The 72,089-nt window shown below is 33.5% G+C and overlaps 1 long non-coding RNA gene across 1 annotated transcript; it reads left to right on the plus strand.

The window, feature by feature from the left end:
- Positions 1 to 2,325: 2,325 nt before the first annotated feature.
- LOC103230361 (uncharacterized) lies at positions 2,326 to 55,187 on the plus strand. The gene is made up of 2 exons (XR_496529.3): positions 2,326 to 2,536; positions 39,291 to 55,187. It is a non-coding gene; the product is annotated as an uncharacterized lncRNA (long non-coding RNA).
- The last annotated feature ends 16,902 nt before the right edge of the window (positions 55,188 to 72,089 follow it).

Consider the following 72,089-nt stretch of genomic DNA (forward strand, 5'->3'; position numbering starts at 1 on the left):
ATGATTATTATGCAGGATTAAAATATAACAAGATACAGCTCAGTCTTTGAAATATTTGCAATATAATAGAGAAGCTTATTTGATGAAGATAGGGATAACATCATGTTATCACATGCTCACTATATGAGAGGGCTGACCTGGAAGGGTTCCGGACAGCATGAGGTAGGTGATTGGATTGTGGGTTGTTTAGGAAAGCAAGCACCACTTATGGAAAGAAACAAAAGTATTCCGAACAGAAGATAACTAAAAACTCTCTTCCGATGCTATCTGGGACCTGCCTAACCTGTCCTATATGATACTCTAAGTGACAGCAATGTGCGCTTTAGAAAGTGCAGGTGAAGATGCAGTTGCACTTCAGTAATCACCTCCTATCTACAAACAAACCGCACGAGGGTTGCGGGAGCCAATGCAGATTTCCCATTTGTATGATTATAGCTGCTGCAGGAGGGGTACAATTCAGGAAACTCCTTGGTGGATCTTGATACCTGGCTGAAGTGGAATTTTTGACACCATTTTTGAAAGGATCAGGTGCTTATTCTGCTGAACAATGGGTTTCAGATTTTGAACCAGCAGCAGGACTCCTTAAGCCCAAGGCTGATGTTCTGAGAGCGTGTGCCCCGTCAACTGATACGGAAGCTCCTATGGTTGCAAGACCCTGTGTGAGGCTGCTTGTAGAGCCCCAAGATAAATATGGTTCCATGACTGCTCCTCTGATACCTATTTCCAGTCCCATATGGGTCACTAAATGGTATGATCTGGGTTTGAACCAAACAGACCCAGACAATGACATGACTACAGTTAATATTCCATATTTACGCCAAAATATTCTAAGGTGTTAGACCAGAAAAAAAGAAAAAAAAAGAAAAATCAAGCCTTATTTAACACTGTGATGAGAATCCATAGGGTGTGTAAAACAGATAAGAATTGGTTTGAATCACGAGTTACCAGCTACCACCTACATAATACTGAGTAGTATACACCTCATTTCCTCATCGATGAAATGGGCATAATAGAATAACTGACTCATTAACAGTTGTGAGAATGGAATGAGGTGCTCTAAAGGGTTTTGCACATTACTTACCATACAGGAGGAAGGAACTACACATGATAACCATCGTTATTTTGGAAGGACACATACCTAGTTGGAAAAAGTAGGCATGGAATCAGCCACTTGGGTTCAAATCCAGTCACTATCACGGTAGTAAAACATTCGAGTCTGTTTTTGCCGAGGAGAAATGAAAGTAGTCAAACTTATTCTATGGGTTGTACAATTATTGAATTACATGAGAAGGTAACTGGCTCTTAGTAGGTACGTAAGACAGAGGAAACTAGTATTTATTTCAATGTTTCCTTCATTTATTTTGCATAACTTGGTGGATCAGTGTGATGAAGAGAGTCACTACTGTCAGAGGCTACCTTCCTCACCTTTAACATAGGGAATGTGAGATTTGATGACTTCTAAAGTAGTTTACAGCCTCTAAATCTTTACAAACACATTTAAGGATTTTTAAGGAATTAGATGAATTAAAGAATCCTAGCATAACTAAAAAATACCTTCTGACTGGCAGTTTTCTGGACATTCTGCCTTACCTAAAGTGGTAAATTAAGGAGTGACTTTTATGGAGAAATGTATTTCTTCTTCATCCCTGCTTAGTTAAAGCCCCTTATTTGATTTGTTTTGATATTGTTGCCTTTTATTATTTTCCAGAGTTATTTCTACCCCTCCTTTCTCCAAAATGAAATAATTACTCAAAAGTTAATTCCGTGTTTGGTGTCACTAGTGAACAATTTGGTTTGTTAGTTTAGAACTGCAATAAAGTCTCTGTAAAGATAAAAATAAAATTTGAAAATCCGTCACGGAAAATAATTGATTTTGTGCTTCAAAACATGACAGTTCTGCAAAGGAATATGATGATAATTTACTTTCTGTCACTTCCAAAGTTAACTGAAGGGAGAAAAACACACAAAAAAACATTTTTCTGACAGGCAAACAGGCAAATTATGGACAAAACTGCAGGGCAGGGTGATAAAAAGAAAAAAGAAATCTTAAAAAAGCTGAGCTTCCAATCACCTCCCACCAGTCTCTGTGAAGGATGACTTCAGTCCCTTTCTTAACTAATTCTGTCACTGTAAAATCCTACAGTCATTCTTCCACACATAAAGGACAAATAAGCTCAAGAGGAGGATCTAGATGCTTTCAGTTTTAACTATTCACCAATGGTGGAAAAGGCAGAATGCCTAAGCTATGTCTTCGTGGCCAATAGGATAGCTCTGTATCTCTCACATGACTCACTGCCCCTGTCTTTCACATGGGCTGTAATTTAGTTCAATTCAGAACTGCAGATAGTACAGCTTCCACAGGAGCAAGGGATGTCTGAGCACAAGTGGCTGAGTTCCGAGTGACTTTATGAAGCACTTTTACCTTCCTCTCCGGCATGAAAACAGGGATTCTGCACCTGCATCATGGACAGTCTGGCAAAAGCCTCTGCTCTGCCTCCGGGGACAAGAAACTAGAGCAAATAACCATTTTGAAATTGTAAGTATACCTTCCTTTCCGTCAAGTGTACTGATTAAAATAGTTTTATGTCATAAACATCCAATATTCGAAGATTTCTTAAGGGTACTCTTTTATGTGTATACTGAAGGGTATTCGGCTGGCAGGAAAATATTCCAGGGACAATTGTTGCATACTTTATTCTGTGAAGGATAAAGAATTAAAAATAAAAGTCAGGCGTTCCAAAGAGTAGCTGTAGGAGGCTGTGCGTCGGAACATCGCTCTAGTGTGCTGCTTTGTTCATAAGAAAAAATGAAGGCACACGCATATGTACTTAGTTCACTTCTTTTTGCTCTTTATGTCTAATCAGATTTGCTCTGTCCCCAAGAAAAATAAAAGGCAAACTTTGCTGACTCCACTGACAAGGGCACCATAGACTTTCCACACATCTGACAGTTATTATAATTAGCAATGAAAGACTGCAAAGACACTTGGGGGCAAATAGCTCTTAAATTCTGAACAATGGCTTCAAGCCAGGGCTTTCTTTATATGTTTTTTTAACCACCACTTTTAATTTTATAGTAAGAATAGAAACTGAACTGGTTTCGGTGTTGTAGTCCACACAATGTGAAATAAAGTCCCGGCAGAAGTGAAGGCGACTGAAAGTGGCCAGTGTAAAGAGAGAAGGAAAAGACAGCTTTCTGTCTTAGGATCCAGCCTTCCATGTATAAAGATTTTTTTTTTTTTTTTTTTTAATTCCTAATAGGGTGGAGTGAGGATGTGGGGGTGGGGAGGAAGCATGCGGAAGCTTCTTTATAGAAGAATGCTTGAAGAATAAAATAATTTGGCATTTCTTCTTGCTAGCGAGCAAAAGATATGATTAGCATCTAAGTTCCTTACATTCATAATAAGGTTTTTTGATGGAGTTTCAAACAGAAGCAACATACAATGCAGTTTTAAAATTTATAAAATAATTGGAAACAAATGGATAGAATGTTGCTGTATTACTGCTTTCTTTTTATATTCAGCTAGAGTAATCTAGCAATGCATTATGCCTTTACTTCTAGAATTATCCACATCCTTAAAAAGTTATAAGCTAAGTCTTACAAGAAATTAAAAGGCAAATCACATCAGTGTGATTATGAGTGATGGAGATTTTGAATGACAAAGCCTCCAACAAAAAGAGTTTGTGAAAAACATTGTCCTCCTCATTTTTAAAAGAGAATATTAACTCCATCAATTATTGAAAGGAATTATTCAAAGGCTCCAGACATAACTAATTATGGCTTAAAGAGAGCTGCCAGAGCAGAGCTTGTGTTCTAATTATAAAAGTCCAAGACGTTAGGATTCATTTTCTTAAGGAGGACTTGAAAATAAATATAAATTTTCACATAATCTTATAAAAATACACCATTTTTTTTCTTTGTCTGCTCTCATGTTATCTACACCTCCCCCACCGCCGCCCACTGTGTGCTGAGACACCTGAAGGCTAGACATAATGATCAACAGAGCTCCAGCCTGTCTGGACTCCAGCCAGATTTTTTTCCCCTTCTACAATCAAGGAGCTTGCACGCAATGCATGCCGAGCCTATTCCACTGCTATGTGCAGATCCGGGATGGAAGTCTTACACATACTGCGGAAAGATTAAAGACAACAATATCCCCTTTCTCTTACCCTAGACAGCCTCAATTTTTAACCCTTTCATTACCTTTGAAACCAAGACGTCTTACCCATTCAAAGGCAGGTCTCAAGGGACTTTGCAACTCCCACACCATATCATACAGATGCACATGCCTCCTTTGGTGTAGAAATCACATCTCAACAGATCCTATCAGAATATTTTAGGACTAATAGTGTGCTAACTAAACATAACGTAATTTGTTTGTGTGGGGAATGCATTTTTGAATGAACTTACGCTGCATGAAATCTGGAACAAGTCAAAGGTCTGTCGAAAGATTCTTGCAAACCTTGCAGAAGGTTACATACCATTTCTGATGATGCTGTTCTCTAAGCATCTCTCTGTCTGTCTCTCTCTCACACACACACACACACATACATACACGCTCTCTTTTCTCTTTCTCTCTCTATCTCAAGATACACGCACTCAATCAGGAAATTATATCATTGTATCACAGAGAAATCCAGGTTAGCTGGTGATGTCATCATATATAAAATTTTGCCTTTGTGGGCAACATTTTCAATCACCTAATCGCTAATGTATGTTGGGTGTGTGCCCATAGGAAGTTCACGTGCTCGTGGGGTTAACCGACACCCACAGGAAAGGACTATTTTATTTGCAGCTATCTTTCTTTTGAAGATGTGTTTATGGGGCAGGATGGGTATGTTTATCAAGATATATGTAGTCAGAGTTTCCTGGTTCTAGGAAGCCTTATTAATATGCTGTTTGAACATTTGAAAGGCGGCTGAATTTCGATGATATAAATAGGATGTAGAAATGGTGAGCATTTTGAAATCCAGTTGGATAACAATGCTACATATTGCAATTTATTATGACTTGGTGTTTTTAATTTGCCACTTAACATTTTGTAACAATTAAATCCTTTTTACTTTTAACTTATTTCTTAAGGAGAGAATAATTTTATAGCAATGATTTAGAAGTAATGCTCTCTCGTGTGCTTTAATAAGGGTATATCTCTGAATTAGATAATAGTTGAATTAACTTTTGGGTGAGCTAGTATAGTGTTTGTATTTATTTTCAAGTCTGTTTTATGGGCCTTACACTGGATAGTTAGTCACCAAACATGTGCACAGATTTTTATTAATGCACAGATTTAAGTACATTATTTTATTTCACGCAAATAAAGTTTAAAACTTTTACCAAAACATATTGCCAGATTTGAGATGTAGATATAGAACAACTCTGTATACATACTACCCCTTAACTACCAAGTTTTGATATGTAATTTAAATTAATATTCATTAGAATAGAATGACTATGATACCAGTTTTTACATAATACCACGTATCTAATACATAATTTTTAAAATTTTGGAATTTGCTCTTAATACTTCTTCATTCTTGCATACTAAAAAGCGATTAATCTGAAAGGATTTTCAAAGCATATATGTATAAACAGCACTACGTATATGTCAACAAATTAATAAGATTCATTTTGCCAATGTATTGTGTGATTGTTTTAAAACAAATGAAAAAATGTTTGTTCTTTTGCTGCTTTCATGTTACTATTGTTAAGAAAAGTATAAAGCTAAAGAGTTGACACATTTTGTACTTAGAGAAAACAAGCTACACAAGTTAGATGACATTCTATGGGGTAAGACCCCACTAAGAACTAATAAATAACTTCTTTAAGAAATTCTTGGCCTGAATCTATAATTTTACATAAATAGTTCTTCCAACATATAGTGGAAGATTGATGATTAATTATGTAATTTCTTTATCAAAGATTAAAATGAGCAAATAGTTGTGTTTAAATTTTACCTACTTTCAAAAAACAATACATGGCATTGCCCGTTGGGGATACAGGTTACTGAAAAGGCATCTTTCAAAGACAAGAAGATAATGGACTTGATTGAAATAGTTGAACTACGTAACGCCAATTCAAGAACAAATGGTTTTTCAGAGCATAACAGAGAAAGAACAATTTACTATAGTACAGTTTATTCTTCTTACACAATGGCAATGATTTATTTGAAATAGCAGAACAAACATAGTAGATATACAAAAACAACCAATGGGTATTTTATGTCAAGGATATGTCAAGAGTCTTTTGTTTCATATATTAGAATATCCTTAATCCAATTACTTATTTGAAGACTTAGCTTAAATCTACATCCTTGTTTAGCATGTGTTGGTATTAAGATCACATATGTCTCTTACATGCATGTAGCATATTTAGTATACATATATATAATGTATTTGAATATAGTCTTCTGACCCTAAATAATTGTTGTCACTTTATTATAAGAGTTCTTGAAGACTGCTAATGTATTTCAATACAATAAAATTCAGATTGCGACATCAATTAGCTATGTCTATACCACCAGAAGAGCATTATCAGATATTGGATGAATTACTGTATTGATGTTATAATTACCACAAATACCTCATGTCAAAAAAGAATATCAAAAGATATGACTCTAATTTGACGAACAGTGTAAAATGTGATTTTTAAAACCATCTCTATTTCTTACTACCATGAAAATGATTTGTAAAAGAAGACTCAACAGTTATAATTTCTCTTCATGAAAAGAGAATTTTTTTTTTTAACTTAGCCTTTAGGCATAGGGCCTGAAATTATTGTGAGTAGATACCTGAGCACTGTGCAGAGAATGCACAGGAACCTCAAGTTGCGATGAGACAACAAGGGAAACTGGTTTGTCTGCTTTATGTTTCAAATTTTATTCTTGCAATCCTACATGAAGATAATACTCAAAATTAATTTGAGTGAAAACTATCAAAGTTATTTTCTCAATTTTCAAACGATCCACTGTCTTGTTGACACTCTATGAAGGAAAAGTGTTCTAAAAATGATTGAATATTCTACTGAGTGAAACTCAGTCAAGCTCAGTGAGGCACTGGGGTCAAATGGGCTCATGAATCACAGATAGGAAATGAACTGTGTATTGCATATTTGAACGTTTAAAAAGAAACATTTGGGATATTTTACCGTAAACAGATTTTGGTTTGATTTCTGGCACATCTTTTTAAACATTAAGCCTGCAGTTCAGCTGAAATAACTTTTTATATGTCTAGCTAAGACCAGATGGCCACGTGCTCCTTTCTTATTTAGATGAGACTTTTCCTTTGAATAACATCTTTCTTCCTGACCTGCTTAAAAATTCCAGCGAATGAAATCAGCACAGGATTTTCAATTCTAATTGACCATGTGCAGAGGAAGGGCCAGTAGAGAAATCAGTAGAGGCATTGTGAGGCTCACTGCCTCAGTTTTGTCTTTGTGTTTTACCCTTACAAACCAATCTAGACTGATCAAAAGCATTTAATTTTTATTAATATTAATATAGCTGCAAGATTCATCCTCAATCAAAATTATTTGAGTTGGCTTTTTCTATCATTTTATCACAAGTAATTTTTTAAAGTTATTATTCGCTTACACAGTTTCAACTGTCAAGTACGCACTTTAGTGGTTAAAAGATAAAATATTGGTTGTATTAAGGTGAAAGAATGATTGTACTAAATTATTTTTCTTGTTATTTAAAAAAACATTATTTTTGAAAGATACATATGCTTTTTAAATTTACCATGAAAATATTCACTATATAATATTCTTAGTTCATTATCTGCATAGTCATTTTATAAAGAAAATATGTAAATTTTATTTGAACTTGAACTAGTAAAAATAATCAAGAATAGAAAGCAATCTCCATATTCTGTATAGCTTAGTGAATTACGTATGTATTAAAAATGGGCATCTAAGTTCCCAGATGTTTTTTCTTTTTGAAAAATTCTTGACTCAGATAAATATCTTTATAATTTATTTATTACTGCAAATAGTCCAAGATTTTTTAAAAAAACATTTATTATTCGAATGGTGAAAATATTAGATGAAAACAAATTATCCAGACATATTGACACTTGTTCGCCTAATAAAGATAGAAAAAACCATAAACCAAAGGTGTATATTTAAAAAATATATAATAGACATAAGAAAAACTCCAAATTAATTATCAGGGTTATTGAAGTGGCCTCACGGCAATACTATCTGATTTGGTGTTCTTTGCTGATTCTTCTTCAGGTACCTTATATCTCAAGCAAATCTATTAGTTGTCCAAAAATATGTGCTGCCTAATCATCAAAAGCCATGTTTTTCCAATTGTTTGAAAAATGCAAGTCTTATGAAAGATAAGATCAGTTAGAATTTTTTAAAATCAAAATTTCAGAGAAAACTGAACTGTATTTGTTCATGGGATTCACAAATATAAAAGGAACGTTCTAAGCCACCAAAATATGAAGCAAATTCTTTATGAACATGTAAAATTTAAATATTTGAGATCATCTTTTTTATATATATGTGTGTGTATATGTATTCATTATATAGATAATATATATTATATATATGTTCTGTGAATCAATTTGTGCTTCCAAAAATATAAGAATTTTCCAATATTTGATGATTTTACCATCAATGTAGGTGTAAAAACCCATTAGGAAAACTAAGGGCAGTGATTTAGCCAATTCTTGTTTTCCTGCCTCAAATAAAAACAATATTTTTAGAAGCTTAAAAAATCAAGCAAAGTATACACAAAAAAACCCAAGCATAAAAGTGTTACATTATACATATTTGCAACTTTGCTTTACTTTTAAAACTATACATTTTAATAGTGCTGAATCTAACTTTGTTGGTCGGAGGTAATGGATAATAGGATCTTGGGAAAAAAATAGCAAAATTACATTGGTGTTATAATTTCAGATGGTTGATGCTAAGATATTCGGAACAGATAGGTTTAAATAAGGAATAGAACTCTCAGCTACTCCCATTTTTCTCCTTTTCCGTGTTACTCTGGAAAAATTGGTCTTGATTCTGCAAGATTGTAGATAATCAAAAATATTACATAAAATAAGAAACACTTTCCAGTTATCTTTGAAACAAGTTTTGGTACTTTTATTTGTGTGGGGTCATGGTTGAGATTTACTGCTCTGTTTTCATGTATCCTGATTCTGTAGGTGAACAGAGCATTAAAAAATAGGGTCAGTTAGGGAAGTTTTGCAATCGTGCAAAATGTCTGCCCTTTGCTATATCCTCTTTCCTGTTCTCTAAGACTGTGACAATCAGGAACAGGAATCCTTGAGAAACCCAGGCCTCTTTTAACTCTCCAGGGACACTACTTCTATCTGTTTTCATGCTCCTTCTAAAGGATCCTCCTTCAGACTATAGCACACTTCTGAACTTCCACCCAGTTTGCTACATTCCCAGTTATTTCTGCTTAGTTAGGACTTTGCCTCACCCTCCATGGTGCTGTTTATGTTTCACAGGCAGAGCTGTCTTCTTACATTTTTGTTTTAAAACGTTATATTTTTAACTCTAAGGGAAACGGGGTTAACAGGGTAGACATGACATCAAAAGGATACATGTAGGGACAGACGCAGATGTCTTTGGCATTCTGAAAATTTGCAGGGTAGTAGGCAGAATCACCCGATTACACTGAATTTGATTGGGCAGCTCTCACTTCTGGTTCACGAAGTGTGCCCACTTCAGAGTGGAAGGCTTCTCTCAACTAATGCACTTGAAGTAGATGCTCGACTCATTCTTGTGGTTTATACTTGATTCGGTATATTTCCTGTAGGGAAATTACTGTTTTAACTTAAAGGAACTAACTTCTCCTTCAGCACATGTTGGACTAGAAAAATAAAACACAAGTATGAAAAGAGGAGACTATGTCAATAAGAATATCAGGGTGTAAACTGTATCAAATAATTTGAAATTAGGAGGGTGTGTCAAAAATTGGTTACAGACATTTTTATTATACCTGTGAATTATCAAGAAAACCTCATGAAAACGCAACCACTGTGTGATGGGAAACCAGAAGTAAAAATTCCTCATAAGGTTTTCAGTATTAATCTAATTTTATTGCTTTAAAAACATTTATATAGGAGACATAATTCACTGATTTGTATAATTGTTTGATTGGCTGTTACTATTAGTTATCTATCAGGACATTATTCAAAATATATTGGGAGAAAATGAAACAGTCACTACTCTGGTTATTATGAACCACTTTACAAAGTGCCTCTTGCCCCGAAAAGAGTTAACGATTTAAGCTGACAACAGTGCCTATGAAGAAATTCATTCTTTGGTTAGTCTGAGGACAGAAAGGGGTTAATTTTTCAAATCTTTGTAAAGGGGGTAGTGGGGGGAAACTCTGGAAGATAAAAAACCAAACCAAAGACTAAGCTGTTAGTGATTTGGTTGTATTTATGGATTATACTACATGTTGAAAAGAGGAAAATCAGAGCTGTAAGATGACGCTGCAGGGGTCGTCTGGACTTTTCACTGAGTCTAAAGTCTATTTAGTCAATGCTTATTAAGGCCTGGTTTTGACCTTTGCCCTTCTCACTCCTCCCTGTTCCAGGTGCAACATTTTTGCAAGTGCTTGACCATTATTAGACACTATGTGCAAACTTTAAATTGTGAACGGAGTGTGTTGAACATAGCAAATAATCCAGTAGTTATGATGCTCACATTTTTATTAGAAAGTATAAAAACTCAGTAAACTTAGATTTGTTTCCTTTTATAATTAATAAACAGTGCATATTGCTCTTCTTCAAAATATAACTAAGGCTATTCAAGTGCAACTTACATTTAAACCAGATTAGCACATTTGTTGTTAGAATGAATTCTTGTAAGAATATATCTAAAATAGTGATTTCTATTTAAGCTACTTTACTTTGAGGGGGACATAGAAAACTTTATATAATTATTTCCTCTATGTTTTCACACATACACTTTTAGTAATAAATAAAGCTCTTCTATTCCAGGCTTATATTTGTTTAAAGGATTAATTTTACTTTTAAAAATTATAAACTAAGAGATGAATACACAAACTAGTACTTTTAGTAGACAGTTTTTACTACAACATTTTGTAAAATATATTTATGTATTTACATGGTGTTTGATAAATATAAATGAAAATCCATTTATACATACTAATTAACAGATATTTTTAACAAACCAACCATGTATATGCCTCTAAAATCTAATGTTACTATAGATAACATGCATAAAACATATAAAATGACTCAATATTAACTATATAAACATAAAAAAAGGGAAATAAAGTTAGGCAAGTATTGGATTACATTAAAAACATTTAGAATTTTATTTTACTTTTCTGCTGAATGCTTTGTTTAGCAAAGAATTATCCACATTACGTAAATTCATGTATTTTAAATACATGCTTTTGAATTGTGAAGACAATAAAATATCTAACTTGAGGAAAAGGTTGGTTTTAAAATCTCACTGGAGAAATAATATATAAACATTTCTTTTAGCTTGAATTTTAAAAGGTAGAAAAAACTTTATTTTACATTTTGAAATATTTTAAACTACCCAGAAAAGTAAAAGCAATGTAATATACATATGCATATTTCCACCACTTTTTATGCATTATAAAAAAGATTTACAATTCATAATATTTTGCTATACTTACCCCCAAATTATTAAAAAAAGAATTATTTATACACAATTGAAGACTCCCATCCTCATTTCATATCTTGATTTCCCTCTGGCTATGGAAGTAATCACTGTCTCATAGTTTGCAGCTTATCTTTCGTGTGTCTATTTTCACACTTTAATCACCTACATATCAGAAACAATAAAAAGAATAAGGTCTCAAATATAAAATTCCTAACCAGTTTTTAAATTTGTCTTTAAGTTATTGAAATTTTTCAAATAAGTATATTCATTGGATACTATACTTATTAATAGATTTTTAGTTTAAAACCATAACGTTGATTGAAGATTTAAATTAAAAGATCTTTCTACCTGCTTCAACTAACTTTCACGGTTGCAGAAATTGAGAAAATATGCCTCATGCGTTTCTTTTATTCAAATTCTTTGGAATTAAGTCTTACATTCTAGCTTTTTTTTTGTTACATAAGGAACTGGTAATATGGTTAAAATATTATTCTTTAACATTATTTCTGTTTCTCCCATTTTATTGTTTTCATAAAGAAACATGTATTACAGTTAGCTTCATGCATTAATTTTCATATGCCACACTCTCAAAGGGTTTTGTAAGATGCTTATTGTAAAATGTTCTAAGAATCCATAAGAATTGTCTTTTGTTTGCCAAGAAAATAGCACCAATATGGTAGTTAAAGAAAGAGCATTGACAGTAGGGTTGCTTTTTGGAAGTAGATTTTCCTTTAAAAGGGGCAAACGCAATTCTGAACAAGTGTACTGAAACCAAGATCCCTATTTGAATATAGTATTACTGCAGATTTACATGAACCATGTGGTAATGCATTGCCATACAAACCTCTAATGCTCTGTCTCTGCCACGGCATCAGAGTAGAAATCTGCATCAGCACCTTTCCTATCATGCGTGATCCTAAACATAATCTATAGACAAAAAACTTCAGAGGTACATAAAGGTGAGTTTAAATGATTTCCCCCCTCACTAATTAAATTATCTAGGTAGCAATATATCAAGAGATACTTATAGTCAATTTAAAACTTTAGTCAAGATCTCAATGCCTAAAAGATGTAAGCAACGATACTACCTTTCTGAGATATTTGAGATTGCTATCCACTTAAACTATCTCCAACTCACATTTATTAACTACGAGTTATTTCAAAATTGGACAATTAGTATCCACTAGTAAATATTTACTCCAGACAATGTTTGGGCTTACATGGTCTAAAGATGAAGACAGGTGAATATGAAAGACTCTGTTTTTTTCTCAGGTTCAGAGAGCGTATATTATAGCCCTCAATAAATGTGACTCCTGACTTTTTACACTAGATATACTGTAAAAAATGCTGATACAATGATTGCAGCCATACCATTTCTCAAAAGAACATATTATGACTATACAATAATATATTTAAAATTCTTTATTCTGTAAGTTTTGTATACCAAGTCATTTATTCAAAGACATCACATTTTTGCTCTGAAATAGATGTATTTTGCTCTAAAATACATTCAAGAATATGGAAAGCTGCTTTTTAAAGGCTCTCATCTTATACTTTGGCCAACATAACTTGAAATGTATTTACTAAATGTTTATTAATTTTTTTCTTTTTCTTGACATTTGTATCTTTATTAGACTTAAAAGCTACCAATATTCTTTCCTCCAGATAATTACACAGTCAGTGTCTATTGTTTCAGTCTTTTTTGTTTTCTTCTCCACAATTCTGGTCAATTAATTAACTATCTTTCAGAATACCTGTATCTGTTTCTCATGGTAAAATAGCATACAAGAAAAGCACTGGGTAAGGAGTCAGAAGACATGTTATTCAACAGCTGGGTGGCTCTCTGTGGACCTCATTTTCCTCATCAGTAATTTAGAGATGTAGGGCTGGTGGATCTCCAAGGTCTTAGGACATATCTCTACATGATTATCTAAAAATGAGACCATTAGCCAATTAATAAATTCTGAGCTCTCAAAATAATCTCTATATTATGCATGTGCCAAGTGGTCCATCCTATTTAAAATGTGGTCTCACTTATACTTGTTCAAGGTTATTCTCTTCTAGTATTAAATTTTCATATTTTAAACTCATTTGTATATGAACTTTTGTTCCTGTATGTGTCTTCTGAAAAGCATTCTTCACCAGAATCCACTGATTTTCTCTATGAAGTATCACATATAAAATCACATAGCTTAAAAGGCTCTTATTCAATTCTGATAATGTATTTTACAGATAAGCCAAGTAAAGTCAGGAAACAGCATGGGCAATAATTTGTAAAGATTCTTTTGGGGTAGAAATTATTCTCTGCAAATTCTGTAATAATATGGAACCACTGGGTAGCTCAAAAAAAGAAAAGATTCACTGCAGGATAGATTTTAGCTATTATTACTGAAACCACATGATATGACTGTGGGGGTTTTCCAACTGCTGATTTAGACATTAATACTAAGAGTTACAAAATGGATGTCCTCAGAGTATTGTCAAATTTATTATTATAAAATTTTATTATAGGAAAATTGATCATTGAGTGACTGTTGCCAACACTTTTACTCTGAATTTTATCATTGCAAACTTAACTCAGATTTCTTATTTCTAAATAAATGACAATAAATTATAAATTATCTTACTAATTCAGACTATGCTTTAGGTTTAAATTAGTTTATAACTATGATGTACATATAATGAACTTCCATTAAGAATAAGCATAAGGGATTGAACTTATAGATTCAAATGTCAGAAGTAGTGATAATAATATAAATCTAAATATGAAGAGTGTAGCATGAGTAATGGTAGTCTGTGGAGAAAAACATCACAAGTGAGTTAAAGAAGAAATGTAACATGAATTAAAAACATACTTGAAATGTAAATAGTTATAATTATATTGACAATATTTTTTTCCACTGAAGTCTATACAAAAGATTTAATTTATTCATTTATGAAATTATAATCAATAACTATTTAGCTCATGCCATAAAACAGACAATTAGAAACAAATTTTTAAATCTATTTGTTTACCAAAACTATCTCTGGCTCTGGAATATTCTATAAACACAGAATAGATTCACATTAAATTGCTTTTTAGGTATTCATAGCATCTAAAACTCAGTTATTCTTAATCTATCCATAATATGAAAATTGCAGAAATGTCTGTGATTTTCTTCCTCCTTCTTTTTAAAAAAATATCAATTTATTCAACTGATATTTGGTCCTATAAGCCCAATCTTTAGACAGAGGAAAGTGAAGGGAAAAAAGTTAGAGATGCAATAGCAGACCATATTAAATAAATATCAAAAGTAGTTTCTTAGTTGAAAATGTGGAATTAATTATTTAATAAAAATCATGTAGAATTTTAGTAATATTTACTTCTATTAGACTTGGATGTGATTTGTCATTGCATTAGGCATTGATGTGTCTACACCATGTGCACCTATTAATACACAGTACATTATTAATGAACATATTTGGACTTGGTAGGAAAAATTTTATTTCTATAACTGCTGTTAATGTTAGACTGAGTTTACAGATCTGAATTTCCCTTCCAACATTTTTTGAATTGGGATGTTAAAAAAAAGAAGGAAGAACTGGCCTAGGAGTGACTAATATCAGTACCTAGTTATTATCACAAAATAATCCATACCATTTTTATGGTCAAAATGTGGGTTCCTTTTCTTTTAATTTAGGATGGTTTGTTTATTAGAGTCAAATTTAGAGTTCAAGAGTTTAATGATCTAGTTTGTGAAATAATGTAACATTATTTTCTAACAGAAAAGAGCCTTAGAGAGTACAGAAAGACAAAGAAACTGAGGCCTGAGAAGAGAAGCAAGTAATCTATATTCATGTAGTATCTAGAGTGATAAAAGTATAATTCTTTCAATTCCTTGGACTTCCCCTTAAAAATGACTGCGTCAAGGGAAACAAAGGTCACAATGAACCCATTTGGTTAAAAACATTAGCTCTGATAAAAGTCCTGCTAAGGATAAAGCTGAGCAATTCATTTTAATAAGAAACATCAGACTTCCTACAGAAGGACATAACCCCTTTGTTATTCAGTTTCCTCATCTGTGAACAGTCATAACAGCACATGCTCTATATATCTCATAATACGAGAAACATTTATTAAGTGCTTACTACAGGTAAATCATAGAACTATGTATATTGCACCTAATTTTCATAAAATTTCTATGAGGCAACTCTCCCATTATTATCCTATTTTGGAAATGAAGAAACTTAGAAACAGGATGGCCAGGTCATAAGCTCAAGATGCTATAATGCCTATGGGATAGGGCTAGGAATTGAACTCAGAAGCTAGAGAGACATTTTACTTCTGCATCTGACTGCTTTGCTTCATGGCTTCCCACCACTTTTGTCTTAAAACATGAGATAATAGGTGGGGAGAGGGGGAAACATCAAAGTAATAAAGAATTTTTCAAATGCAAGACCATATTAATACTAGAAGGGATGTGGGCCCTATCTCAGATTATCATCAGTAATCAATACTTAGATGCACAGGTCAAATCTCTGTAATAAGTTCCATTACAAGGAAGATTGAGATAGAACATGTATAAGCAAAATGGAAAAGTCCATTCATTTTACTTATTTATTTAAAATTACTGTATACTAAACTCTCTTAAAATTCATCATAATAAGATTTGACCTATGTGGATAATACAATTTTCATTTCCACACCACTTATATATTTTTTTATAAATATCAGTTTGTTCTCAGTCATGTTTCCCTATGGCTCATCTGTTTAGTATTTTTATCTCCTTTACCTGTGCAACACATTATATTCTTCTATTCCATCTAAATAGAACTAATGTTTCAAAAAATATACCAATAATGGCTGCAAATTTAAAACATAATCTCACAGTGTTTTAGTAAATGTACCGAGCTTGGTTACAAGACAATTCACAGTAGTCCAGCCTGCAGTGGCTTCCATCCAATCCATGTAGCCACCAATAATCCTTACAAAAGGATAAAACTCAGTCCAAGGACAGTGTTATCAAATTGTTACAATGTAGTCACTTTATAATCAATCTCAAATGTTTATTGAATGTTAGCTCTGGGGAAGTCATTGGGCATCAACATAATTCACGTTCTCATGGTTTAAAAAATAAAATCTGTAGATGGTCTCAATCTTGGATCAGGGTTAACGGAGTCTGTCAAGGATTAAAAATATGTGCTTAGAAGTACTTAGAAATCCAAAAATCTCACACCTCTCAATTTTTGGGGGCATTTTCTAAAATTTCCATAAACAACTAAATTTCGGTTTAGTTAGAGACTTGGTTGGACTCACAAGTCCTTCTCTTCTCTCCTGTGACTCTTTAAGCGTTAATCAACTGAAAGTTACAAGATGTGAAAGCGTGACTCAAGTCAACTTCTCTCTTACAGAAGTAATGTTAAGTCATTGCCCGAAAATTTTCTTGTTGGTTCCCAGCTTTCTAAAAAAACAGTTCTTAATTTTGTGTCAGGTGGTGAAACTCACTATAGAAACTCATTTATTCCATAAACAACAGGAAAACAGATTTTATTATTTGCTAGAGCTGAAATAATTTTGTATATATATACATATATATATATATATATATATATATATATATATATATATATATGAATGAAACTAAATTGGCCAGGCATGGTGGCTCATGCCTATAATCCCAGCAGTTTGGTAGGCTGAGGTGGGTGGACTACTTGAGGTCAGGAGTTTCAGACCAGAATGGCTAACATGGTGAAACCCCATCTCTACTAAAAATATAAAAATTAGCCGGGCATGGTGGTGTGCGCCTGTGGTGCCAGCTACTGAGGAGGCTGAGGCAGGAATACCTCAGAATACCTTCGTTTTGAAGGTATCCACTATTTTAAAACATGTCTCTAGTGTGTTTATATGCAATTTCAGCCTACTATGGTAGAACTTTTCTTGAAGGTCAAATGCAACATAATAGTAGGGAACAGGAAGCAATTGTGGCAGTTTTCTACAGTATTGCCCTAACTTCTAAGAAATTCTACAATAAATTTGAAATTGTCTGCTGAAGTCATGTTGAATATCCTGAAGAAGTTCCATTATTTATCCCTGAAAAACGAATCAGTGTTCCAAATGTTATTGAGTAGTCACTGCAAAAGTCATTAAAGAAACCAGAAACTATTATTAGAAACAGTTTTATTTATGCTGTCTGTTTGTTTGTGTTTGGTTTTGAGACAGGGTCTTGCTCTCTCATCCAGACTGGAGTACAGTGGCAAAATCATAGCTCACTGCAGGCCTGGCCTCAAGTAATCCTCCACCATGGCCTTCCAAAGTCCTGGAATTGTAGGCATGAACCACTGCGCCCAGCCAGAATGTCTTATATTTGAGTACTCATTTATAATTTTTCATCAGTTTTTTTCTTCAACTTCCATATTCATAAATGATGTTTGAGTCATGAATTCAAACATTCATATATTCATTTTTTAAATTATATAAGTAAAGAGTAAAGCTAATCTACTACTTTGTCCTTGAGGAGTAGAAGGTGAAAAAGGAGATGCTGACCAAATTCCCTAGTTAATTTTCAGGGTAGGAAGACAGAGACTGGATCACTGTGCTACTTTAATTCAGTATCTATTTATTAAGCCTTTGTTTATTCTAAACACTGTACTACACAGGTAGGAGGATATAAAAAATACGAGAAAAATGTATTCTCTGCCCTTGATTATATTCATAAGCAAATTGATTTAAAATGACATTTTAAAATATGCACCATAATTAATTCTTCTTTTGTATTCAAAATATATCTTCTGTATGTTTGCAGAACATTTTATTGTAAAAATCATAAATTTGTGAATAGCAATAAATTTCAGGAATTACATTTTTTAAATTGTCCTTCTTTAATACTTTGCTAATATAATTGATGTTCATAATGTTGACCAGAGGAGTAAATGTCCTAAAGATTTAGGATTATAAAAATAAACACTAAATTGGCCAGGCACGGTGACTCATGCCTATAATCCCAGCACTTTGGGAGGCTGAGGCAGGTGGATCACTTGAGGTCAGGAGTTTGAGACCAGAGTGGCCAACATGGCAAAACTTCATCTCTACTAAAAATATAAAAATTAGCCGAGCATGGCGGTGCGCACCGGTAGTGCCAGCTACTGAGAGGGCTGAGGCAGGAGAGTAGATTGAACCTAGGCTGTGGAGTTACAATGAGTCGAGATCATGCCACTGCACTCCAGCCTGGGCAACAGAGGAAGATTCCATCACAAAACAATAAATAAGTAAAATAAAAAATAAAAATAAACACTAAATTATGTTTAGGGCAATATTAGAATAAAATCTGGAGTTTTTACTATAAGACTCCAAGAATTAATCAAATGTGTCAGTTTCAGAAAAAAATCTGCATTTCTGTATAATATTTCTTATGTAATTCTTAGGGCATTTTATTAAATCACATAATTACTTCTTGCTTTGATAGTATGTAAAAAATGTTGTTATTAGTTTACTAAAGTCATATTTTCCCCAATTCTTAAAGGATGCACATGTCATGAAAGAAAAGAAAATCACCAAGCAGCGACATTTTCTATGTGATCAAATAAGTAGCATCTGCTGTAGGATATTTGTTCCAATAAATGTACAGACCTTTGGAAGAGTTCAGATATACTCCAAATAACAACTGGAATCTTAACATTCATTCATGTCATTCTCAGTGTTTCAGGATCTATCTTCATCAAATAAATGATATCATTGAGAGTTTAGATGGACGTAGCATAAGCACAATTAGCATAACCACTGACCACATGATCTGATCCAATACACTATGACCTATGATTTCCTCAAGAATCTTCAAGATTGTGACTGTGTCCTTTTGACGCCCTATGCCACTAGCTTTTTCAGCAATCCTTAGACCTAAAAAACTAGTTTCAGAATCATTTCAGAGCAGGAGAAGTGGTAGGATGCCATGATGCTCTTGGAGCTAGACGGATGAAGACAGAATACTCTCATCAAACTGTAAATTCTGGAATAGCTTGGACTCTCATAGCAGCAGTGGTTTATGGAACCACTGATTTTAGAAAATTGGTCATCTGGCACCATCCAATTGATAAGTGAGTTCTCACCACTTGTCATGTTAAAACTTGGGACTACATTTCTAAGATCCTTGTTCTTATCATTGAAGCTTGATACTAATTCTATCCTGTTCATCAATGTCGCCATCATTATCTTTTAACTTCTCTATGTGTCAAACAAATGTAAAAGAGCTTAGTTTGATTTTTTCTGATCCACAATTAACCTGAAGAATACAGGCATACCTCAGAGATTTTGTGGTTTCAGTTTCAGACCACTGCAACGAAGCAAATATTGCAATAAAGTGAGTCAAATGAATTTGCTAGTTTCCTGGTGCATATGAAAGTGTGTTTACCCTATATGATAGTGAGTTAAGTGTGCAATGGCATTATGTAAAAAAATTGCATACCTTAATTTAAAATATTATTTAAAATGCTAAAGATCGTCTGAGCCTTCAGTTAGTTGTAATCTTTTTGCTGGTTTTGGGTATTGCTTCAATGCTGATGGCTGTTGACTGGTCAGGTGGGTGATTGCTGAAGTTTGGGATGGCTATGGCAATTTCTGAAAATAAGACACCAGTGAAGCTCACCACACTGATATACTCTTCTTTTCATTTAAGAGTTATCTGTACCATACAATGCTATTCGGTAGCATTTTACCCATAGTAGGACATCTTTCAAAATTGAAGTAAATCCTCTCAAAATCTGTAGCCACTTTGCCAACTAAATTGATGTAATATTCTAAATCCTTCGTTGTACTTTCAACAACATTTACAGCATCTTCACCAGGAGTAGATTCCACCTTAAGAAACTACTTTCTTTGCTTGTTCATTATAAACAGCTCCTCATTCCTTAAAGTTTTTATCATGAGATTGCAGCAAGTCAATCACATCTTCAAGCTCCGCGTCTAATTCTTGTTGTCCTGCCATTTACACTACATCTGCAGTTACTTCCTCCACTGAAGTCTTGGAACTCCTCAGAGTAATCCATGAGGGTTGTATTAAACTTCCTCTAAACTCCTGTTAATATTAATAATTTGGCCTCCTCCTATGAATCACGGATGTTCTTAATGGCATTTACTATGATGAGTCATTTTCAGAAGGTTTCCAATTTAATGAGATCCCTCAGAGGAATTACTATCTATGGCAGTGATAGCCTTACAAAATGTATTTCTTAAATAATAAGATTACACCTTGATCCATGGGCGGCAACATAGATGTTGTGTTAGTAGGCATGAAAATAACATTAATCTTCTTGCATTAGAGCTTTATCAGAGCTCTTGGGTGACCAAGTACATTCTCAATGAGCAGTAATATTTTAAAAGAAAATTATATTTCTGAGCAGTAGGTCTCAATAGTGGGCTTAAAATACAGCATGTCCACCATGCTGTAAATAGATATGCTGCCACCCAGGCTTTGTTGATCCATTTACAGAGAACAAGTGGGGTAGATTTAGCGTAATTCTTAAGGGCCCTAGACATTTTGGAATAGTAAATGAGCATTGGCTTCAAATTACAGTCACCAGGTTCATTAGCTTCCAACAAAAGAGTCAGCTTGTTTTTTTGAAGCTTTGAAGCCAGGCATTGACCTCTCCTCTCTCACTATGAAAGTCATAGGTGGCATCTTGTTTCAATAGAAGACTGTATTACGTACGTTGAAATTATATATTTTTAGTGTAGCCACCTTTATCAATTATCTTAGCTAAATCTTCTGGATGACTTGCTGCAGCTTTTATATCAGCACTTGCTGTGTAACTTTGCACTTTTATGTTTCAGAAACAGTTTCTCTCCTTAAACCTCATGAACTGACCTCTACTGGCATCCAACTTTTTTCTGCAGCTTCTTTGCCTCTCTCAGACTTCATAGAATTGAAGAGTTAGGGTCTTGCTGTGGATTACGCTTTGGCTTATGGGAATGTTGTGGCTGGTTTGATCTCCCATCCCAACCACTCAGACTTTCTCCAAATCAGCAATAAGGCTGTTTTGCTTTCTTATCATTTGTATGTTTAGTGAAGTAGCACTTTTAATTTCCTGGAGAACTTTTCCTTTGCATTCACAACTTGGCTAACTAGCACAAGAGGCCTAGCTCTTGGTCTATCACAGCTTGCCACATGCATTCCTCACCCGGTTTAATCATTTCTAGCTTTAAATTTAAAATGAGAGGTGTGGTTCTTGTCTTTCACCTAAACACTTACAGGTCATTGTAGGGCTGGCCTAATTTCAATATTGCTGCGTCTCAGGGAAGAAGGAGGCCCAAGAAGAGGGAGAGAGACAGGGGAAAGGCTGGTCTGTGGAGCAGTCAGAACACACACAACATTTATCAGTTAAATTCTCCATTTTACATAGGTGCAGTTCATGCACCCACAAAAATGACAACAGTAATACAGAAAATCACTGATCATAGATTGCCATAACAGATAAAATATAATGAAAAGTTCTGAATTATTGAGAGAGTTACCAAAATGTGACAAAGAGACACAAAAAGAGCACATGCTATTGGAAAAATGGCACAGACAGACTTGCTTAATGCAGGGTTGCTACAAACATTTTATTTGCAAAAAGCACAATTTCTGCAAAGTGCAATAAAGTGAAGTGTAATAAAGTATGGTACGTCTGTATTTTGGCCAGATGACAGAATTATACATCCTAGAAACTGGCCACATAAACATCAGGGGTTTTTATTCTTTCTATGGGGTAAACCTGGAAGATGTAACAAATGAAACTGCTAAAAAGATTTTAAGCTAAGATGGTTTTTGAGATAACAGATGGAATTGATTTAGAAAGCAAATGAAATTGCAAGGAGATAGCAAAGAAACACATTGTGAGGACTAAACAGAAGCCGTGCATGGGGTGCTCTGACCTAGGAATCTGGATGAAGCTGAGGAGGACTTCAGAAGCAACAACCACATTTTTATTTTGGTCATAGGGCCTCAGGTGTGCAATGCTAGCTCCAAAGGGATTTCAAGTGCCATGAAAGGCAGCCCCTGACAGTCTATGCTCTCTTCTAATTTTTGTGGAAATGGCATTCCAGTAGGATTCCCAGCAGCTATGATAACAACAGCCATGGTGCTCCCTCTGAAATATGTCATTCTTTCCCGTTAACACAGCTGATTGTCCCTAATGAGCTTTTCGGTATCAATATGGCTCTTTATTAGCCACCTCTAAAGTGTTGACTTTGACATATGTATAGTCTCAGATGATGCTTTTTAGAGTATAATTGTAGCTCATTGTCCCTAATACAGCCAGCTTCCAGAGTTTGACTGAATTGCTATAGCTTTGATGTAGTTCAATGCTAGTGTGTTATGGGGGTTTCAATTACTGAGAGAGTAAATGAAAAGATAGCCTTTTATTTCCTGCTCTTGATTTTGATGATTTTTCTCACTGGAGAGAAATAACACCTCTGAATTAATGGGAACACTATACGAAGAAATAAGGAAATCATAATTCAGAGCAGAGTTACCCTCTGCTGAGACTCCCTTTGTGCTTTAATGCAATGAGAATTTAAAAAGATTTATTAAGGGTAAAATATGTCAATTTTGTAAAATAACACAATCCGTGGTAAAGCAGTTTTAAAAAGAAAGTTGTTGAAGTTGTTTTCTTTTTTGGTCAAGTTTATATTCATTCCTTCATTGAGCAAAATCCAGGTGTTTGCCATCAAAAGTCTTAATCCGTATTCTTTTGACTTATTTTCCTAATTTAGGTACAGATTATCTTTGCACCTCAGAGAAATGAAGTGTCAGCACAATTAATTGAAACAATTGATTTGTTGTTTAAGAAGAAAAATAAGAATGTGATAATTAGGACCTACTGCACACATATTTCTGAATCACAATTAAAAAACAAAATAAGGTACCAAAACAGTAGTAGAAAATATTGGTAAATATGTGTTGATAATACTTCATTCCACGCAGAAAAGAAGGTTGTATTTGTTTGAATCCATGCATTAGATAGTTGGAGTTCTTGAGGAAGTCAATAAATAGCACCCTTCTTCCCCACTCAAGTTCTGAAATAAAAAGCAAAATCAGTGGAGACAGAATATCACCTTTATTATTGCTACGGCTGATCATTTTGCAGAATGTGACTCACACCTTCAAGTATGTAGGCTGAAAATTTATAGCATAGAGAGGCCACCTAAGAGGATTTGCCTTCTGTAGGCAATACAAAGAGAGGAAGAGAACATGAGAGCTAGACAGTGAGAGGATGAGGGAGAAAGAAAGAAAAAGAAGATATGAAGATATGCAGGCTCATGTGCCCAGTTTTTCCTTCCCAACTTCCCATTTAAATGTGTGTCTGGAGTAGAATAAATAGGAGAGCTTAAAGTGTTACATTAATGAAACTCACTACATATGAAGAGACATGTGTAGGGAAAGAAACCTTTCCCCATAAAGGTATGCATAAAAGAAATAAAAGGCAATCAAATATAAAGTGTAAAAATATAGTAAAGTATAGTAAAGTAAAAAAAATCCTAACTTTATTTCTTTATTTAAATTAATATCCATAAACATAGCTCACAAAAACCTACACATATATAGTAATAAGTAGATAATTCTCTACAGGAAAGAGCTACCAAAGCTTGAAGAGATTGCCAGAAATCTCCACTTAAAACAATAGGTAAAGAATAATTGGGGGTTTACACGAGAGGCATATGCCCTTTATTTCCCAAGACCTGGAATAGGGCTTCAAACTGTAGAGGGCAGAGCAAGTTGATTCTCCATCCAAACCAGCTACAAGAAAATTGCCCCTCAATGTCATGTCTACACTCCACCAACTACTTCAACTCTAGTTGAAATATTAAATTAAGCCTACTTTTTTTTAACTAAAGGATTTCATTCAACATTTCTACAGAGTGTCCTTCTTATACTGCCTATCATAAATACTCAAAAATAATAGGACATGGCAAATATCTAAAAAAGTATTTGATCATATGAAAAATTTTGCTGCCTGAGATTCACACATGATGCTAGCCTTCTAACAACAATTAAAAGTTATTTATATCCTGATCATGAGATGAGAACATCACCAGCCACATCATGTTACCATGTAGTATTAATTTTTGCAGAGAGTAGAAACAATTTTGCTAAAGATGTTGATGAGGCATGGAATTCTCTCATGCTTTTCCTCCATTATCATCTGTTCTTGGTTCTTCCATTATCAACCCTTTGCCTTCCAGGGTAGCTAGCAGTAGGAGGGTTGTGACATGTAGCAGAAATAGCCTTCAAAGTTGTCACCTTTCAGGCCAGACATTCTAGAGATACTGTACTGACTACTGGGAAAGCCAGTCCTGCATGTTGGAATAATTTCAGTGCAAAAGTGAAACTGACACATCCAACAGATTTCAAGTGTCCTAGTTCTAAAACAATTTTAAGAAGGAGTCTTTGACAGGATTTACCAAGGAGTTGTAGAGCAAAATATATTTGAAGAGGCTGGTCAGTATTCAGATGGTCATCTTCAAGCCATACAACTTTCCTATTTTAGTCAGTGTTGTCTAGAGAAAAAAAAATAAGGTGTATATATATATAAATGTATACATATACATATGTATAGAGGGAGGGAGAGATATATTAATTTTAAGGAATTGGTTTATATGATTGTGGAAGCTTGCAAGTCCAAAATCTGTAGAGCAGGCCATCAGGCCGGGGACCTAGAGGAGCTGCAGTTTGAGTGTAAAGGCAATCTGCTGGCAGAATTCTCAGAAAATCTCATGGGTTTATGGAGGCATTTATACAGCATTCCATTCTCAAAATGGATCTCAACATATATGTGTACCATTTTATTCTGGGAATGACATCTGGCTCCTTTGCAAATACCTGATTCATTTATACAACCACGTTCATTAAACACTTCTATGTATCGGGTAATTGACAGTCATCTGAAGATTGCAAACAAAACTATGACAGGATCAAATCTGCATTTGGAAAGATAACTCAGGCATCAGTTCAGATGAGGTGACATCATAATTGCCAAAAACGAAATATGGATTCAAGCATGAAATGTAATTCATATTTTTCCTCAAGTGTTTATTCTCTAAACAAAAGACTTAAAAACAGGCAGCCATTAATTTTTCTCTTCACGTTTCTCTTAATTTACACATTTGGAACACATGTTTAAGTTGGTGTAGTTTCAGGCCAGATATAATTTTATTATTTCAAAGTATAAAAAGCAAAATGCAACCCACACAGGAAAAACTCTCAGTTGTTAATTCACATATGGACTTCCCGAGAGTGTGTGCCTGGTCACTTGGGGCTGATGTTTGCATGGGCCTCCGCCAGCACCCCACGTAATTGCTCTGCCTTGCTCAAAATCATTCAAAAAAGAAACTATATAAAGGAAACAATGCTTTGGGATGAGGATAATGCCTAATACATTCGAACTGAAGTTTACTTTTTTTTTGCTCTGCCTGAGATTCACACATGATGCAAGCCTTCTAACAATTAAAAGTTATCTGTGTCTTTCTTTGGCCATGTATTTGCTAGTAATGCAATGTATTAAAATAGTTATTGTGAAGTCATGAATTGCATGTAGGAGATAACATGTTGATTCTCACTAAAAATACAAAAATGGAAGAGCAGTTTTATCTTAAGTTTCCCTAGCAAGTTCTCCATGTTCATAATCACTAGGCATAGAAAACATGAAAACCATCTCAGTGTGCATATGTAGGCAGGTATTTTATCAAGAAAGCAAATATCTGATAAAATGAACACATTTAAATAGCAACTTAAAGTGTGTGCCACATACTCTGATTGCCCTGAATATAAAGAATATTTAAAACTTATGTAATTTTTTTTCTGCATGGGCTCAAAGCTACATATACCTACATTGCTGCAATTGTATGTATTACTTATTGAATTTTCTAATATAACTTAAACATTGATTTTGGGAGTTTATAAGTTATACAAGTAGGAAAAACAAAAGAAAATTTTATTTTTGAAGTACATGTTTTCAAGTGTATGTACAAGTCCACTTATATTTAGGCCATATTGTGCATTAGAGTAAGCATACTCTTAAACAAAGAAATTGAGTGCATAAACAATCATAGCCCAAGGTTTCCCATTATTATGTGAACCTATTGTTTTGTTTTCCATATACTTCCCAAATTTGCTTCTGCTATTTCCTCCTATTGAAATGATTTTTTTCTTGCTCTTTTCTGAATATCCAAATGTAGTTCAACTCAAATGCCACCTTCTCTAATACTTACTCATCTACCACTGTGGTACTTAATCTCTTCTTTAAATGTCAAGAACCTTTCACCCCTATTCTTTTAAGGCTACCTACAACACTGTTTCTTGTGTTACTGTATTTTCATCCTTAGAAGACCAATCCTTGGAGGCAGGATCTCAATCATTCAGCAGAGAGCCCTTGATCTAATAGATAAAAGTAAATATTTGTTAAAATATTGAGTTAATGTATAAGGATTTAGAAAAATCCCTGAAGAAATCCAAAAGCCAGCTCTAGAACATGAATATCTCTAGAAATGTGAAGAGTACTAAGTTGCCTCTTCCTAAATTGTAATATTCAAATAGTCCTATTTTTAAAAATAAACTGAATACAAAAACCTTAGGAATTGAGGGGAATCAGATAGGAGTGGGGTTCTAATTATATGAATTACAAATCTATGCCCAATACATGACCAATGTTGAAGACAATGATTACTTTTACAGATTTTAATGGAAGTATGTCCTAAACATTCATCATTAAAAAGCACAAATAATGAGCTTATCAAAGAATAAATATTGAGAAACAAATGAATTGCATATAACAGAAGTACCATTATAAGACTAGGAGAAGAAGTGATTATGAAATACAACAAATAGATGTAATCCTAAAATATCTTATGGCTGATGTATTTCTGTGACTGATTGCTAGCTCATGTACTGTTTCATTCCACAATTTTTTATCGAGTACCTATTATAAATCTGGCACCCTTCTAGTGGCTGAGAAGACAGTGATAAACACAAATTCCCTGTACACAGCAAACACATATATAATCAATCAGGTGGCTATAAATACTAAAAAGATAAATACAAGAATTGTGAAAGTGCAATGATGTGGTTTGTCTGTGACCCCACCCAAATCTCATCTTGAATTGTAGCTCCCATAATTCCCACGTGTTGTGGGAGGGGCCAGGTGGAAGATAATTAAATGATGGGGGCAGCTTTCTCCACATTGTTCTTGTGGCAGTAAGTCTCACGAGATCTGGTGGTTTTGTAAGGGATTTCCCCTTTTGCTTGGCTCTCATTCTGTCTTGCCTGCCACACCATTAAGATGTGGCTTTTGCCTTCTGCCATGATTGTGAGGCCTCCAAGACATGTGGAACTGTGAATCCATTAAACCTTTTTTGTCTTTATAAATCACCCAGTCTTGGGTATGTCTTAATTAGCAGCATGAGAACAGACTATTACATGTGGTATGAAATTTTATATACAGCTATCAGGAAAGACCTCTATGATATGATATTACTTGAGCTGAGCCTTGAAGGAAAGAATGGTGGGAGCCATATGAATATCCAAAGAAGAGCTCTTCACAACTGACTAGGGGAATAGCAAGTGCAAATGCCCTGAGGCAGGAATGTTATTAGGATGTTTGAGCAAAAGAGTAAGGAGGTCATTAGAGTGAACAAGGAGACAATGGCAGGGGGCACAGTGAAGAAGTGAGGTGAGCAAATTATGTAGGGCCTTGAAAGCTCTGGTTAAGATTCAAGATTTTATTCTGAGTGTGATGGAAAGCTAATGGGATCTGACCAGTGGACATATGTGATTTGGCTCTAGAATTAAAAGGATCACTCTGGCTTCTGTGTGAAGAACAGCTTAGGCTAGGGGTGGTGATAATGTGTAAGGATGAAGCATAGAGGCCACTGAAGCTGGTATGGCAATAATCCAGGCAAGAGGTGCAGGTGCCTTGTGTTAGGGCGGCAGCTGTGGAGGTGGTGAGAAGTGGCTGGATTCTGGTATATTTTAAGTTACAGTGAAGGTCAAACTATTATATAAGACTTTACTAAGTAAGATTCCGCCAGATGTAAAGAGCATCTTTTTTGAGAGGACTTCATTATATCATATTTATAATGGTAATTATTCTCACAGTTACTCTCTAGGGAGCTCATCTGTTAGGATTAACCCCATCTCTCAGAGAGGCCTGGGTGACATGCTTTGTGTCACAAGTCAAGACAGATCCCAGAGCTCCAAAGCTACTGTTCCTTCTACTAAATTTCACATTTTGTTCTCAGTTTTCTTCTGCATATTCAAGAGGAGTTTTGATTTAAAATATGTAAAGTATTTTTAGCACGAGGAAAAATTCTGAATATTGACTTAAATGGTTAGCTTCATAAAAAATTGTTAGCATCTTATTTTCAAAAGATTAGTGTAGTGATTTTAGCAGTGTTTTGCATTTTTTTAGGCTGAACACAAACATGCAATAATTCATTTTTGAACAATTTTAACAAGCACGTTCTATGGGGAAAATACATCATATTAATGATATTTTCTGTGTTGCCTTGTTTTTAAATATGTGTGTTTAAAGTATAAATATTATTAAAAGCATCCTCAAAGATATCATTTAACAAACTATTTCCAGGAGAAAAAGTCTAACTTTATTGTTAGTCCTGACCATTCACATATTTGTTTATTCTGAATCATTAACCAATGACCTACTTTTTAAATTCTGAAACATTTTTCAGTTACTACGCATTTACAGCACTCTAAAACACTAACCAATCAGCTAACAGGTTTTATTGTAATGATTTTATTGTGCTAGAGAATACTTTTTTGTTATAATATTTGAGTTCTAACCTATTCATTTCTTCTTGTTCTTGAATAAGAATTTAAGGGATTCTTGGAGATTCTTAGCTGCTTTTATATTTAGAATGCTAGAACATGATGCAAATACCCTCACTTTAATCAGGAAATATGGACACTGACATTAAAAAGTCTTCCCCCTCACATACTTGTGAGTCATTTTTCCTCTACAAGATTCTTTTCTGCATATTTCCACTAGACCCACATCTCACTCAAATAGACTCTCAGCCTCCTGAGTCAGGCATTCATTTATTTCTTTTCCCTACCCCCTTCCTCTGGAAACGCAAAGAGAATTTAATGCATTGTGTATTTATTAACAGCCCCTAAAATGCATGATATTCTGGCTAAGTGGTACAAAGAATAACAGAGAATTGGAAACAATCGTTACTTTCCGAGGACCTAACTCCTAAATAATCATTTAAGCTAAATAAGAAAGGGAAAATCTGCCACTAGTCTTGAGAGGTTAAATAATTGATAATCTGGTGACTCTCACAAATTGCTTATTCTCTAAGAAAAAAAAAAAGAAAACATTTTTTTCAGGTGTCCAAAGAGAATTTTTTAACCTTTTCTTTGTTCCATCAAAGATGAGTTCTGTCGTCTCTTTCAAGGTATTTTCTCTTAGATCCTTCTTTTCATTTCATTCCTCAGTGTTGTGCTAATCCTCGATCATAGGGGAATTTGCAAATATAAGTATGGAAGATAGAAGAGTATAAGAAACAGAATTAAGGATTTATTAAAATACAGAAAGGAACAGTCTCTGTTTAAGTATGGATAGTCACCAAGAGCAACCAAGATGGCACTGCATATTTACTGGGAGTCGTCTCATTGGTTATACGCTAGGTTTCCTTCCAATGAAAGAGGAAAAAGTGACTTTTTTTTTTTTCTAAGAAGATGCTATAATAGATGCATGTAGATTTGCTAAAAGTAGAATAGAGTAATTTATCCTGTCAGAGTTATTGATGCTCAAGTCTGTCTTTTTGGAAATTGCATTCGTTGAAAGTCGAGCATGCTTAAACCCTGATTGCAAATTTTAGATGTTTTCAAAAGATTATGTAAGAGCAGAAATTGAAGTGTATCATCTTCTGTCTTCTATTTAGTGTTGTTCTGTTCTACTTCCAATGAGTATCGTAAATATGATGACAGAGTATAATGAAATGGTTATTTGGTTGTTTTGTTAGGTTCCAAAGTTCAGAATTTTCTAATCCCATTAACAATAATAAAAAAAATACTCGGCCACTCAAAACCACAAATATCTCAAATATTTAAGTTTACTAAGCTTACAATTAGCGTAAGAAATCTTTTCTCATAGAGCTTCAAGACCACAACCAAATAATTCTTCTTGAAATTATAGATAAAAGTCTATTAACATAGTATAAAAAATAACTTTTTAAATAATATACAAATAATAAATTTTATTTATGGTGTTAATTTTATGAGCAAACTATTTTAAAATATTGCTACATTATGTATAATACAAATTGTGTATTGTGCATAACAAAAAATAAATATTGATGGTTTTGCATAATAAACATTGTTAAAGGAATGATTTTTGTTACCTGAAATTATAAGATTTAAATTTGTATAGCAAGTTTCACTCAGTCACTGTTTGCTGCCATAGAATTTATAAGAGAACATACAAAATATACTAAAAAGGAAAGAAAATCTGTTGTTTTTCTGTCCTATAAATCTTTCTTCCAGATATATAAATGGCTGCTGATTCTATTGCCATTCCATGAAATGTGGAAGTCAATGAAGAAATAAGACCTGCCAAATAAAAGGGCACATCCCCTGTTTATAATGAGCAATGGATACCTATTTAGAGAATGAAGAAACAACAGAAACAGGCAGAGTTGATTTGTGTTCTATTCTCTGTATACAATTTGACATGCCTATTTATTACACTTCAATAAAAGTGAGCTGAACACTTTAGAGATACTGCAACCCGTGAAGAACAGAAATGTAGAATTGAGCAGCATCAATTCCCAAAAGTTGCTTACACATTGTTCTAATTTCCTTTCATAGAGAATTTATATACCATATTTAAGGTTTCAACAAACCCTTTATCTAGAAGCAAGTAAAATGTAACAAATTGATAATGTACACTTATACATTTGCTAAGCAATCTATAAATAAATCCATGGGTTTTTAAAAGTCAGAAATTCTCGCAAGCAATATCATTTGAGTTCTCATTTAAACGAAAAAAAATGAAACTATACTTCAAAATTATTTTCATTTTTAAATATCTATAGTTTTTGTAAAGCAGAGCTAAATTTGTTTCTGAATATATTATGGATGAGATATATTATGAATATTCTACTTGTTAAACCACCAAGACAAATGTTATACTTTTGCTCTACAAAATTTGAATTTATAAACATAATTTACACTCTAGCAAAGCAAATTTGATTTCTCTTTGAAGGAAGAAGACATGTAAATGGTGAGAAATTAGAAAAAAGGATGCTAATTGGATGGCAGTAATGATTTACCATTTTGTTTTAATTGTAAGGCCAAAATAAAAAGGTTGATTTTTATATGTTAGGCATGTTCTGTTGTTTATTAAAGAAGAATAAGCACTCTTGATATTTATAGTAAATGTGCATGTCCAGCCTTGACCTATAGTTACGCTACAAATAAAATTGTAATTGTTACTTTAATGTAGGTCCTATCAAAACCATCATTTATTCACATTTGAATAGATTTTTAAAAACTGCTCTTCAATCTTAATAATTTCGCTGTTAGCACATTATTAACAAAATAACATGTTTTCCTCCAGTGGGCTCAGTGTGTATTACAGGTCACAGTGTTTAGAATGATGACAATGACAGGAAATCTATTGGGATGTTCTAAGCAAAGCACACGACAATGCAAGACAAAAAGATCTCCAGAAACTTGGTTGGAGTTTGAAAGAACTTCCTTGTTTGGGGAAGTCTGAAATAGTCTTAGAGTTTTGTTTGATGATAACAATGAATCTTAAAAGGGAGCAGGAAGGGAGGTGTTGAAACTGCTAAATTCTCTGTCAAAGAATTTTACCAATACTGTTTCCTTGCTCTTTAGCAAACTCTGTTGAGGGGATTACCCTGTTCATACCTGACATTCACAACAGAAATTCCTCTGCTTGTATTGGAAATTTACTAGGTATCAGATGGATTAAAGGAGCTACTGAAAGTGTTAGAAGGCACCAAGTAGTCAAGAAATAATTTTTTCAGTTTCCACTTATGCCAATATATTTTATCCCTTTAGAATATCTGTTAGAGAAAATTTACAAAAGACTAGCTAAATGAATAAATTAATAATAGAGGGAAAGGCAGAAGTCAAGATGCAAATTTTTACTGTTTTCTGGGGCAGATTACTAAAAAGAAAATGGAAACTAGAAGACAGTATACTAGAGAAATCACCAATCGTGTGTTTATAGGATGAGCAAACAAAAATGAAATTTATACACCATACACAAACCACTTGAACCAAAAGACGTTACTATGAGAACATTTACAAAAGTCTAACTTGGAATTTTGCTTTATATATTTCAGTTCTTTGATTAGAATCTTTGTCCAAGTTCAGTGGCATGTATAATGCTGAGGTCAATAGTGTTTTTTCTTCCAGATCTCATTTTCAAGAAATGAAACTTTCTTTCATACTTTCCTACACAAGCAAGATGATTTACTGATGCTCTGACAATTATGCACAGAGCTCATTGTTCTCTGAAATATATACACCAAATTTTTCCTGTTAGATTCATCTAAAGACTAGTACATTGTGCTCTCATGGAGCCAAAGAAAGGAGGAGAAATTTTATTCCTGCCAGGTATTGGGAATTCTGTTCAACCTAACCTACCTGAGAAATAAGTGTAACTAGATTTGGGGTGACTCTGGGATCATATCACTAAACAATGTAAGTCATATCATGTACATGGTCTTTATGATAAACCATTTCCAAGAATACCTTTAAATATTGTGAAATGAGAGTATGATAATGAATCTGCGTGTGAAAATCATTATTTTAAATTTGGATATCCTCCTTGTTTTTATATAAATTTATGATTATTACTTATAAGTTAGTTGATACTTAAAAGTTTTCCGAGAAGACTTTTATCTAAAATTTTTGAAAGATATTTTATATTTTCCAAAGCATCAATTTGCAAATAGCATAATTCTAGTAAGAAACCTGATTGATTTTCTCTTCTTCTTACAAGGATTTAACAAACAACAGCTCTATTGACATTTCTTATGATTTAGGATTCATTAACACTTTTTCCCCCCAAAAAGCTTCTCCAAATAATTAATATATACCTAAAAAACAATATATAGAGTCCATCCTATACTTAACAAAAATTCAAATAAGTACACTTTCATCACTTTAAATTTTTGCATGTTGTTCTTGCTTACCTACAAACTCACTGAAATTTTACAGCCAAGGACATGTTTTACTTTCTCTTGCAATTAGCAAAGGTCTACTCTGGTAATTATTCCAACACAACAGTTCCTTTAAATTCAAAGTATTTATTTGGTTGATTCCAATTTCCACAATAAATATAAGATTCTGGAGTTAAAGTGTGTCATATGTACTTCTCTTTCACTCAGATATATATAAAATATGAAACAAGTGTTGTTTATTTGTAATTGGACCTATTCCGTTTTGAGTGTAACTTCCTTGACTCAAATTTATATCCACTGCGGGTATGGATAAGAAAAAAATAAATTTGGTTTTTAGTTCCTAAGTCAGTTGTATGAATGTATATTATACATGTCACAAACCACTGCCCTTGCCACCCAGGACACTTTCCATTCTCATTTTTCTAGTGTTGAGATACGACTTATGAGAGCCTACCAAGAAGTCAGGTAATACTACTTATGTAGCACAGTTTAGGTCTTTTAATTACTCTTGAATCATCAAAATACATCCTTTAATGTGCAATATAATACATCATTTAAAAAAAGCATGTTCTTATGTTCCCCTTTGTTGCTTATTCGCTTATTCATCTTAAAATAAACAGAAATAAATATCTGCTTAAGCTTATTTTACATTTAACCATTCTCAGCTAATCACCTTTAACACGTAATTTTTAAAAATCACTTAAGGATCAAGCAATTCATTCCTAATAGTTAACTGTAACTTAAGCAACTAATTCTTTTTTAAAAACCAAAACAAAAATTTTAAACTCAAACTCAGTGTTTCTAAGCAGGGACACTACGTATAACCTCAATTTGCTACTGTCAAGGTCAATATTGGGATCAGTGAGTTCCCATTCTATGATACAGTTGGAAGATAAAGACCCATTCCTTCCAGGGGCAGCATTGTCCAGAGCTTTAAGCACAAGTGGGTCAAGTTGCACAGTGAACTCTCTAATTAATGACTGTTGCATTTAGTATGCCCGACACCTCATAAATATACACTACCCAAATAGGATATACATTCCTCCCCCCCAAAAAAAACTTACACTAAAATTATCTTATTACGTGTTCCCATTGCATTTCCAGAAGTATGCAGCAAGAATGGACTTTTACAATCTTCTAATAATTTTTTTGTTTTTTGTTTTGTTTTGTTTTTATAAAGATTGTTTTTCTTCATGTTTACTTGATAGTCTGGAAAATCTATATTCCAGGAAATAATGATTTTCTGCCTAAATGTTAAATGTCTAAATAGCCAGAGATCATTTTCAAATAGTAAGCAGTGGGATAAATAATTGTACTCTGCAAGCATGTGTTTACATGGTCAGAAATATACGATTAATAATCTTTGTCTTTGGGGTTTTATGTGAGTATTGCATAAGTGTATCTGAACTGAGCTACTCTTCTGGAATAACCATACAATGCTGCATTGTTTTCTTTTCCCATGTTTCTGTGTATATGTTACTGTTTCAGTTTCATTTGTCAGCAAAAGTCTGTTTACCAGGCTTCCTGTTATTAATTAAGGGAAACAGGTTTTCTTGAAATATACAAGAGACTCTTTAAACTCTTGTCCAGATACTTCAAGGCAAGATATTGATGATTCCGTCAATGTTTGCACAAATCTGGAAAATGAATTTAAATACATTGTTGCTTCACATAACCTACAACTTCTTATCTCCCACAAGAGTGGGAAGTGGGAGAGGGGAGACAAGTAATAAGAAACAAATCACAGTAGCTTCTGTCCCTGTTACTAGATACTGAGATAACAGAGGGTTACTTTTTCCTTTGCCACAAGGATTAACTAACAGATCACAATGTGGATTCTGAAATCTAATGGCCCACAAAAATAAGTTGCATAGATCGACTCAAATTGTAAAGTGCTCAAAGACAATGAGATGTATTCTAATGTAAATATACTCATAAAGAGACAAAAATACTGACCTGATTATTGGTGTATTACAAAGCTTTTCATATAGAAACATCTGGTCAGTCCCTCTAGCTCTCTCTCTCTCTCTCTTTGAAATGGGAAGAAATATACTCGCATGCATTAAAATCATAAAGGAACCAAAACATCTGGAAGTTTTAGAAGAAAAGCAAAATAGTTATGGGGGAAATTCAGATTAAAAAATGCAGATGTTTAATTGGGCTGTCAGTTTTGTTACAAGGAAATAAGAGCAGAAATAACCAGAAGCCACTGGTGGAAAATTAAAATAGTTTCATGAGCCCTTGCCAAGCTAAAAGCAATGAAATCGGTAACACAATATGGACAGGGGCTTTCTAAACTGAGATCTGAAAATGTTACCATGTGCAATTTTGTAAATTAGCCATTTCCAAAAAGTCTTTTTCATTAAAGCACAATAAAAGTTTTTCAGACTCTCCCTTCTCTCTTTGGTCATTAACATTGGGCAGTTATTCGGGGTTTGGCTTTCATCAATGACAAGCTCTTCCCCACACCCTCCTCACCCCGTTTCTAAGACCTTCTAATACTGCTGAGTGGCCAGAAATTACAGATGCAAGAAAAGCTGACAAATGACTGCCAGGCCCCTCCCCCAGTGCCTAGACAGTCAAAGCCCCTGCCAGAACATGCCTGAAAGCAGCGCTCCTAGAGACAAAGACACAAAGATTCCATTTTCTCAGTGAAAATAGATTTCATGTGTAAAACACTAGTGAGAAAAATTGAAAGCTGACACATATGTGCAATTTCAGAGAGGCAGGGCTGAATAATTCAAGATTGAAATTGCATTTGATTGCATCAAAGCCTAACAAATGTTGTTTAACCTAAAAGTCTTTTCAGTCTGTAAAAAGACATTCAGTGGCAAGATATTTTAAATTTTTTTTAAGCACATGGCTAAAAAGGAAAAGGAATCTTGAGCTCAGTAGAGAGATGTTGATTATATACTACTGTTGGATTAGGAATTAACACTGGCTCACATCACAGGGTCTACAAAATAAGGGGGAAAAGTTTTTTTAAAAAAAACACCATTAAATCAAAGGGTTCTGAAAGATAATATTAAATCCTTATGAGTATGTTTCCTATAAAAAGAATCCCCTCCCAGCAGCCCCAGGGTATCATTACTGGAGAGGCAGCGAGTGGTTTATTAGAGATTCAAACCTTGGCATCTGAGCCTTGCCAAGCATGCAAGTTTTAGCTTGTGTGCCCAGGGCCTTGGCTTCTGCAGTCCCTTCTTCTGGCATCTAACAGTGAAGGCCGTCTGCTCGGCCTCCACACCACACCAGGCAGTGTGTAGGTATAAAGCCTAGGACTGGGAGACAAAGAAAGTTTGTCATTTACTAAGGATGGTTACGCTTTTCTTCCTGCCCGCTTACATAGTCACCCAAATCCATTCAGTATCATTTTGTTCTTAACATATAGGCTCAATACTTACAGAAAACTTGTCTTAGTATGTTTTAGAAAGTGTTAGACCCTTAACAGGTGAAAGTATAATTAATAGTAGCTGTCAGGAGTAGTAGACCAAGAAATTGCACTGGGGACATTTTAATTAAAAAGAAAGTTTTACAACAAATTTTTTAAAAATCGACAACACACTTTGTTCTCTCTCATCCCCTTCCAAGCTCCTGAATTTCTTAAATTTATTTGGTCAATAGGAGGATCAGACAGAGAAAAGAGACTGAGAAATTACTTTATAATCTAATGAGAGATAATTGAAAGGAAATTGAAAGGAAAGAGAATATTAGGTAAATCCTATGTCTGTTAAATGTTTTATACAAACTCTTTAAGTCTCAGAGCAACATTCATGTCAGGATACATTTTCAGTATCATTTCTAATCTAAGAAAAATACTGTGGAGTATTTAAACAAGGTAGTTAAAATATTTATTAATAAAATTAATATTTCATTTGAGATATTAAAATAATGTGAGTATTCATCTATTTGTTTATCAAATGGGAGCACTTGTTTGGGAATTTGGACTTTTTAGCCTTATTCAGCTACTCTGAAATCTCAGTGAGTTTTAGAGCCTTAGTTTACCTATCTATAATATGAAGAATTTTGCCAACTGAAGAAAATGGGCACTAAATCTACAAAGCCAGCACTGACTACAAAACACTAATATGTCGAGTTGAAGGGAGTGTGCAAAACTTTTGTTGTCTTTTAAAACTTTCAAGCTTGATATGCAGAACAGTTCAGTGTATTAATAAGGACACGAAGTCCCTGGTGAATACAGTAAAATAAATCAGTCCAAAGGTTCCAAAGCTATGTAGTCACTACACCAAAGACCAGTTGATTTGTGTATTTGTTCACTTTTCAGAATGTTTCACATGCTATAAAATTAAATCTGATACTCTATGACTTTTAATTTATTAAAGTATATCTGCTTTATTTATTTATATTTGTTTATATGATTGATTGATATTAACTCATCCTTCCTTTGTTAGTCATTTAACTACTAAGTATATGTACACAGAATAGCTGAGTGAGCCAGTGTGAACCAGAGTGACCCAAAAATCCAGCCAGAAAAAGCAGGCAAGATTATGCCCTTTCCCAGTCTGCCAAGCCCACTGCCTCTGCCTTGGAAGGCAAGAACAGCAGTGGATGACATGTAAAGCTTTTCAATATACTTCCTTGCAGTTTCAGCCAACAGGGTCATTCACACCTCTTTAGTTGTGCTTCCTAAGCAGTCTCTAGAGCTTTGAATATAGAATACCATGGGAAGAAAACGTATTGTAATATAGAACATGTTCATGAAAATATTGATAGTGCTTTGAAATGTAAGTAATAGAAATTCATTCCTGCAGAGAGAATATGTAATGACTAACCTAAGAAGGTCATCAAACTTAGAAATTCTAAGCAGTCTCTTACAGTATTTTTTTAAAACAAAATATCAGGATTCTATACTTCAATATTGAAAAGAAAAGAAACAGATTTGTTTATCTTTATTTAGCACAATTGAAGGGGGAAAATCACACTTCTTAATCACGTGTAATATTTTCTTATTTGAAAATTTATTATCATAGACTAGGAGAACGTTGTTAACATAAAATAATAATATTATTATTAGGTAGATAAAATCTCTTTAGAGATACTGGATGATTAAAAAGCAAGTATATTTATATAAGATGTTTGAGAATAAAATCTTAGATTTTCTTAACAATTATGCTAATATTTAATGTAATATTTTTAAGTGTTTCTATGCATGGGATATGCATTGAGAGAAAATGTAGACCTTATATTCAATTAGTATACCAGAAATATCCAAAACCAGTTTATCTTTTCACTAATCTCTGGTTGCTATTTGACAAAGCTTATTTATAGAGAAAAAAAAATGTTTTCTGCGACCAAATTAGTAGCCCTAGAAAGGAGAAAATTTAGAATGTGAAAAGTTGGCAGATCCCTATGGATTGTTGAACTGGAAAACATCCCCATAAGAGGATAAAAATAAATTTCAGCTAATTTGCTCAGCATGGCCTGAGTTTCACATAATATCTTTTTGTTTTGTTTTGTACAGAGATTCTGGCAACATTACCAACAATCAATGGTGGAAACTGAAGGCAGATTGATTTAAATCTTCAATGACAGTTGTACAGAAGTTGAAGAAACATGTCATGTTTCCAAAGAAAAGTGAGTAGCTTGGTTGGTGGTACCCTAAAATTAGGGCATCATTAAGGTACGTCATTTCTTTTAGTTCAATCAAAGGGCTTTGCTGTTTCAATTGTGGAGAATTTCTTCTTCTTTTCTTCAATCTCTCTCTCTTCCTCTTCTTCCTCTCATTAGTAGATGTCTTTTATAATTGATGTCATTTACTGTCCTTTCATCAAATGTATGCCACATCACTTAGGCGAACCAGCAGACGGGGCACCAAAATACACATTAGAGGAGACTGGCTTCCATGAGACGCTTCGACTGTCTCATCGGGGCACTTGTAATAAGCATCTTGGTGCCACTGAATGCAATGCTGTATTCAAATAATAGCTTTCATCTTCACTCTTTTTAAATATAAAAGTAAACCCTGAAGCCCTTTGAAGGACCTAACCAAACAACATACCTATGAAAATAGATCAGTAAGGCTTTGAGAAACATTCTTGAGTAAAATCTGTAAAGCATCTTTGCATTTTTTTTCAAGAAAGACTTCCAGGTAAATGATGGCTTTTAATAAGACATATGACAATCACAATTACAAGAATCATTAATGTGTGTCCTGTGTGCTATTTTATGTTCCCAGCAGGATATATCTTTTCTCATCTAGGGTTTCCAGGGCTGTCTACTGTTCTCTATGTGTAAAACGTATTTAAGTGTTCTCCCAATGCTGCAATAATGTTGAAACAAAACAAAACAAAAACGAAAAAACCTTTGTCAAGTGGTCAGACAGACTGGAACTAGAGGATTATAGGTAAGAGAGATAAAATGAAGGGTTGAAAGCTATAATTTCTATTTATGTGGTGGCAACCAAATCAGCTGTTGGAGTCAGGCAATTTAAAGATGTGGCTACTGGAGCTCAGAGTCTGGGAAGAAGACACTTCTGCGTCTGACAGTGAATCAGGCTCCCAGTTTTGAAGATGTACTGTAGGTGATTCCTCGCTGAATCCATTTCCCACTTAGTTTCTATTCTCCGACCCATTGCTGTGTCCCCACACTTTCCACTTGATTTTATCTCTTTGACAATTCTATATTTTACTTTCGTTCCTCTCATTCCCCTTTTCCCAGTTGTTTTTCTTTTCTTTTTTTTTTTTTTTAACTGTAGTTTCTTGGCCTCTGACTACTGTTCCATGCTGGATGTCCCCAGAAAACAGAGTATGTTTAGAAAGGAGACAGTGCGTCTCAGAAGTCCCCTGTCCACTAGTTCATGTTTGAAGGTGTTGTGCTCTATGGGTATCAGAAACATTTGTAGATGAAATAATTTGAGGCATGAATTTTGATAGAAGCAGGATCACCAATGAAATGATAAATGTAGGTACCTGTTTACCTTGCATAATATTCACTATGATTTTGAGAATTTCAATGTATAATTTGTCTTTACTCTTATTTTTCATTAGAATTAACAGAATCTCAGAGCTGGTAGAAAGTATAGAAACTGTATATACAACTCTCATATTCAGATGAAGAAAATGACGCACAGAAAATCAACTGTCCTAAGCCATTCAGCTTGTCTATAAGTGCTGTTGGCTTAATTATAGTTTTGCATATATTTAGGCGAAGGGAATACTTTCTCAGAAACTGGTTAGAACTGTTTGAGAAGAAATATAATCATCAAAATATATCCACAGTAAAATGTAACCATCCATCATTCAACATAGGCAAGAATATGTATTGAATTGCCTGAGTGTATTATTCATATAGCAAAACTTACCTGAATTGCTAATAAATCTCCTGATCTCTGTATATGTATAAAATACATAAACCCAACCAAATTCTGTACATAAATAAATATTAATTTTGGATACCAGTACAATCCCTATTTTACTTTTGTGTATTCCAGTTATTTATTACTCACGGTTCTATAGTTTTAACCAGAACAAAGGGATTATCCAGAAGAAAAGAAGGTAAGCTATTTCATCAGTTTCGTTGGAAATCAGAAGTTTTTTTTTTTTCTATTATTAGCTTTGTATTCTTAAAAAAGAAAAAAGAAGGGAAAAAACTCTCATCTTCTCATTCATAAGAATTCCCATAAAAATTGTCAGTGGTGAGGTGGGGAGGAAATGCATTACCAATAAACAGCTAGATCCTACTATTGGGGACACTCAGTTTTATTTTACAGAAAATATGGTTTGTTCTTGAAGATGTAATAGACATAATATTTTTAAACATATTAAATATGCCAGTAAATATTTTTGTTAAACAAGGCTTTTAAAATTTAAATTACACCCCTAAACTGGCTTTCTAGTTTTTCTAGAGAAATAAAGCAATTTTAAAGGAAATAGCCGCTCAGATTAGTATTTCAAATATCATACAAAGTGTATGTGGTGATATTACTGAAAATGAGGATTTTTGAAAACTAAAAAAGCAAAAAGTCATTGCTCTGAAAGCCTTCAAGACTGCCTTAAGGTTTACAATGCAAGTCTTAGATGTATTTAGGTAATCATAATTTGATTAGCTTTCTAATTCTAAACATATTTTGACTCAAATGTTTAAAATATGGTCATCTATTCAGTTAAAGATGAACATTTTGATGAAATAGCAATACTTAAAGGGTTCTCCATTTCCACAATTAAGTGCTACCTATTATTTATTCAGAGCATATGTTTCAGTCTCAAAACACTGAAGACATATCTCAGTGAAATAAAAATAATTTTTTTTTTTTTAAGAAATCAGAATATGTGGCAGTCGGCAGGATTAATTTGTATTTTATAGGCTCCAAATTCAGATGAATATTATCAAGATCTGAATTGTCTCAATGGCTGTCATAATTCAAACAATAATGTCAAAAATATAAACTAGTATCATATAATTAATTTGTATATATGGAAAATTGAATTCTCTTAGCCAAAAAAAGTAGAGGGAAATCATCACAAAGGAGAGTGAACATGACTATTTTTTCCTGTTGTTTCTATAGACTTCTCTGTAACAATTGATATGAAAATATCATCAGAATTTGTAGGTGTGCAGTATCTGTGGTATTAATAAAGGTATCTATAATCAAATATAGCAGAAATAATTAGGCTTCACGCCAACTGCCTTTCCTAGAATCTTCAGGGACAGGAAGTGCAGCTGTGTATCACCTGCCCATATTCTACAAATAGCACTGAAGGATATAACTCAATGAAACTTGAAACCAGATTGCACAAAAATACATTATTCCCAATTTTTTATTTTTTATATTTCTAGATAAATTATAAATTCACAGCAACATTTGTCTATTGTTATCTTTATGTTGCAAATTATACTAAATTTTGAGTGACATCTCTAGACAAGGAAGCCTAGAAACATCCTTTGGCTAAAAAATAAAAACATCATAATGTACACTAGAGAAAACATTTCTAGAAAACATACCTTTCATTGTGCCTTTAAAAACTAAAAGGCACAATGGAAAGTATATTTTGATCAACAGCTTATATTGTTTAGAAATTTGACTGTGATTTAGTATTTTGTCAACTAATTTTCAATCACAAGAAAATTTAGAAAGTGATGAAATAGAAATAAAAGTCTTATTAGGAATAGTAATTATATAGATAGTGAAATGACTAATTTTTATAAGGAGTAGTAATTTCATAATGTAATAACTTCCTTTTCAGAAAAAGAAAGTGATTAACAAAGCTAAACATTCACACAAGGCAATGTACCACATAATTCAAAATGCCAGTGCAAAAATATTAGTTAATAAATAAAGATTCAATGCTTGTCTGTAATAATTAGTCATAGTTTCTGCACTTAGAAGGAAAGCTCTCCCTGGGAGTTGAGAATTAGAGTGGAAACAGAGATTTTGAGTATAAGAAAAGTGAATTTCATTCATGTTGCAGGGTTATACTGCTATGATGGAAGGCTTTCATTTTTCAAGTAGGAAACATGGAAATTACAGTAACTATGGCCAATTTACATTGGCCTAGAGAACACTATTTTTCTCTGGGCTTGAATTTCTCAACAGGTGCCACTATTGATATTTTGGACCAGATAATTCTTTGTCCTGAGGAAATTTGCTGTGCATTGGAGGATTTTTATCAGCATTATTGACCTCTCCCCACTAGATGCCAATAGTACCCCCTCCCACTATGGTGATATCCATATATTCCCAAATGTTCCCTAGAGAACAAAATCTGCTTAGACCATTTGTCTAGGCAAGTTTGCTTTCTTCATTTAACTTTATGCAAAATGAGTTTGATTGGTTCTTTGAATTAACATTAATAGGAATGTTGCACAGGGAAACTTTATGTAATAAGTTAAGAATAGCTCTACAATGCAAACATTTCTGCAGGATATAAAAATAAGAATATCAATAGTATATTCATCTCTTGAAATATTTGCTATACAACACATGTTGAATGTTGAAAGATGTTGAATGTAGGCTCATATTTTGTGCATTATTTGAAAATTTGCAATGTAAATAAGGTAAATAGATGCAAAATGTTTGCCTTTGGGCATGAAAAAGTTTTCTTGTGTGTTATAGTTAAATACGGTAATAGGTTTTTAGAGGTAACTTTCTTTGGCAGTGAACAAAACAAGACCCTACCATGATGATTCTGCATGGAGCTAATTTTAACCGAAGAGTAGCCTTCACTGTGCCTTTCCATAAATGTTGGTTTTGTCCATGTATTAAAGCACAGATTTCTTGGGAGATGACAAATATTGAGAGTGAAAGATAAAATCTGAAAAGAACCTGGGAAATCATCATTAAATTGAGCTGATAATCATGTCTAAAATATGGACTGTCAACTTTTTTTTAACTAATGATGGGATGGTAGAGAAGCTATTAACTTAATACGCCTCTGTGTGTGTTTGTGTGTGTGTGTGTGAGCGCGCGCACGTGTTTGTTTTGGTGGAAATAAATTAATAAGAAAGGGAAAAATAACAGTTACGTGGAATATAGTTACATGGAAGCTTAGGAGGCAAGTCAATAAAAGAGAAATATTTGAGTAGTATGAAATCTTAAGCTTTACACAGTAGAAAAAATATATGGAATTGATCCATTATTGTTTCAAAAACGGTGAAAGTTGTTAAAACAGTAACTTTTAGCTTAGCTCATCTGTAAAAAGAAAAAAGCTACATGCACAATTCATGATGTATTAAATGTTGAAGATTTCCCTTCAGTATAAATTTATAACTATCTAATGAGTGTGTGTGTTTGCGTATATAGCTTCCTCATTGAGCACCTGGAATGACTTAGCTGATTTGCCCTTTATTCTTTATGACTTTCATGGATTTTTTTTCCCCAAAGCTCCTGAGCATTATTTATTTATTTATTATTTATTTATTTATTTATTTATTTATTTATTTGTTTGTTTTGGGGACTGGTTCTCGCTCTGTTGCCTAGGCTGAGGTGCAGTGCTGTGATTACAGCTCATTGCAGCCTCAACTTCCCTGACTCAAGCAATCCTCCTACCTCAGCCTCCAGAGTAGGTGGAACCATAGATGTGTGCCACCACATCCAGCTATTTTTAAAAAAATTATCTGTACAGATGAAATCCTCAGGCTGGTCTTGGTATCCTGAACTCAAGTTTGGCCTCCAAAAGTGTTGACGTTACAGGCATGAGCCACTTCACCTCTCCAGGTCACTTACTTTAAAACCCTTTACTAGGTGATGTGAAGGTCCCAAAATTTAAATATACCAGTATTTCTCTTTGATTATATTTTTAAAATTTGAGGTTTTAATAAGCCATCTAGATCAATGAATGTTAAAATACATTTTTCTTTTGTAGACCCAGCATTGTTCACTAAGGATAGATATGGGATCATTTCCTTTCAGGTATTAATTGTAATGTTGCTGAACATATTACCATGAATCTGTAGTATCAAAATTCAGATATTAAACTTGGGAGGATTTATAGTCCAACTTGTAGTAACTAAATAATAAAATGGTGGCATGATTATAGTTCAAGTTTTTTCTTTATGAAGAGCTTAGGGTAACAATGCTTTGTTTCTGTATGTTGCACTTTTAAATTACAGTAAAGTCTTTCCCTGATAACAAATAATATGACATGCAATAAAGAGGAAAAGTGGATATGAGAACTTATCCTTGCCAGTATATTTGAAATGTGACAAAACATGTTTATAGTGAATATGTTCAAATTGAAACGAAATTACAATTTCCTTTAACCAAGTACTGGGTCCCTAGTTCTTCCAGCTTAGTTATTGAAGAAACACTCAGCTACTATAGATTTGCTAGGCCAAAGTGTCTCAAACGTTAGCTGTGTCAGAATTACTTGGAGGGCTTATTGGAATGCTCATTGCTGGGCTTCATGTTCATAGTTTCTGAGAAGTTGCATTCCTAACAAGTTCTCCCGTGATCCAGTACTATAGAGAGTCATTGTTCTGGAGACATGCTTAATTTTAGGTACAACTTATTTTGACTTGAGAACTTTCTTTTTATTAAAATAGCAAAGGCGATGTAGATAAAAATAAATAAATTGTATTCATTTGGGTTTTCTCATTTGCAATAGACCAAATCAGCATTACCACTGGAAAGAATGACTTAGGAGAGTGGTTGTTTTTAACGAGAGATTCTTTACATGCCAATGAAAGACAGGAAACCTTAAAAGAAAAACAAAACTGATAATCAACTCCTAAACGGGGATTTGAATTAGCCAAAACCTTTTTTTTTCAAATGCCTACTACAAAGTCAAAGTTCATCTTCCTAGACTAGCAAAAACTTTGTTATCAATATTTTTTATATTTTCCCACAATTGTCCTTATTTCACCTGCCACAAAAGAATTAATCATTTTACGTCCTCAGTCTTCAACCCTCCCTAAAGTACCAATAGCTCTTGTCCTTCCATATGTCATCACCTAAGTGTACTTTAAGACCCCACTAATTCAATAACTTTATTTAGAGTTTGACAGGATTCTATTAAATTTAAGGTATATTATTAATTAAACTAGAGGGCATCCACTATAGTGAATAAATTATCCATGATTAAAAAAAAAATTCAAAGGTAGACAAGGCCACCTGCGGCCATAGAGGCTGTGTAACCTCAGGAAGAAAACTTATGAGTTAATGATAGGAGTGGCACTCTCTGGAATTGTACAATCCAGTGTCCCTTAGTCAGATATAATAGGCCAGGTTTAGCAAGACAGGCATAAAGTTCTATCTCTAACTTCAAAATTCTACAGAATGTGGGAGACATGAAGTAAGAATGGCACATGGGATTTTCGGCTGTCTAGTTGACCATTAATAGCTCAGTGTGATTCAATGGTGATATGTAACTGTCCTCAAAAACTAGGAAAAGCTTAGAGTTTTAGCAGAGGATAGTGTATCTGGTATGAGTGAGATGAGAAGTTCCTCTCTTCATGGCTGGTAGAATGAATTCAGAATTGGCAACTTCACATAACTCTCGCGATATCCTCAACCCTGCCTTATTTTAGGTGAAACAAATGCACCCATTATTCCACTCATATACAAAGAAATTTAAGCTAATATCTATATTCAGTACAATAAGTCCTAAGGGCCCTTCAACCGAAAAAAAAAAAAAAGAAAAACAACAGAAATTGTCAAAGTGAATTTCTTCAATTAATTTCACTTTAATTTGTGTGGACAAATATGTATTGTTTTTGACACTAACATATATCAAAATACTGTAGTCTTTAAAATTCCCATATGGAAATATGGCACCGTGATTCTAGCTTCTGAATGCAAAACAGAGTTTTCAGTAATTTGTACTCTCCTGACTACATGGCACGAGAAGTTGAGAAAGAAACTCTTCTAGGTTGAATACTGGGAAAATCATCATGTTTCCTCTACTCAGTCACTAGTATACAAAGAAGGCCTTAAGCAGATTTGCTGATTAATTTATCGGTATCTAAGCATTTTGTTTTCTCTTAATTCAGTGGATGAGCTATAGTACTGGAACATTTATAGTTAAACTTTGTTGTTTGGTTATTGTCCTTATAATACCAACTTTTGCTGATAACGCATATTAACACTTACAGATGCTTTATAAATCCAATAATACAGCTTTGAGAGCATTTACTCTGTTTCCCACATATTTTAATAAGTCTGGCCCAGCCTTTTCGACTGAAGCAAATGTACAGACCTCTACACTTCAACATGAAGACCTCCAGTTCATAATGTGCATATCCAAAGCACTGACACTAATGCTGTATCCAGAGTTTTCAATGGGGAGGGTAATCTGTGATAACAAAATTGTATCCCTTCCTTCCTGCAATTACCTCACTATCCTCACAGCCTTGACATCTGGAAACCCACTGCTACTGTAGCAGCTGTGACTCCTCTCCTAGCAGGAAGTTAACTACACATTCCAAAGAGCACCAATTGTTTTGATATTTTCTGGCAGCTCAAAAAGCTTGGATATTGGTGAACACATTATTTTGTGGCAACCACATTTTGGAATTATACACAAATGTACAACATGTCACAATCTGAACAACTTACAGGTGTTAATGTTGTCTTTCTCTTAATGATATCATATTCCAAATGTAATCATTTTAAATATAGAGTAGTATAGTAGGGAATTAAATCTCATTCTGCTCATACTCACTTCTGCCATCATTTTCTCAAATGATCAACATGGAAGAAGACTACCCAAATATATACTCCTATTTAAATCCTTGGAAGAGAATTAATTAATTTAAGTTAGAGAGTAAGTATTGCGAGAATTATCCTGCTCTGTATTTGCCCACATAGCACGCCTGTTAGCAGAGATTTTCAGATACTTATTAATTTTCTAGAAATCGAGACCTCCAAAAGAAGAGCAGAACTGTTCAATGTTGGGCAAATCCAACTGCATTTTAGTGTCACCAAATGCCTAAAATTATTTTGTGTTTTTGAGCTGATAAACCTATATATTGTTTAGTCAGAGTGCTCTTATTCTTTAAAAATAATCAAAGGGATGACTGCTGGATTGATTTACTGTAAATTTATCTTTGAAATGGCTACAAATAATTGTTATTCTCACTTTAAGAGCATTAGTGTCTTTTGTTCATCAAATTAAGAATGAAATGGTTTTCAGTACTGCCCCACAATTACTTTGCTAATCAAAATGATTGCCAATGATCTCCAAGAAACTAGACTGTCTTGCTACAGAACAGATTGAGGATTGCTTTGATTCACAGAAAAGCTCTGCAAAAATATAATTAATTACATATGATTTTGATTTAGTTTATAAATTTTATTTTTATTTCCATTTTCCCTCTTCCCTACATTTCTTTTAAAATTTGGCAAAGTTTTTCAATGTATATTTTTATTTGACCTAATTTCCAATTAAATTTAATATGTCTCCTTGCTTAATTATTTCTTCTGGAATTTTACACTCATAGTGATTAAATCTCAATCTTCCCTCTCTTGTTCTCTTCCTTTTTTTATTCTCTCTTTCTCTCTCACACAATTTAATAGTTCATCTTAAGTGATTGCTGATGCCTTGTATTCAGTGACTAATTTCTGATATCCTCTTCTGGTTAAAAATATTTTTGCAATGTATTTATAATATATTTTGTATTACACGGATTCTGTGTATGTTTAAGCATTTGATCACTTTTATCCAAGTGTTCCTATGATAACCAGAAGATACTGTGCATTCTCATATTATTTTAATGCTCCAGTGTATACTGCAGGCTTAAATAACCATAAAAGCAATGTTTGTTTAGAAAGTGACTGGTTTGTTTACCTTCACTGCTGCAGAAAATCTCACAGGGCAATTTGCCTGGGGCTGATCCTTGTAACCATTAGCAATTATGGATTCTAGAAAGACGTTGATAGGAAGTTTTTAAAAAGCTATTTCAAAATCAGACACAAAAAAATACAACACATTTTCTAAGATTGTTTTTCTTGCCATTCATGGTGCTTGCCTTTCTTATCTTAACTAAAATTCACTTTTCATCAGCCTGCAATGAGTCATAAACAATTCTGTATCAATCTGGGGTTGTTCCTGGGCATTCATAGTCAGATAAACTATTTTCAGAATCAGCAAAGCAGAATTATTTTTATATAATGGTGTCTTTACACATCATTGATGTTTTGCAGAGGTCTGGACAAAATGCCAGTGATGTACTTTTAATTGCCAAGGGATCCACTTACACAAAGGAGACATGGGCACACCATTCTGTAGTCAGGGCACTCATCATTTGACATACATATTGAGCTTTGGGGGAAACACAAAGAGGATACCTGTTCTCATCCTCTAGAATCTTTACTAATAATATGTCAAATGTAATAAAATACACTAAGTGAAATCTTTTCAACAGAAGCATTTCCATTAGTCTCCACTTTGGGCCAGACAGCAAACTGAGCCTCTGTTTCTATTAAATACAAACTGATCTCAAATATTTAGAACAAAGAAAATACATCCTTTCAGCTAAAAGTTATAGATATCCTTTGCTACATGACAAACGGTTGAAATTATCAAATATTTATAACAATACGATTGAAGAGTTCAGTTCCAGGTTTTGATTTTGACTGTTTGCTTGTTGATAAGTGTTGTGCAGAAATGCCCAATATGTTTTAATTGCTTCACTTTGAGCATGATTTGTGCCAGAAATAGTGCTGATTAAGCTCTCCCCCCTTCCTCCTTTTCCTTACACATATAAAAATCACTCTTTACTTTCCAAAGACCTCTTGGTCAGAAAGTTGGTTTTAAGAATTTTGTTATGCCACAATAAAATAAAATGTATCACGGCAGAAAATAAAAGAAACATGATTTATGCATAAGGCATTTTGCCTTTAAGCTATTCAAACCTGACTTTAGTGAAGTTTATTATCAAAAGTTTCTCACCTGATAACATAAATTTTGACAGAATGGAAATGTTATTTTTGGCCAATAAACATACAGCCTTTAATCATCCCAAAATTTTCACATAGGAAAGAAACTGGAAATAGTTCTTAAGTCTAATTAGAATAGAGAAATAAGTAACATTTTTAATACTAGATTTAATCTTGGCAAAAATATCTGTATCTCTAACTCAAACTCACTATCTACTTTGTAAAAATAATATTGCTCATCTTTTAATATAAAGGAGAATCACCATATAAGCCATTAAGACCTAAAATACATTAGGTGCTAGAAGCTATCATTGACATACTGTCATTCAAAAATTATGTATATATTTGGCATAAATGTAATAGTTCATGTACAATGAGCCATCAAGACTATGTGCAAATCCCAACAACTGCTTCCTTTTCCTAGTTTTTTTAAAGAAATAAGACACAATGAATCTGAGAATCTCCCACATTGTAGCTTCCCCTTAATCATGTAAGATGTACATTTAAAATTACAACTTAATGCTTAAAAATTGTTAACATTTTACAATTTTTTTTTTTTAATTTAGAGACTTGATCTGGAGAGCATTGGGTGTGATTTTACAAATCGTGCAGCACATATTTTATTACAGATTTTAGCTGCTGAGGTTTCTTACAGAGGTCAAATGTGTGTGTTTATGTTCTGCTTAGTCTTATGACAAAATATATCACTATTGCTGAAAAAGAAACACATATAAAGAAGAGAACTACAATGTTCTTAACTCTTAGCATACAAATGCCACTAAACTGTCCACATCAAGACGTTTGAAGTTAGCGTCTCGTCACTCTAAACCCAGATGTGTGTATTTTGGGCACATTTTTTTGGGCACTACATAATCATAATGTAACCTAAAGTAACAATGGAAGAAAACTAAGCTCTGCTTGATAAAATGCACTTTATTTTACATGGTGTTCACAGAATGGCTTCGATTAAACAAATGAAATCTGTCTTAGTTTACGACAGAAGCACAAAAACATTTCCCTTCTGGACAACAGACTTTGGCATTGCAAGATCAAAGGAACAATTTTATCTGCATTGTGACTACAGACTAAAAGATTTTACAGTATTCCTGTCTCCGCGCTAAAGCCTATGTGTCTTTAATGGCATTTAAATTATAGCCCTCTGTAGCCATGCAGTCAAAACACCACATCATACCACATCATCTGATGGGACACCATGTTATATTCTGTCAGTATGTCTCATTTAAAAATTCTTCTATACTGTACTTGCCCTCATTTTTCTCCTTTGGTAGAAAAATTTAGTAAACTGCCTTTTAAACTAGGTTTATGAGTTGAACTAATCAAGATAGACAGAGACATACTTTGGCTTACATTATTCTAACTTAATACATTTAAACCAACGTAAAGATTTTTTTTCTTCTTTTTGTTCTGCGATACACCTCTTCCACATTTTTGTTTGATTTTAGGATTTTCTTCTCTCTAATGTATCACATGGCACATGGCATACTATAGACATTTGCGACATGAAAAATAAAAATTGTTCCCATCAGAAAATTATAGCTAAAGTATCGCTTTTTCTGAGCAAAGTATTTTATGTTAAACTGATTTATAATAGAATGACTATTATATATAAAAGAAAGGAGCTGTTTTCTGAATTCTGCTATAGCACATAATGCAGATGGTGTGTTTCAAATGTCACTGGAGAGACAAGTTTTCATTTGAATATGTACTTCTAACATAATGTTTATTATAGTAACTTAACAATAAAAACTTGCTGGAAATTAGCATTTTACTCAGAATATTCCTGTACATATAAAAATAAGATGTTACATTTTCTTGATCTGCAGTCCAATACTCCACTACTGAGCTGTACATCCTCCTAGATGCTACATTTTCTACAGAATCAATGAGCTTTTTCTCAAAAATAGATATAATCAGGAATACACAGTTAACTTATACCTTCATGATATCTAATATTATATATATATCAATAAGTTGTTACAGCCATTTTAAAAAGCAAAACTCATTTTTTTTTCCAGGAGCATGTGCTAGATTAGTAACTGATGGATAACTTTGCTTTCATGCTTCAAAATACAACAGGGAGTTTCATGCCTTTTTAAGAGTAGATTTAAATATCTTGAAAATATAATGAATTTTTAAATCACATGTTCATTTTAAGATTGGGATGCAATATGTTTGTTGAGGATAAGTGATTTTAACATGGCCATGGGAGGCGTTTCTTTAAAGTGACACTATCTTAGATAAAATCAACTGAGAATATTTATGAGAATATGTATATCTGTCTTGGAAAAAGCTGACCAGTAAAATAAATTGATTCTGATTTCGACTGACTTTTATTCCTATTATTTTTATGTAGAAAATCACATCTTCTGTTTGCTACATATGGAGTAGAAATAAAGGGGGCTACTGGAAACATAACAGATTTGAGGAGCAAAGTCTTTTTCTCAATCTGGAAATGCCAAGGAACCTTTGACATATTTTACTTAGCAGAGGAATCAGGTAAAAAATGCAGAAGGTATTTATTGAGAATGGGGATGATTTATTATAACACTTCCTTGTTGAATCAGGATTGGATGTCTCCATACTTGGCTGACATTTGATAAGAAATCATTGTCAAATAAGAAATTATTGTCAGAATATTATGTAGCTAAGTGGGAACATATGATGCAATATTTTCATTAAAATACTTTTATTCTTATTGGGAGCAAAAAAAAAAAAAAAATAGTGGCTTTCAAAGGCAAAAGAACAGAGTGAAAAAACACTTTTCTTTGTGTGGAAAATAGTTAATTTTATATCCCCATTCTCTTCTACCCCACAGCACTAGGATAATTCCCAGAATTATTTCTGGGAATATATTATTTGATACATACTAAAGATTATGTGCAATATAATGAACACTTGTAAATCTGCTATCCAATTTAAGAACTAGAGCAGCACCAAAACTGATAAAGCAACCTCTGTACTTCTCCTCTCCCTTCTCTCTCTCAGAAGTTACTATTACCAAGTCTCCACACACAGTTGCGCAGGTTGTGTACTTTACAAATCTAAGGAAGGCCTACAGTTCTGATATGAACGATGCCCCTTAAAGTGTGCCATGCATCACCTACACAGATTTTCACGATGGTTTTCCATCCTCCTGACCTTCAGGATTACCTTTTCAAATGAAAGTTTAGCTTGGTTTGAACTTTACAAAAATGGTAACATTTTGTACATATTCTTACAACTACTGGCTTTTCTTCAGTCAAAATATGTTTCTAATTGTTACATTGTTGCATACAGTTGTATGTTTATTTTTTTCCTTGGGGTATAATATTAAATTATATAAGTATTCTTAATTTATTTTTTTGTTCTCTTTTTTGGACATCTAAATTGTTATCTGCTTTGGAATTACACAAGCTGTTGCAGTAAGTATTCTTGTATGCATCTCTTGGTGCACATGGGCAATAAACGCTCTAAAGTATGTACTAGAATAGAAATTTCTGAGTCATAGGTTTGTGGATGGATTAAGGGTATATACATGGAAGGTAAAACTTTAAAACGCTAATGAATATATATGAAGCATATTATGATATTAATATAAAACTAGACAAACTTCTTTTTAAAAGACCTAAATATTTTCCAACATTAAATACTTTAATCATTTTTACAAGTATTATTTATGTACAGGCATCAATTCTATTTATAAGTAACTACTTGAGGGGTTTTATTAAAATACCTGCCTTGCTAAATCAATCAACAACCATTCTCTCCAAATCTATTATCTAGAAGAGGAAGCAAAGCCAGAATTCATTCTGGTTATCTTAATATTAATTAAACAAATTTATTTTAAACTCAGGAAATGGAGATTAAAATTAAAGGATTGAGCCAGTGCAAAAATGACCCATTTCATTTTTCTTCCCATACCCTTTTCAAATCACTTTTGCAAATACTGAATACTAACACCAAACCTGAAGATTATAATTATAATCATAAGTAAAAGAAAGCAGAGAAATGTACAGAAAATTACTAGATTTTTTTTTCATTGTGGTAAAATGTACATGACATAAATTTAACAATTTTAACCATGTTAAGTTCAGGGGCATTAAGTACATTCACATCATTGTGCATGTGCAACATCACCATCAATCAATCATCTCTACCTCTTCTATTACTTACCTTTTTAAACTAAAACTCTGTACTGATTATACAATACCATCTAACACCTATCCTGCCTCCTTCTATCTCCTGGCAACCACCATATTACTTTCTGTCTTTATAAATTTGACTACTCTAGTTATTTCATGTAAGTGGAACCATGTAATATTCATGTTTTTCTGACTGACTTATTTCACTTAGCATAATGTCTTCAAGTTTCATCCATATTGTAGCAGAATATTCGTCCTTAAGGCTGAATAGTATTCCATTGCGTGTGTGTGTGTGTGTATGTATTTATATATTTACATTTATAAATATTTATATATAAAATATATATGGTCATCAGTATAAGATATTATATATATCACATTTTGTTTATCCACTGAACTATTGATGAACAGAGGGCAGTAGGTTGCTTCTACCTTCTGGTAATTGTAAATACTGCTTATTTAAACAGAGGTATACAAATATGTTTTTTAGTCTCTGCTTTCAATTAGTTTTACCTATGAAGGTTTTTAAGAACTCCCATTAGTTATCACCCTGGGCAGTTGCCATCCTAGGTGTTAACAGAAAACTGAGATTGGCCGGGCATGGTGGCTCGTGCCTGTAATCCCAGCAATCTGAGAGGCTGAGGCAGGTGAATCGCTTGAGCTCCAGCCTGGGCAACATGACAAAACCCCATCTCTACAATAAATACAAAATACACCACAGGGCATGGTGGCGTGTGCCTGGAGTCCCAGCTACTCAGAAGGCTGAGGTGGGAGAATCGCTTGAGCCCATGAGACAGAGGTTGCAGTGAGCCGAGATGGCACCACTGCTCTCCAACTTGGGGAATAGAGTTGGACCGTGTCTCAATGCAAAACAAAACAAAACAAAACAAAACAAAACAAAACACCCTAAGAATACTTTCTTTAGATTGGCAGAAGGAAGGATAGAGACAATACACGTTTTATATATTTTCTTTTACAATATTTTTTGTTACATGAATGCATTTAATTTTCTAAAAATGAACAAACATTATTGATACAATATCCAAGTTGCTGTATTTTAATTTCAATAGTATGAAACCACTAGAATTTTAAGTATAGACATAAAGTTACTAATTTGAAGAGCAGATTTTATAAACACTTTTTTTCATGCTACTCCATTTAATAATGGGTTACATTTGCATGGAATATTAATCAAAAAATACTTTATTCTACTTCATTAATATTTGCCAATATTCACAATGGGATGATTGTTTGATACATAAGCCGATAGACAGATAAATGATACATAGATAGCTAGATAGATAGATAGTCAAGTCAGTCTCGTTCAACCATTTCTTGACCATTTTACAGGAGACGAAACAGATTTTAAGAGGTAAAGTGTGCAAGGTCCTTCAATTAGAAACTTGCAATATCAAAGTTCAAACTTTAGTCTTCCTGGTATCAAAATGCATTTTATCCACGATAGATTCTGCCTTTCTTAGCTAAATTATTCCTCACCGAAACACCATGAAGTAGATAGCAGAGTTGGCAGCTGTTCATTTTCTTTTGAGAAATAGATCTTTGAGATATTAAATAATTTCCTTAGGATTTCATAGCTGATAAGTGGTATAATAATATCTCAAATCTTCTGGTTTTTAATTTATACTTGTTCCAAAACCTATGCAACCCATGACTGCCATTTAGTTTTTACTGACATTAACATACAATATTTTATCCCAGGCAATAAAATCATAACTATGTATACTGAATGCATATTTTAAATATTAAGTTAAGTATGTAACTTGCCCTATGCTATATTTCTTTAATCGGGAGACTGAGCACCACATTTAGATTTGATGAGTTTGGGAAGAGTTCTCAAACATCCAGACCCATGGACTTTAAGAATTACTGCAGAAATCTCCTTCAATATAGTCATAGGGAGCATTAATGCTTTTGTGTTACTAAACATATTTTTGAGCTTAGTTACAAATCCTACTTGCCCTGAACTGATATGGTAGGAATTGTATAGGTGCTTCAAATCCAGACCTTTTGGGATTGCCACCTAAGGTCATCTTTATGAGTAACTCTAGATAATAATACACTTTGGTATCTTCCAAAGTGCTTATCTATGCATGGAAAAGTTTAGTAATTATCATGAGGACTGTTTGTAGTTTAGTTCTTTTTGAATTTTAGTGACTAGAAATATCATTCATGCTTTAACACATGAGGGAAATCCCCTAAAGGTAACTACTCATTATCCTTTGGGTTAATCCAGTTTTGTGTCAAAGAACTGGACTATCATTTCCACAGGCTCATGTACAAGAACAAGCACAGGTGTAGTGAATTTATCCTTCTCTTTATGTGGCCTGAAAATTTCACCCTGTAATCACTTCATCAAAATATCTTTGCTCCTTTCATCATAATCTGTTTCCAAAAAGAAGGAGCAAAAGGCACTGTTAATTTTTAAATGTGGAACTATGAAATAAATAATAGTTCATATAATAATTCATAAAATGTGACTGGTACTTTTAAAAACAGTCCCAGAACCCCTTCCTGTGTTTCTCTTAAAAAAAAAAAATAGTATTACATCTTTGTTATTACAAGAGTGTTTGTTATCACCTTTACAACTGCTGGGCTACATTTTCAACTAAAGAGATCTATATTCTAGACCTATCAGTAATACCTATGCTATAACAAGCTCTTATCAATGCTCACATAGTGCCTGTCTCCTGGAGCATACAATTTTAGGTTTGTTTTGCTTTTATTAAATTGATTTCACTTCCTCCAACATTTTTATTTCATTAGCGGTAAACAAAATGGAGCTTAATGATTCCTTAAGGCTGAAATAAAGGACAAAATATTTTGTTGGTAAAAAGTAGTTGGTAATAATGCTAAAATATTTTCAGATACAGCTAAAATAGAGTTGACTAAAAAAAAGAGAAACATAATTTGGATATGAATGTTAATTTAAAAATGCAAACATTCTGAAATATTAGTACAACACAATTTTATTTCTAAATGAGAATGGTTATTTGCCCTCATGTCTTAATCATTTAAATGAATAACATTTGTTTTCCTTATCATGGATCAACTAATCGCATTGAAGTTTTTCCACATAAAGTAGAAATAGTTATCTCTCAGACATCAACTTTGTAAAAAGCCTGCTGCCATTAAGGACAGATATAGTCATTTATTTTGGAAGAGCTGCATTCTGACTATGAGAAAATACTTCTCCAAAATCAATTTGCTTTAAAGTTTGGGAAGTGGTCATTCTTTTCTGTGATATTCTTCCTCCCACTTTAAAATATTTAGTGTAAAAATACACAAAAAATGTGAGACCCAAAATGTTTTAAAAACTTGAACAGTTTGGAGGTAACCAAGACATATATTCTAAAATATTATGAGGGTAGGTGTGTAAATAAAGGCTTTGATTTAAAATATGCAGGGCAGTCAAGTAAATAAAGAAAGAAAAAGAACAAAGTGGGGAAATAATATGGGTGTCTGTGGTTGTCATTGCTCAGAATATGAGGATCTGTTGGAAAAAGGAAAATAAAGCATATTGACTTATTAGTTCACTTCTAAAAATACATACTACTTAAAGCAAGGCAACTATATAATTTAAAAAATAGATACATATGCATATTACTAAAATATATACATATATAATATAAAATTACACATATACATATATAAATCAAAACCATTAGTGCAATAATTCCTTTGCTTTACAGAAATAATCACTATCATATGCAATGAATTTCATGTTTGAATACAGTATATTGATAGACACTTTAGTCATTTCTAGAATGGAGTCATTATTTTATGTTGGTAATGTGGTTTGGCTTAATGTAGTTAAATTTAAATTTAACTAAATGTACTGAAGAATTAACTTAAAATTTTAGATTTGAAAGTGTCTGAAATTGTCTAATATGGTCAAAGTCTAGACATCTGTACTTCTTTGCATTTGCATTTTACATTTTTTTTCTTTTTGACTTATCTATTTTGAAGCGGATTTCTACTAAATTTCTGTACTGCATTTTACATGGTGTTGCTGAAAACTATATATGATTTTTTCCTATGGCTTCTGTGGTAGATGAACTCATGTGCAACTGACATTATAAATGATACTCAGCAACTATAGAGGAAAGACATAATCTCCAGTTCAAAACGAAGGGTGCACATGGGTTACTCAACATGTGAGTCATCAAGAAATGCAATACTGTGCAATGACTGGTGAATCACAGTCTCTAAAGGAAGTTTTTTGAGATTTTTACACAGATGGCTATGCAAAACATAAATAAGCGTGAGGAGGAGGGGAAAAGAAAGGAGGGAAAAAAATAAACGTGTGGGAGGACAGGCAACTGCAACTTTCATTGTTCTTTATTTTCTTGACCATTGAACTAACTACTTAAAGAAACCCTACAACTCTTCTCTACAATTGCCGTTACATGTCCACATAGCCTTTTCAAAGCTCTAAATTTCACCTCATTCAATTTAGATATTTTTTTTTACTTTTACACCTTGTGCACGGTCAAGTGATTTGGGGAATGAGTTTCTGTGTTTATGTAATGCTCTCGTCTATGCTGTGATAGGCTGTGCCAGAGCAGGAACCTCATGCCTTGCAGTCTACAAAGACCCAGTACAGGATAGAAAGTAGAGGGGAGGAAGGAAGGCCTCCCAAAGTTATTTTTACACCTTTGTAATTTATTCCAATAACTTTTTAAACTCTGTCTCTTGCTTCTCCACCTTCACTTGTCACAATTCAAGTCAAATTGAAAGTTTTTTAAAATAAGAAACTGATTGGCTGGGTGCAATGGCTCACCCCTTAATCTCGGCATTTTGGGAGGTTGAAACAGGTGGATTGCTTGAGCCCAGGAGTTCAAGACCAGCCTGGACAACACAGGAAGAATCTGTTTCTACAAAAAACTACAAAAATCAGCTGGGCGTCATGCCATTCGCTTGTGATCTCAACTACTTGGGAGGCTGAGGCCGGAAAATTGCTTGAGTCAGGGAGGTCAAGGCTATAATGAGCTGTGGTCACACCACTGCACTTCAGCCTGGGAAACAGTGAGCTCCTGTCTCAAAACAGAAATAAATAAATAAATAAATAAATAAATAAATAAATAAATAAGCTGATTAACTTTTAGCCCATAAAGTAGATGTATCACTGACCATGTAAAATATATACGACTCTGATAACTTCGTGTTGCAATTGTCTAGACATTCTGCTACCCATAGAATCAAGTCCATACTCCCTACCATGGTATGAAAAATTTTTCATATTCTGAGCCCAGAAAATTTAGCAGCTTCAAACATCCATCTTGTCCCTCTACTCACTTTGTTTTCCAGTGACACCAGTCTAATATTTATGTGCTCTTTTTCTAACATATGAATTGTTATACCAAGTGGCACTCCTTAATAACCATTTTCTCTCACATACCTTGTCTGTTTCTCTTCACAGATAATATCTACTCATCTCTTTGGTAGATAAGAACTATTCAAACCTTTCCAGAGTGTTTTTGGGGACTTAATATTTAAAGATAAATATTATTTTATATACTATAGTATATAATTTTATACACTATAAAAACAGAAACAAGATTTAGGGGTTATCTAGCCCAATCTTTTCATTTTGTGACTAAGGAAACTGAAGCACAAAGAAAGAATACTGCCCAAAGTCATACAGTAATAAATTATACAGTCATGACTAACTATCTATGACTTGCCAGTCTCTATAGCAGTGATCACATGAGCCTTTGATTCAGACAGTTCTGGCCTTAACCTTGGGAACTTCTGGACTTTACCTCATGTAACCTTTCTGAATCTAAATTAAAATTGGGAATAAAAATATCCAGATTAGTGATTTGTCTTCCCTGATTACCAGTTCAGTCATTTAGTCTACCCACAACATGTTCTTACTTTCCGAGAGAACTGGAAGCTACTGAAACAGCAGAAGATAGTAATTAGAACACAGACTGTGGAAGTATACATATATAAATGTATTTGTTTTTCAAATTCAAGTCTTAAGCCCACTACTTACCACCTTGGTACTCTGGGCAAATTAGTTAAATGTTGGGTGTCAATTTCCTCATTGGTAAACTGAGAATAATTCATTCGTTTAATGCATTCAAACATATTTCTTCAGAGATTTCTATTCTAGGCTATAAGGATTTAGTTGTAAACCACACAAATAGAATACCTGTTGCAATGGAGCTTCCATTCTGATAGTAGGGGACACATAACAAACTGACAGATTAACCATACCAGTCTTCTCCTACCTGCAGCCCTTAGGGCATGTGCTGTCTTCTTCCTGGGATTTTCTTCCCACTGAAGTCTAAAGAGTTAGCTCCCTGTCACCATTCAAATTCTTGTTTAAAAGTCACCTTCACTGGTTACCTACTTTAAATTTCAATCCCACCCTCATTACAGTTCATATTCCCTTTCCTGTTCTATTAGTTTTCAAGTATTAGTCCTATTTTTTCTAATATGCCAAATCTTTTACTTATTTATCTTTATGTTTCATTTTTCTCACTAAAATGTAAACTGCATGAGCACAGAGGCATTTGTCTATTTTGCTGTCTGCCATATCCCAAGATCTCAGAACAGTGCCTGGTATGTTATCAGGTGTTTGTTACCTATTGACTAAGGGACTGAATTAGTATCTAATATAATATTCTATGGTGGTATTTGCAATTAAGCAAAACAAACAAACAAAAAACCACAGTAAGTTGATAGAGCAAGTAAGGTGCTATTATTGATTGGGTGGTGAGGGAAGGCCTCCCTGCGAGGGTAACTTTTGACTAGAGACATGAATGAAGTGAGAAAAATGAGTTAGGGTTCCAACTAATGGTCAAGCATTCTAGACAGAGACAACAACATGCTCAAAGGCCCCGAGGCTATTTCATATTTAGCATGCTCTGCCAATGGAAAAGAAGCACTTGTGACAAGAGAAGAGGGGTGAAAAGAAGAAGATGGGAAACAAAATGAGAGAAACAGTTCAGACCATTCATATAAACTTTGGTGAGGACTTTAGATTTAGTCATGTGACTGCCTACCAAGATGGAGTGTTGCGAGGTATTGAAGAGAAAGCATGCATAATTCTGTTCTCAAGCTGCTAATAAAGACATACCTGAGATTGGGTAATTTATAAAGGAAAGAGGTTTAATGGACTCGCAGTTCCACATGGTTGGAGAGGCTGCACAAACATGATGGAAGACGAAGAGCAAAGGGACGTCTTACGTGGTAGGAGGCAAGAGAGCTTGTGCAGGGGAACTCCCATTTATAAAAACCATCAGATCTCGTGAGACTTATTCACTACCATGAGAACACTACAGAGTAAAGAGCCTCCATGATTCAATTATCTCCACCTGACTCTGCCCTTGACACATGGGAATTATTACAATTCAAAGGTGGATATGGGTGGGGACACAGCCAAACCATATCAGAGCACTTAGCAGAATAGCAGGCATGTACACAAATATTCAATGCAAGTTATTTATTACCACGGACTGATTCACAGTTATAAGTTACAAACAAGGACAATGAAAAAAAAAGTGAACACTTAATTTCATTCCCTATATATATATATACTTGATGTTAACTATGCAAAACACACAGACAGAAGGCAACTTAGGTTTGAAAGTGATGTGTGTTAAGTTTTACTTAAGTATGTAAAGACTAATAAAAAGATGGATTGGGCTGGGCTGAGGCAGGAGAATGTCATGAAACCGGGAGGTGGAGCTTGCAGTGAGCCGAGATTCTGCCACTGCACTCCAGAGCCTGGGCAATAGAATGAGACTCCATCTAAAAAAAAAAGAGATGGATTGTAGACTTATTTTCAAAAAATTCACATTACGTGTAGCAGTCACACTTATAGAACCTGAAATATTTTAGTCCTAATGTGTGTTATCAATTTTTCTGCACTTATACTCTTATATAGCTGAATTTTATTAAATAATGAGTCAATATAATAATAATAGTATTCTGTTCACAGAATTTGTTTATTTCAAGCTACTGTTTGTTCTCACAAACACTCCAAAATATTACCAGCCAGTTCATTTCACCTCTTTAAAATGTCCTCCCTTGGAGGAAATGATCTAGTATTGTTGATTACCTCAATCTAAATTCTATATATATTTATATTTATTCTAAGCTAGAAAGTGAAAGGTAACTTTTAAAAGATCATGCTTTATTATATGCCTTGTCAATGAAGACTTTTTAATTAATTATTATTTTCTACATTCAGCACATTCTCTGGAATTTTCAATAAACATGATGACATTTCTGAAAAGAAAATTTTTAAATCAACAAGTAACTCATTGTGAAGGTGGCTATCATTTCAATGTAACATCAAAGTATCTTCTTTCAATCTTATCTGAGAAAGAGGAAAGTGTTTTCACACATACAAAAAACTCAAAATCTGAGTTTTTGAGGATTTTTAAAACTAGAAATCAAGCTTATACTTTGTTATTTAGTTCAATTCTTTATGTAAGAGTAAGCATCTAGTACACTTAGCAGATTTTGTCAAATTAAAAAGCATGCACTATATTTGGTTCCAAAACAAAAGGAGTTATAGAAATTGATTGAAAAAAATCACAAGAAGTTAGTAGAATATGTAGGCTTTTAATTATTTTACTTGTCTAAAGGGTACATCAATTAGACAGACTGCCTACTATACATCATAAATTAATCCCATTCATTCCAAAAACTTGTTCGTTTTTACACAACTTTGAAATTTGGCTGCCCTAATTAATCGCTGTTGTGTAATTCAGGCACTTGAGCCTCTGCAAGGGCTGCGTTTTTCCAGCTTGTAATCACACTTTCAACAAACAGCCAAGTGCTGCAGACAATGGGTCCTTCACCTGAGATAGACTTTCTGTCTCTGATTTATGGGCTGAGTCCTTCTTGAGAGAAATGCCTGGGTGGGGACAATGCACAGCCTAAGGCAGATTAGTTGCCTTGGTTCTTGGCCATATCACCTGAAAGCTGTCACTTGAGCACGGGCAAAGAACTAAGAGGCCCCTTGGAATATTCCCTAGAAGAAACAAACCCACCGCAGGATCAGTCTCTTCAGGTTACATCTGCTTTTTAAAATCCCAGCGCTGAGAAGTGTGCTGTACTCAGGGGCTCTGATCTGCATTTCCTCAGGAAGGCAAAAGAGCCTGCAGCAAAGGACCCTGGTGGATGTGGATGAACACAGCCAACTCAGGCCTTCCCAGCTCATTAAACTCAGCAAAAAGGGTCAGCCCTTGCCATCCTGCAATTTGCTGTCAGAGTTCTTGGACTACAATATGACTGTCCTCTGCTTCAAACAAATGGAAAATGATTCTTAGGCCATTCTTAATTTAAATGAATACATTTCAAATGAAATGAATTTAAAATGAAAAAAAAAAAAAGTATTTTCTATCTGACCTTTCCTAATTATTCTCCTTTTATTGTATATAATGACGCAGAGAAATTACTTACAGTGAGTGTTTAATAAAACAAACATACAAAGCCAAAACAAAACAAAAAGAAAAAAATGTCACCTAGAACTTGATTGATTTTGGGGAAATCTACTGCCTAAATCATCTCAGCAAAAAATCCTAGAGAAAAAGGCAGCACAGTATTCTGCTCATTGATTCCTCTGGTAAGTGCAGTGGCAGAACAGGGCCATGACTCTGCTACATAGGCGAACAGGGGTCCAGGACCCATTCTGATGTCTGACAACGCATACCGATTTTATAGAGAGAATGGCAGACCTCAGAAATGAGCTTTGTGCCTGGACAGACAAGGATTCAGAAAATTTCTGTTGTTCAGAATTCCCACTTCTCGTTTTCCATTGTTCTGTAGACTTAGCATGGTTTTACTTTTTTAAGAGGGTAATTATTTATATATTAATGTATATAGGTTGGGTTGGAGGTAGGAGACAAGACAGTAAAGCATAAATAATAACTCTCGAAGTGATATAATTGTTAACAAATTACCTAAATATCTATATTAATAAGAAACGTTGGTGAATATCACATAATATAAGTATCTCTCACATGGATCCAAGAGAATTTGAACTTTTTTACATTTTTAAAAGATATCAATTAACTAATGGGAAGACATAGTGAAAAAATACTGTTTTAAGGTCTGATGCATATTTCTGCAAGGCAAATTTTGGCTCTGTCTTTAAGTCTTGATTTACCATTCTCCATTTCAAATATTGAAAAATAAGTGATTAAGTGATTTATTTGAAGAGGAGGAGGAGGAAGGGAGAAAGAATATCAAGAAGTTTAAGAACCAGATAAGCTTTTTATTTATTACAAAGTATAAAGCATTCAACACATTGTCTCACAGAAAAATAATAAAGAAGAAGTCCGTTAAGTGCCCTTGCTCTTCAGAAGAAAAAAATGAATGGATCCTGATGTTTTATGACATGTTGAGATCAGCTGTAGTTCCTGGTGGCTCTCTGAAGGACAGAAGGGAAAGGCTGGAGATACTGGTTTTCCATGGATACTAGTGTGATGACACTGATCTGAAGGCACTGCAAAGTTTTAGATTCTTGAGTGTACCTGTTAAATAAAACAAAACAAAATAGAGAGAAAAAATGAGAATAGGGCAGTAAGTTTGTATTGTTATAATGAAACATTGTAACACTCTAGCTGTTACCTCTGCACTGAAATAAAATAAAAATTAACTCATAAGATGAATTTAAAAATGGAAAAAGAACTGAAGCAATAATCATAGTCTTAAAAGTTGGGAAGAGACATTTTGCCCAACCCATGAATTTCACGGAGCCCCTAAAAAAGAGGAAAATATTATTAGAAATGACTCCAGATTATACATTGACTCCTGGCTCTATCTTTATATTTTTGTGGGGTTTTAGGCAAGTCTGTTACATTTTCTTAGTCATCGTTTTATGAAATTAAGTGCCTCTATTAGACTATGTGGTGAACATCCAAAGAACTAGAAATTTAAGACTTAAACTATTTTGATAGGAAGTATAATCTAGGTAGAATATTCTTTATAATAAAATAAATAAAATTAGTATGAATAAGTTTTCATTGTTACCTGATGAGATAATTATTAATTTTAGGGTTACTTCTTAAGATTTCTTTTTTATCACAGAATCTGTGTATTTGTATAGTTAACTAAGTGAGAAATAATCCAAATTTATACTCATTTTCAGCTGATAATCTATAATCAAAGTAATGCCTAAAGTATAGAATAGGCTTTATTCAGTATCTACTTCTTACATTGAAATTCTCTGAAATTAAACCATAGACTTATATAATTTTCAATTTCACAAAAGAAAACCAAAATAAGCAATTTTAAAATTATTTTTCTTAAAATAAACCTGCTATTGCATTGCATATATTTGACTATAAATGTAACCTGTTAGCTAATGGGACATATAAGTACTATCCAATTGTCCAAATATAAAACTCTGCAGTAGTAGAAAGTACAAGAGTCTATTCCTGCTCAGCTCAGGTATGGAATCTAAAGAGGGTCATTGTTTAGATTAAAGAACAACAACAACAAAAAAAGACTCCACTCAATCCATTAGTAAATATTCTCTCAATGCATACAGGAAAGGTAAATGTTTAGGTGGTTCCAGATCAGCCTTGCCTTTAGCCCTTATGTCCTTTGATGCTCAAAAGCCTCTCCTGGCTGTCTACCCCCATGACCATCTGTTACAGTGGCACCATGCCCATTAGAAACCGTCTCTCCATTGTCTTTCTCCTTCTCTCTCCCTCTTTCTCCCTTTCTCCCTTCCTTCCTTCCTTCCTTCCTTCCTTCCTTCCTTCCTTCCTTCCTTCCTTCCTTCCTTCCTTCCTTCCTTCCTTCCTTTCTTCCTTCTCTTCCCTTTCTTTCCCTCTCTTTCATTTCCCTCCCTTCTCTTCTCTTCCCCACCTTTCCTTTCTTTCTTCTTTCCATTCTTCCCACACACACGCTCTCTCTGTCTCATGGAAGTTCGGATAACAAAAATTTTTATTTATTTGTATTAAAGGCTTTGATAGAAAATTGCTAAATTCCTAATAAAAGTAGAGTCTTTAGTTTCCTTGTTTGCATCTAAAGCTAAGAAAAGATTTTAAAAGGTGGTGGGGTTATTCCTGTTTGGAAGTTTGAACTTCAGATTCCTGAAGACTTCCTTTATGTTTCCACAGTTTTATAGCAAGGATCTGAACATACCCTTCTGAGAATTCCAAAGCAAACTATAATGTCATAGAGTAAGACAACTGGTGCAACCTCCAAATTCAGCCTTATTGGTGGAGAGAAATGTTTTGAAACATCTCTGGTATACATTTTCATTTAAAAGTCTCTAAAATCTTCAAAAATATAAAAATCAAAGAGTGAGGGCTGAACAAATATTCTATAGTACACATACAAAAGCCTGAAGTAAGTCAGCTTAAAGCAAATTATTACTTTATTCATTCATAAATTCCTTCAAATAGAAACATTCTGTCATACTTAAAATAATTTGTAAAAACTCAATTTTGGTTTTATCAGATGTAGAACTTTGAATAGAACGTATTCTCCCTCTCCCACCCCATCGTCCTATAGACACACAAAAACTCTCCTAAAGATGAAATGTCATGTTTTGGAAAGATATGCTGTTTATATGGATGTAAATATACTAAATTTTAGGAGACATCTGTTTTCAGTTTCTCAGTATGCAGTGTATATTTTAATTCCATTATTTCCCCAAAATTATTCCAAATTTGTGATGATGTATGTGCACCTAATTTTAAAACTTTGCTATCCTTTCAAATAAGATATCTTTAGTAATTACAGAGGCTTACAAAACGTGTGCTTTCATATGATATTAACTTTAAAGTAAAAAGTTGTTTTAAAGGCAGAGGAAAATCAAGCCACTTGCCATTACTTCTTCCACATGCCTCAAGCTATTTCCCATAATAGAAATGAAACCTTACTCATTGATATCTTTTCTCCCCAATAGATGTTTTGGCTTTTTTATTATAATTGTTTATCCCAAAGAAATGAAAATATTTCTCTGGAATGCCCTCAAATGTTTCCATTATAGTATGAGAAAATTAGGATAAGTTAAAAGTGCTTACTGAAAGATATTTCACACAGCTAATTTTGTTCATTACAGATCCAATCTTGCAGTTCTGATGCATAAAATGGTGTGTTTGTGTGATTGCTTTAAAGTCAGTATAAATTAGCAACTTTTGTACCATTGAGGTGATCTTAACAAAACTGGGCAGAATATAGAATTGAGAATGTGAAAGAAGCTATTTATAAATGAATAGTTAGGTTAAAAACTTCCATTTAGTAAACAATTTTTTACCCTAAAATTATAAAAAATAAGAGAAGATTTTTGAAATGGTATGGCCAAAATCACTTTTCTGTTTTATGTGAAAATAAAAGCTAAAAATAGATTGAAGCATAATATATTGTTATAGTTTTTTTTTTTCTTTTCTCCAGAGTGATAGGATTCATCTGTAAATTTCATTATTTAAAATATGCCTTCCCTGTAGTTGGTTATTAGGTATGGGGAGAAACTGATTGGATTGTTCAAGTCAGTCAATATGTTTGAAGCTGTTTTGGGGATGCTTACTCTTTGAGGTGACTATATAATTCAATTTGTTGTTTACTGGTCAGAATTTCTTCTTTTGAACAGTAAGAAGAAATCCAATACGACATTAAGAAGTGTAATTTTAGGTACAATATGATGACCACAGATTACAATATAGATCAGTGTCTCACAGAGAAAGCTGTACTGAAAGACAAAACAAGAGATGACATGATGATGGAATGATTATCAATTTTTTAGACATTGATATAAACTGAATTTAATGAAAGCAAAAGAAGTGTTGGAAAAAAGACCCTAAGTTATTTTCTTATTTTTAATATTCTTTCTAATGATATCTTTCGGGAAAAATATCTTCTAGCTAAAATAACTTCAATAAAAAAAAAAATTCAGGAATGCTAAAACATTTTCCCTTAAGAACACTCTCACTGGCAGCATCTTAACTGTTAGTAAAAATCACTTTTATATTTTAAAAATTTTGGCTGTGAAACAAACTTTCCATTTGCTGAGTTTTAAAAATAAATATCAATATTTACATTAATGTGACTAATTTTTGGAAAAACACATCCCTATAGTGTATACATCCAAATGCTGTTTGCCCTTCAGAGTTAAATGCTTTGAAAGATGGCACCATAAGCTAGGGGATCTGCCACTGATCACAATGTTTTTAGGAGTTGCCATTAAATTGAACCATTTACTTTTTAACCCCACTCTTCAAAGATACTCAAACAAGACAACAGTCCATCCTTTGAGAATGATTCAAGTTTCAAAAATAGCTTTAGAAACTCTTAATGTTGCAAAAAATGGTACATATAGTAGTTGATCAGTTTGGTTGATCAGCTTTGCCCACAAGAATTGGAATTTTAAAACTTAGATGGATTTTAATCTGGGGTCAATGAAATACCTCTGAAGGTCATGTGGCTGAACACAACTAGATTAGCTGGATATTTGTCCTGAGCACCTAATACTAGAAAAGTAATGAAATGAGAAAACATATATATATATTTTTTTATTACAGAACATATATATGTTTATATATATATATATGTTTTGTTTTGTTTTTGTCTTTTGCCAGAACTTATCTTAATGAGAACGTTGTATGCGGTTTGGATACCTGGGTAGGGGTGAAACCTATTGTGAAAGATATGTTAGGGTAAGAACAGAAGTAGACAAACTCATTTCCAAGGAGGACTTTTGTCTAACCAAGGCACTTTACTGTCTTCTCTGCTTCCTTCCACTTACCCTTTTACTAAATAAAACTAGAAACAGTTCGTGAATACTGTTGTGCGTGAGCCCCAAATTATTATACTTTACATGGTACCCATGTGCCTTGATCAACAGGGATAATATAGAAATGTTTTCAAAAATGAAAATATTATTAGAATAAGTATACAGTCTCTCAAAAATAACTTTAAAGGCAATAGATTACATTCAGACACATTAGACATCAATATGAAAATTATCTACTTCCACACTGTTTTTTGTGAAGTCAGGTAAATGGAAGATAGTGGGGAAGTAAACTTAGTCGAGTTGAATAGCTAGATATTGATGTGTGCTAGGAAATCAAGGAAGAGGCAACAAACACTTACTGAGTGCCTCCTGTCTCCGGGAAATATGTTAGGTGCTCACAGTCTGTAAATGACTAAAGAACAGCCTCTGACCCAAAGGATCTCACTATCTAGTGAGAGAGATAGGCCAAGAAAGAGAAACTGATTAAGTTACTGGTATGCCTATATTTCATTTTTAGAGAACTTCTCACAGAGAAAAATATGTAGCATTGAAACTAAAATTCTATATCATCTTCCTGTACTTGCCCTTAACCTGCTACACTATCCTATTCTCTCCTCATATTAAAGGTCAACTGGAAATACCAGATAGCCTGTAAGTCTCAAGTTACAAATATGGAACTTAATTTATGTTGTTTTCTTATAAAATTTTGAAACAAATTCTTGGTTAATAAATAGAAAATAAAAAACTGTTAATAGAAGCTAATACATTATATACATAGAATGATATAAAGGACATGGAAAATACGCTAGAATTCTGTCACTATCTGATAGCTTGTCTCAAATTGTTAAATGTTTTGAGTCTTTGTGCCAATTTGAGTATGTAACTCAATACTTCTACAGAATAAATACTTCTGTTTTCCTCCTATGGCTGTATGATGTGTTTGTTTATTTGTATAGTAATCGTCACTTTTTTCATAAAGCACTTAAGGTACTTATGGGCATATTTATATTCTTATGTCTGAAAGTTTTTGATAAGTAAGCTTTTTTAAAAAATCTATACATTTATGGACCTTTTCCCAGAAGAAACTTAACTGTATTTGCATTTGTGTAATCCACTCATCCCTAAAAAGCATTAGTTTCATGGTTGGAATGTTGCAGCTGTTTAACAGCTTCCAGGCAACACTAAAAACTTAGTTTTAAGACAGGAAACTGGGAAGAGTAGTATATTTAATTAGAGTTTCAGGGGAGGTATTTAAAAAACACCTAAGTTAACATGATCCAAGATTATCTAATTAATGCCCTCACTGATTAAAAAATGTAAACTATAAAGCCACTCTATTATTAATTGCAAATATTAATATTTGTGAAAGCAATTCTTCAGTTGGGTAATTGTATCAGTTTTTCTCTGCATTGATCTCCGGTAACCATTTATGTTTAATACAGAAGGGAAGTTGCTTGTAAATTAAGCCCCAAAGGAATAACTTTAAAAGTGTAACACAATTACATCATGTATTTGCTAGAAACTAGGTGTGTTTTAGATGGATTAGTGGTAGTGGGAAGGGGTCCTTTCAGGATTGTAGGTAATAAATTCAAAAAGATTGTTTAAATGAAATCATAGTTTTCCACAGTTACCTAATAACATCAAATGTGATTTACCTTTATCTCTGATAGACTGTCATCAACAATGTGGTACTTTTTGAAAATGTAAGCCATTCATTTTTCTGTACATACGTAAATACAAAAAAAAGCAGCCCAACAGTGCAGATTTGAAAATGTGAATGGAGGAAAACTTTCTCACTGTGAAGTAACTTTCTCACTTATCTGTCTATCTAACTTTCAAGTATCTTTTTTGGAGGAGAAAATGTAGACTATGAGTAGTTTCAAGTTGTTATAATATCTGTATTATTGCTACACATGTAATAAAGAACATCCTTATGTTGGTAGAAACACAAAGTAATCCCCAGATTAAGTCTTTTGTTTTTTCTTTCCTCAATTATGATTTCAATGAATCAAGTAGTCACGTGATCCTATTGTTCAAAGAATATGCTGATCTATAAATATTTTTTATAAAGAAAAAAGTACTGTGAATTGTTAACAAAACGCTGGAGTTTTGCCTATTCGTTCTTTTAAATGTAGCACAGAGAAAATATTAATTAAGCTCTCTAGATTCATTCTCTTTGATTAAAGAAAATAAAAAATAGAAACTACAAAGTTACAGAATCTCAGGACTATAAGAGATTTCTTATCAGAGTCCAAAATCAATGCATATATTCTTTAGATAATCCAAACATGTCATAATGGTGTATGTTTGAGCTAAAGTATTTCATTTTTATATTATTTATCAAGAAAAAATATTTAACTATAATGGAGTCTTGACTTTTGGCTGAGAATACTTTCTCAGCTCACAGGTCACCCATGGAGAGAAAACAGTAACCTGCTGGTTACATTAGGGAAGGTTTAGAGACCTTCTTGCATATTCAAGTCTATTTGGATTATTCATTCTTAAAAGATAAATTTGTATAAAGACAACTGTGGTGAAGTAAACAATCCATGTAATGTGTACAGAACTCAGGATCAAAAATTTTATAAATTTTTATATTATCCTAATATAACATTTTATGTAATTAAATTAGAGTCATGAGAAATAACGTTTTAATATTCAGCTTTGTATTTAAAACTTCTCAAATTCTGTCAATTGATTAAAAAACTTCTATGTAGTATACAAACCCAGAAACATAGTGCAACTAGTTTTATATCATACATTATTTTTAAAAGTTCACACAGGTCTTACTTGGTAATACATTTTTTGTTCACTGTTTTTCCTCTCTCTTCCACCATTTTAATTACTCAAACATTTTTTGACTACAAAGTCAGTGCTTACTAAAAGCTCACAGGAAATAAAATAGTATTATATACATTGTTTCACACAGATTGATGTAAAAAACATTTGGTATCCTGTTGATTGAAAGAACAGATGCTTGTATAATTTATGAAGCCAGAAATACGTCCACAATATTCTCCCAAAATAGTAAGGTATTCTAATAACATAGTGGGGAATGCAGTCAAATAATTTGGG

Source organism: Chlorocebus sabaeus, chromosome 25 (assembly GCF_047675955.1).
Source record: "Chlorocebus sabaeus isolate Y175 chromosome 25, mChlSab1.0.hap1, whole genome shotgun sequence".
Classification (NCBI taxonomy): domain Eukaryota; kingdom Metazoa; phylum Chordata; class Mammalia; order Primates; family Cercopithecidae; genus Chlorocebus; species Chlorocebus sabaeus.